The sequence below is a fragment of the Pseudopodoces humilis genome, chromosome 2, assembly GCF_049639895.1.
Source record: "Pseudopodoces humilis isolate 2021_Gansu_Grassland_sample_001 chromosome 2, ASM4963989v1, whole genome shotgun sequence".
NCBI lineage: Eukaryota > Metazoa > Chordata > Aves > Passeriformes > Paridae > Pseudopodoces > Pseudopodoces humilis.
In genome coordinates this window covers 112,856,799-112,928,887 of record NC_142201.1, presented here as the reverse complement: position 1 = coordinate 112,928,887, position 72,089 = coordinate 112,856,799, and positions in this window count along the sequence as shown.

The window sequence follows — 72,089 nt, the reverse complement described above, 5'->3', positions numbered from 1 at the left end:
CCCTTGACATTTATAATTTTCGTCTTTTATGTGGCAGCATTTGACTTTGTGACAATTGAATCTGTTACTGTGAAATGGATTCAGATGTGGTAAAAATGCACCAGATTTTCCAGAGTGTAAAATTAATTGTCTCTAGCACAGAAAGCTGTTATTTTTGTTGCACAAAATAAATCAAAATCAATGTTAGGCTAATAATAAATAAAGCTACAGTCATAAACAATCTGTTCCCTTTGTTAGGTTTTATGTCATGTTTTGCATGAGAGGTTCAAACAACAACAAAAAGTTCTGAAAGTTCCTCTCACTTAAATGACTTTACTCAACAGTGGAAAAATCCATTGGAATAAATCCTCAATGATCTCCTGCACTGAAGCCTAATTCCTCAATAAAGGGCAAAATACTCAAATAAGACACCCAAATATATTTGAGGCTTGTAAAAATCTTGTACATAACACAAAATCCTTTAATTTTTCCACTGAGGGACTGACATTCTGTCCCATAAGCAAAGAAATTCCATAAAACCAGGGTTGGTTCAGAGAAGTCAGTTCAGAGGTCGAGAAAGTTCATAAAAGTTAATAAACTGAAGAGCAAATAGGTTAATGATGCAAGAAATGAGACTGTAAGAAAGGAGAATTTATGTTTGGTTCAGAGCTGCTTGATGGGGTGCAAAGCTCTGATTAAAGGGAGACTCTTTGATTACTAAGTGTTAAAAATTAAGAATCCCAGGATTCCATCACCAGACAACACCAGGAGTGTCATCTCTTCAGGCTCCTGCTGCCAGCCTCGTGTCACCTGCTGGGGTCCCTTCCTTTGGTGGGACCTTCCAGCAGGAGCCAGGTTTGACATCAGAATCAAACCCAGGCTTTTCCAGTGAGCAACTTCTTCACATTCCTCCTCTTTCAGTGATGCAGGTTTAGGTGTTCCCCTTCCCAGAGGAGGAACCTCTGCCTCTTGTGAGTTCTCCAAGCACCAGACTGACAGGTCCCATCAGTTTCATGATGATTTCATGAATATCCTGCTCAGTTTGATTTCTAAGATCCTCACTATACATCAGTCTCTAATTTGAATGGCAAGCTTATGTGATTGTTTCAGATTTTTGCTTACCCTGAACCAGTCATATCCATGGAGCTGTAATTTCATCTGTGACAAAACTAAACTAATAAAGAATTTATTTATTATTTTTATCATGTTTATTATTTATTTGATTTATTATAATAAAAATTTCTTTTTAGATTGAGAGGCTCACGAGCTTTGAGATGGTGTCACCTACACAAATATGTGGCTTTGTTTTGCCTACAAAACCCTGCGTGTGCTGAACTTGCAGAGCTGTTTCTCTCAGGATCTTACTCAAACTGAATTCCTTTAACTTTTACATCATCAGAGGTGACTTTCCAATTCCCACTTCCAAGTTTCCAGCAGTGGCACCAGAAGCACTTAGGCTAATCCCTGTGTTTGCAGGCCAGTTCAGCCTCTTGACACAAGCACTCCTGTCAGTCTGCTGAGAGTCCTTTTAAATCCTTCTGGATGTGACATTGGGAACATGATTTAGGGGTGAGGCGATTGTGGTGGTGCTGAGGTGGGGGCTGGATCAGAAAGTCTCGAAGGTCTCTTTCAGCTGCACCTCTGTGTACAGTTTGCTATCCCTTATTGCAGCTATTGCAGGATAAATAGTCTTGACACATTGGTGGGTCTGGGAGGAATCAGTAGACAAAAATTATTACAAAAATTCAATAGGCTACACTGGCCTAAATCCCACCTTCCTGCTTCCATGCTTTTCCCCCACTTTTTTCTCATACAAACTCATTAGAGGAGGATTAATTTCATATAGATTTGGTGGTGGCTGAAGGTGCAGTGGAGGTTACTGTCTATAAGGAAAAAAGAAAAAAAAAAAGCTGAAGGGGAAAACTGATTACATTTCAAGCAGAGCACCTTTGCTTCCAGCAAGATCTCTGCTGTTTCTCAAGGTTTTGGAAAGGCTTTCTGATGACAGCATGGATTGTTTTTCCTGTTGCACTTTCCTTCAGTCTGTCTACAAGCAGTTGTTGAAGTGGACTTAAATGTGAAAATGGTATTTTGAATAGAGTCTGGAAATTGTAACACATCAGAAACGACAAAGAAAAAACTCTTTAAACTGGGAAGGAATGTAAGACAGGACAAGCAACAATGCCAGCCATGAGAAAAACTGAAAAGCTCCTTCTGGTGTTTCCTGTAGCAAAAATTTCATTCTCTCTAGAACTTCAGGAGATATTTATGCTCAGTAAGAAGCTGAATATCCAATAGGAATTGGAAACATGAATGTTTATTCATTGACAATGGCACACATGCAGACACTTTGTGTCTAGGTTCCGCTGTAATTACTGGAGATCAAGATTATTTCTCTTTCCTTATTTGGATGAATATTAAAGCTGCCATCTCCAAGGTACAGACCTAAGACCTAATAGCTTTGTGGAAGACAAATCAAATTTTTGTGCCTTTCCACAGAAAAAGCAAACAAGTTATCCTCATCCAAGTTCATTAAGACTTCTAAGGAGACACTATAATGCAGGCTTTGTGGTACATTTTTAAAAACTATTAAACTATCACAAGCTTTAGACAATTAGGCTGAGAATTAATTTCTCAGAGACAGCAGGGAACTCTGAGACTGGCACCTCTGTTTTTAGTGAGAAGAGAAAAAGCTGAGAGTATCATCAAAGCAGCCTTCATGGGGCTCTGAGGTTTCTGTGACTGACGCCCAGCTAAGTACTGACATTGCCCAATTTCCTAATGGAGGTATTTAACATCCTGTACTGAAAATCAGAGCCTGTGAACAACAAAGGTTTGGAGAGACAACACTCAGTGTGCAAGGTCTGCCTGGAGAAACAAAATTCCAGCCAGAGCCTCACTCCCTGGATCCTCACAAAGACAATCCAGAGGGGAGAAAGTGAGGAGCTATGTGATGAAAATGAAAACCATCAGCATATTCAGAAGGAAACAAAGGCGTAACCAGTTCCCTCAGTAGCCCTGTCCTCACTGCAGATATGGTGTTAGCAAATTCCCCCCAGCCACAGACAGCAATTTTATTGCTTCAATGTAATTGTACTTCCTTGCTGCTGTACCTTGCTGATAAAGCAACCATTGTGTAAGAATTAACCAATGTTGATAACATTTACCAGAAACAACTACACCAAGGACTCAGCTTGGACAGAGAATCTGTGAAGTGTTGTCCACTGATAGTTCTGACTCCTCAAGAAGCTGCCCTGAAAATGCACACAGAGCCCAACACGCTGTTTTTGACAACTGCTATAGTCAGGGTGTTCTTCATGTCCTTTCACACCTTTGTCTACACAGCAAATGTATCCCCACCCCTCAAACCCAGGAAAAATAGCTGGACACCATTTTTTATCTGTTCTGTATTTCTCTAGAAGCCTGAAAATTCTTCTGCTCTGTCCTAAGTTCCTGAATACTTGTCCTTTTATGAGCTTCAGCTATATCCAGTGTTGTTAATTTGAGAAAGATGTAAGGAAAGAAGTGTCCCTATAAAAGGCAAAGATCCAAATTAAAGTGGCCTTCTCACTCCTAAATATCTTAAAATGCTTGGCCCATGTTCTTATGAAACAGCTGAATAGGAGCAACCAAAACAAGTTTCCAGAAGGCTGGTTTGAGTCAATGATACCACAAGTTACAGATCCATTCCAAGGGTTCCCTCTCCCATTTGCAATTCATCAAGAGTGTTGGAAGCTTGGCAAAGAGCTTGGGCTGGAATTGCAGGTACCAAGCATATCCTTCAACAAACCTCCCTTGCTTTTAAAGGAGAGAATGCATGAAAAGCAATTTGCTCCCACTGTTGAGTAGGAAAGAGAATAACCCATTCCACCAAGACCCCAGAAAACCCCAAACCAAACCACAGGATTAATCAGATACATATCCCTGCTATTCTAAAAGGACATCACCCAGAAGTCCATGGAAGAACACCCATGACATGTTTATGATGGCTGTGATGTGCTGCTTGTGTGTGTGTGTATAAATAAATAAATATGTTTTGGGAAGAAATTCCTCCCTGTGAGGGTGCTGAGGGCCTGGCAGAGCTTGCCCAGAGAAGCTGTGGCTGCTCCTGGATCCCCAGGAGTGTCCAAGGCCAGGCTGGTTATAAGAGATTTAAAGCACAGAAGTAAAATGCAGTCAGGTAGAAGCAGAACGTGCCAGGTCTGAGGCTGCACATATCATGTTGTTGATATGGCCAAGGTGAGCACAAACAGTTTTCAAAAATCACCAGAGAAAAACCCAAATTCAATCATTAAGTAGTAGAAAATGAAAGAACTTGACTATGTTTCTTAAAATAACTTCCAAATTATTCCATCTTAAAAAAAACCCCAAACCTATATTTGAAGATGTTAACAGTTTGATTTTCCAAACAGTTATTAATAAAACTGATTTTCTTCCAATGTACATCAAATGACATACCCTAGGGTTCTTTTCCTTAGCATTCCATGTATTAATTCTGTTCTGCTCTTTAGAGTTTCAAGTCGTTTCCATAGGCACTAATTTGACATTAAAGATGTGTAAACCATGGGTACAAAAAACCACAGAAATGAACAAACCCTCCCAAATCTGACAACTATTTGGATATTATACCGAAGATGAACACTAATTGACAAGCAGGCAGATGGATGAGGTGCTAATCAATAAACCAGACATCAACAAGGTTCCTGTTAGCATTGCCAAAAATACAGAGCTGTAAAATTTCCAAGGATCAGCTTTTTCAAGACACTTTCCATAAAAGAATGGAAATGCTCTTGATAGGTGATTTGTATGGCTTACAAATCAAAAAATTCCTAAGAAAATCCCATGAAGAAGGCTTTGTTTCCAAAGGTCTCTGAAAGCTCCACGTATCTTGAAACAATAAAGAATGTGCACCAGCACTTAATTTATTGCTTTGTTAAATGAATTGCTTCCATGCAACTTTCCTTCCATTAAGACACAAATGCAGGAAATAGAAGGTGGAAGCTGAAAATATCACAGGAGAATTCATCCCTGGAGGAGGAATCCGAGCTGTGTCCTTACCACCTATATTAGCAGCAAGTTGTGAATAGATCTGATAAAATTAGTGCGTTTTGGTAGGATAACGCAGCTGTTGCAATGTAACTTTTGGCTTACACCAGGCTTATTCATAATCTATTTTTATGGTTTTCAAAATCCAGCAAAATAAAAAAGGACCACTGGCTAATTGTTACCATACTGTTTATTCAAAGAGCTATTTGCAGTGCACTCCAGAAGCAATTCCCTCTCCTGTCCTCCCCCTCTCCAGCCCTCGAGTGCTTCTAGTTATAGCATTTGATTTCTAAAATTAAACTTGGATCCACCTTAAAGCTCATAGTTTAGAGAATCTGGATAAATGAGATGCCATTTAAAACATACCCATGCCATCCCTTTCCTGTGCTATTCCTTTCCTGCACTCTACCAGACTGTAACTTCTTCACTGCCTAAATGTTTAAGGCAGCATTTACTTTTATGTTTTTCTCTTTTTTAAAATTTCAAATATTTACCTTTTTGTTCTTGAGGTACTCCATATACAAGGAGACACACAAGCTAATTTCACATATGACTATGGGTATTCAGCAGTGATTTGATTTCTAAGCTCCCTTCCAACTCAAACCATCCTATAATCCTGTAAAACAAATAATAATGCTAAAGGTGAAAAATGGACCCAGAACTTTTATAATTACCCCATTGTGACATCATTAAAATAGACAAATGGAATCCTTGTTTACACTACAATAACTGAAGAGTCACAGGAGGTTCCAAGTGGATGGAATTTCTAAGCTTTGTTACATTGCCTCAAAGTAATTGAAGAATTCCTGTTTTTGCCTTCAAACATAAAGAATGTGTGTGTTTAATTCCACAAACAATTCAACTATTTTCTGATCCCTGTTTGACTGACCTACTAACTCATAGCTGGATAATATTACCGGCAAGAATGTTTTTAACTATTTCTGAATGTTTATAACTATTCTTTAACTATTTATTCTATTTAACTATTTAGTCTATTTAACTATTTATTCTGCCTAAAAGGGCTCAACAGGCACCTTACAAGAAAAGCATAATCCAGGTATTCTGAAGGAATTCTTCAGCTGGCACCTGGGAGAGAGCTGAGATCTTTCTTGCAGTCTTAAAAGTCAGGTGAGAGAAACCTTCCAGAACCATGAAATTTCTGTTCTGTTCTTATCTGTGGGAAATCAGCTGAGTCTGATCTCTCCTGACCTGAGGAACAGGTACATGCAGAGTTCCAGAACAGAAAGAAAGACAAATCCTGCTTCATTCCAAGGCAGCCCTGCAGGGAATTTTGCAAGCAAACACTGTAGTAGTTTCACTCTTTCCAAATGCTTATTCTAGTCTATTTTTGTCTTACTAAAATACTTAATTTCCTCTCCAGAGTCATCTGTAAAATTCATTTTTGATCTCCTTGGTCCCCTTTTTGGGTAATTTGTGTATTCCACTGTCTGTGTCCTATTTAGTGACTTGTATAGTGCATTGTTTTGCAGTTGCATTAACACTCACAGTCTAAAAATACAAAGTCTGTTCACCAGCTTTCTTGAGCTTTTGCCCAAAACTCTTTTTTCATACAACAGTAGGCAAACTTACTGCAGGAAAAGAAGAAGAAAAGATTTCTTTGTCCCATTTTTTGTCTCAGCAAAGGTAAACCAAAAATTGGATGGGTGGCCCTTCTTGGAAATAGTAATTTATACCTTAACAAGCACTAGATAATTAAATGTGGTTGTGAAAATTAATTAGATTGAAATATACAGTGTGAATGTTCTCATAGCTTTGACCTTTTAGAAAGTATCAGAAAAATCTTTGTGGGATATCTCCTGATTTTCTTTTCTAGATGTTTCTGGTAATAAATTGATTTTTGTATGTATTTCTTTCCAACAGACCAGGGTAAATGACCCCTTTTCCAATGAAACTTAGAACTTCACATAAACTAAACTTTTGAACTCATTTCCAATCAAAAATTCCTAGACCTGCTGCCTAATTCAAAAGTTTAAAATATATTCTACAGATATAATTTGTAAAGAAATGTTTTCAATTGCATGGTGCATTTAATTATTGCAGACTTTGCAATGATCTTGTCTTACTGTCATGAAAGAGTGTGGAAAAATAGTTCCATCTTGGTGATTTATTTACTAATAAAACCACCTTCTATATTTACTCAAAAAAGTGTTTTTGTCAAGAACACTGTTGAACTTCTCCAAAGAATATGAATAAAATAAACATTCTCTCTACTCATGGCTGAAAAGGGGACTCAGGTTCAATCCAGAACATCTCAAAACCCCAAACAAAATAACATGGGATTAATCTGAGAAATTCATTTGAGGGAATCACAACCTCCCCATGGGTAGTGAGTGAAGAAAAGTAGATTCTGTGTGTCCAAAATACATTATTCAATCCACAGGACTGATCATGCAGGCATATTGTGCCTCACTCTGCATTGCTGAACTTCATTAAGTTCTTCTTCCTGAAGATGGGAATGATACTGGCCTTCCTCCAGCCATCAGGCACCTCTCCCCCTCTCCGTGATTTGTCAAAGACGATGGGGAGCGGCAGAGAAACAACATCCCTGAGGGTGCATCCCACCAGGATTCATGGATTCGTGGGTGCCAAGCTGATCTGTAACCCAGGGGGAAGGGTTCCTTTCTCTGGAAGGGTTCCTTTCTCCAAAGGGTTCCTTTCTCCAATGGGTTCCTTTCCCTGGAAGGGCTTCTTTCTTTGGCCTGCTCTTACCTCTGAGTTTTGGGGCTCCCAAGGGCCATTCTCAGAAGTGAAGAGTGAGACCAGGAAGGAATTCAGTAATTCCCCCTTCTCTGTGTTTTCCATTACCAGGACACCCATCTGATTCAGCAGCAGCCCCACATTTTCCCTCAGTTTGGTGGGATATTGGGAAGGAATTCCTCCCTGGGACGGTGGGCAGGCCCTGGCACAGGGTGCCCAGAGCAGCTGTGGCTGCCCCTGGATCCCTGGAAGTGCCCAAGGCCAGGTTGGATGGGGCTTGGAGCAGCCTGGGACAGTGGAAGGTGTCCCTGCCCATGGCAGAGGGTGGCACTGGATGAGCTTTAAGGTCTCTCCCAACCCAAACCATTCTGTGATTTCATTACTCTCTTCTGGAAAAGCTGGAAAATTATCCAGCCAAAGCCACTCCTGCTCTCTGCTTTCTGATGGTTCACCTGCAGATTATTTCTCCTAATGAGGAAGTGTTTATTTGGAAATAAGCACCTTTTACAAGCATTGCACTCTCCTCTCCTGCAGCACTTGCTACATATGCTCATAATAAAAAGCAAGTCATGCATGCCAATTTTCTCATCCATTAGAAACACTTTGTGATTCACCATACCTTTGCAGAAGGGAGCAGTGAATTTAAAACTCCACTTCCTTGGTATTTTGGTTATATGATGAGTGACTTTGCCTATTGAAATTCGTATTATCTTAGTTTCAATGAAACTTTCAGTTAAAATGAATAAAAAAATCAAAAATAGTCCCACCTTCTGGGCTGGGATATTTTTTGTCTTCTGATTTAGAAAGAATAAAAGCTATCAATGGGGATTAAAAGCACCACCAGAGGAGATCTGATGAGTCAGTGATAAATCTACTTAACGTTTGCCACTGAGCAATTTCTGTTCTGACAAATTTAACAGCTGACAATAAAGTGATTTTTAACTGAATAAATTGGGTAAAACTCAATCCCCAAAAGCTTCAGGCAAGCCCTGGTAGGCATCTCACATCTTCATGAGATATGTAGCTCTTGATTTAACTCAAAGCAAACGTGACTGGAGCTTTTTAAAGTATATAAAGATATCTGTCTCTACCCCTAACAGGCTACTTTATTCTAGTTGATTATCAAGAAAACAGAAGTTCAAATTACAATTTGTTTCACAGCTTCCTGTCACTATTCTAAGTGTAACAGCCAAGTTTTATGGGCACATAAAAAACAGTAGCAAAGAATTTTTTTCCAAAGTTTGGGAAGAAGCCTCAACCATTGTGGTCACCCCAATGGGATTTTTAGGTTCCTTGTCAGATCTCTGTAGTGATCCAGGCATTATTGACCTAGACCACAACCACTTAGAACATCCCACAAATGGGATTAGACTGTCTTGAAATAACTGAATGTATAAATTTTTTTTAAAAAAAATATTAAAAGAAAAATAAAGATGAAGATGTGCATCTGTATGAGTAGAAACATCCCAAAAGAGGAGAATATAAATTAGGGAAAATAATATAAATACAAATATGTCAGTTTTAGTACTATTGGATTGTTAATGACATCCTGGTTATAGACACTTTATTTTGAGTAAAACTGTTGGTATCTCAGATGTGAGAACACAAATCTGTCCTATCTCTAGCTCTTCTTTTATCTTTTTACATTCAGGCTCAGAAATATTCCAAAGGATGTTGAGAAAAAGTTTCACATCATTAAATTATTTTAACCTGAGTTTGCTGCAGAAAGGGGAAACTCGTCCCTACCTCTCCCCACGGTGAGTTCCAGACAGGAGTACTGAGGATAGCAGGAATTAATTAAGACTATGGAGCATAACATAACATTTTAATTGGCTTCCTTTACAAAGATGATGGTGGCATGACGCTCATATCATCTGAGGATGTGCTGTTTAAGGTTTCCATCCTTACAGCTGGGGTTAGGAGGAAAAAGACACTCTTTCCTTTTAACTGAGCAATCCTGGGAAGTATTCTAAGATGCCATCCCCTGGATAACCTCCAGGGAGCAGGTTTAAGGACATATGAAGCTCACATAACACACAAATGCTGAAGAACTGGTCTTAAAAGACAAAAAAATATTGATGCAATTTTTTTTCCAGAAAAAAAATGTGGCCTGAATTTAATGTAACTTCCCTCTTTATAATGAAGAGATGCCAGCATATGCCTCTTGGGAATTTGCAAGAAAGCAAAATAGAGTTTGAGTTATATGTAGGAAAACTATTCTATTTCATCTATAAAATCAATTTAATTAATTAAAATTTAAATCAATTTAATTATTCTATTTAATCTATTTAATCAATAAATTACTGGGATTATCAATAATAAATTATTAATTATTTAATCAATAAATCAAAAATTACTGAGCAGAACAATTTAACAACAGGCTTCCTCCTTTTTAACCATTTCAACATAAATTTCAATCATAGAGAGGCACAGAACAAAATGCTTCATTAAGAGCGTGGTCTTTAGTTTAATATTTAATTAAATTACGTGTCAGCTATCACTTCTGAGATATTAAATTTTCGGTACTGGTGATATGAGAGGAAGTTCATAAAAGGTGGGAGAAAATCTATTCAGCTGTACCAGAGATCAGTACAAAGTCCTTGAAGGGAATTTGATGCCACAGCCTATTTCTGTCTGAAGAATGGCTGAAGTCTTGACTCTGTCAAGATTTAATCAGAGAACCAGGGGCCCTGAAGGGAATTTGGAGCTTGTCACAGACTCCTATTTCTTTTACAGGCTTTATCCAAGAGCTCCATGGAAGTGTGCAACACCCCAGCCCTCCTGAAATCTGATTATTTTGTTTGCTGCAGGAGAAAGCTCTTGGGCAAGGCTCATTGTCAGGAGAAATGGCAGGGCTCGAAAGTCTACAAGGTGAGAACTTGAGTGAACTCTGCTGCTCCAAATGTGCCACTGACATGGGGAACTGAGCTCTAGAAAACCAGGCTGCAGCAGGAGATGTTGTTTCTGTCAGCAATTAGGAATATTTGTGTAGAAGTGTCTGTACACCACGCTCACACCGAAGCTGCATTTCAGTGGCATTACAGCCCTGCCTGTGTACCAACATTTCTCATTGGGAATTCATCACTTCTGAGGTTTGTAATCACTGTGGATTAAACATTTTGTTGTGGCCTGGGACACGTGTGGTGTTGCTTTTTCACCAACACTGAAAGTGTGTAATTTCTTGTTATTAGTAACAATTGAATTATCAAAGTGCCTGTGAACCCCAGTCATGGATGCTGGCCCCAATGTACCTGGTGCTGTTAAATATGGAAAGGAGATCCAAAATTCTTTAAAAATTTGGAACAAGGTGATAGGCAGCAGATACAGAATACAAGCCAAGAAGACTGGTCGGCACACCTGACAATGCCTTAATCACCAACAGCCTGTTGGATTTAGCTGTTAACATCAAAAAAATTGAAATTTTTCATTAATTTTAAATATTATTTTTTAACTTCATCAGCCTTAGCCGTTGGCATTACTACTGCATCCAGAATGTAGACCTACATGGAATATATACAATTTCTGACTTGCCGACCATTCTTTCCAAATAAGAAGGTGCTTAAAAAGTCTCAAAACAATCCAGGCAACAAAATAGGTAGGTATGTGGTCTCTGCTACCCAGAAAATCTGAGGACTTACACATTTTACAGTAAAGCAAAGAAATCTTAATATGAAATAGCATCTATTGTCATATATCTATATCTGTATACATATCTATATCAACCTGAACTTCCCTGGCAGAGATTGAGGCTCTTTCCTCTTGTCACATTGACAGTGAGATGAATTTAGAAGACAGTGAGATAAATTTAAAAATTAACCTCAGAAATAAAAACCCCTTGCTGGTTAAAAGCCTCTATTTACTTTAGATATCTTCATAGACTCAAGAGAAGCAAATAGAGAAAAGGTTGTTGGTAATTTTGGTTAATTCAGTCTCTGCCAAGCATTTAGAATGTCAGGTACTGTCCACACCAGGACATTTGTTTCTGTTGCCTTTGTGGCAGTGCATGCCACAGCTGGCTGAGTAATAGTGCTGGCAAGATCAAAATTCAGGTTCCCTCTGGGTTCAAAATCCTCAAAAGATTGTTCCTGATATGACATAACCCTGGATGTGATAATCTGGAGAGTCTGGAAGAAATAGTTTTGCTCACTGAGAAGCAGAGCAGCACTGAACAGTGTGAGAACTCTGTGTGTGTTACAACAAGACTTGGAAAAACACTTGGCTATTAAAGTGAAATGCAATCCTGCTGCCTCCACATCAGCATGAACACATGTTGTACAAGCCTAACAGAAATTGCTAAATAAACTCTGAAGCAGCTTCACTATTTAAAATGAATAGGATCCAGCAAAAGGAGTGTTCAGTACAGCTCCCAAACAAAATCTCCCTTGCCAGAAAGTGCCCCTGAGTTGGTTTGGTTTGCTGTATCCAAACGCCACAAGTGCATTTGTCTGCTTGAGCTAAGAGCTTCTTTTCAAACTCTGTGTGCCTGGGTTGAGGGCATCAAAGATCCAACACCTCACCCCAGGTGGCAGACTGGGCTGGGACACAATTTGGAAATGATCTTACTCTTTTTGAAGATTATCTTTGCAAAGATGCAATTGGAAATGGTGCTGCCAAGGCTCAAAGGAATGACATCAATATTCATTAAAAGATCAGATCTTTAAGAGAATAAATCAGAGATTATAATTCTATAAATCAGAGACTATAAAGAGAAAAAATCCAGACTATATCCCAGTCACTGTGTGCAAATGCAGCAGCAAAATTCCATGTTTACACCTTGGCAAGTATAACCCATAGTGAGGGGTAAACAGGGGAATATAGAAAGATAGAAATGGAGAAAAGGCACTGACTCCCTATACCTTCTGTGTACCTTGGAGAATTTTCATTATAGATGGCACTACCACTGCAGTAGCTGGAGGAAATAACTTTTAAAAACTCTTCAGATTGTATTCTAAGATCAACTGCAATTTTTGTAGCTATTTCCAAGGATGCCTTTGTAGATATTTTCATGATGTCCATGGTCCCATCCAAACTAGATTATCTGACACATATATGCTGTAAGGGGTTTGAGACCCTCACGATTTTGTATAATTTTTTGGGGATCTAGACTGTTGTCAGATTTAGGCTTCTAAAATTATTTTTTTTAATCCGGTTTTGTAACCCAGACAGCATCAGTAATTCTTTGTGTGTATACATGTATAAGATATGTAGACATTTTGACATGCAAAAAATTGAAGATGTGGAGAATTTAATCAACAAAATTACCAACACTTCCACACCTTTCTTCTCTTTGCTTCTGCCTTAAAATTCTAAAGCACACTGGCAAACTAATATTAAAGAATAAATTCCCCTGTTTATATGAAAAACACAGAATGAGGAGTTCTGAGCTAAAAGGCTTCAGCGCAGACCAGGCCAAAAAGTCTTTTGATTTTTCAGTTAAGATCACTTAAATAATGAAATTGCTAAAAGAAGTGCTCACCAATCTCTCATGAAATCAGGATAACCTTTAGAAGAAGATATTCTATATATTTTTGGTTCTACTCTTTATGCTTTTCCTCAGCCTTACCTCCAAGAGAATTTGCAGGGTAAATTGCAAGCGCAAGTGGAGGCGAGGCCAGGGATTGCCTTGCAGGGCTGCCCTGCAGCACAGCTGGCAGCCCTTCTGCTCAGCCCTGTGATGTGGTTACTCCTTCCTCTCCAAAGCACCAGATTCCTGCTCCTGGAATGTGCCAAAATAAACAGCTGGGGTTTAAAAGGAATCCTTCTGTGAGAGTGCTTCATCAGATCTGAGCTGCTGGGGAGGAGGTGAGAGTCACCCAGGGGACACGGGCAGAGAAGACAGGAAACTATGGCAAGAATTATTTCCCCCCCCATATATATTTTTGTAGTGAATTGGTATTTATTATATGTTCATGTTGTGTGTAATGTGAGCTGCTGTGGCAAGAAAGCCAATCAGAAAGGGACAAATCCTGAGAGAGGAACAAGTGGTCCAAAATGTAGAAGAATTGCAAATTGGGAGAAAAACCACAGAAATGTTAAAGGACAGAAATGTAAATCCATTACAGCCAAGCTGAAGTGCCAAAATAGGACAAATGAGGCCAAAAATACCAGAAGAACCCATACTTTTATGTATTTTGGCAATTCTGCCTCTCACCTGGCTCTAACTGGAAAATGTAAATGAATAGGAATTTAATATTGAAAAAGAGAATCAAACATTGCCATAGAATTCCTCTACAAAAGGTTCATTTCATGCTTGGTATATAAAACACAGTTCAGGTATATCAGAAATTATCCAGCTGTCACAAAATTTTGACAATGATGTTGATGGGATAATCCATATTTAAAAAATCCCCTGAATTGCTGCCTAACCACTTAATTGTACTCCAATTGTAAAATTTTTGATACCTGGCACCAGTAAAGAGTAATTAGGGACAAAATATTTCCCGTTTTGATGCTAAATATTTGAAATTATGCAATGGCTTCCTGTCACTCATAACCCTATGTGCTTTATATTGGATTAATTGGTAATTAATAATTGCATTATTGCAATTATCATCGTTTATCAGTATTTTGCAACTGAAAAATTGTTAAGCCACAAGTGATTTCTAAGTTTTTTTTTCTTTTTGCTCCTTTTTAATACCCATGCCTTTTATATATATATATATATATATATATATGTATATATTTAAAATTTTTGTCATGTTTTCAGGCCAGAGATACTTTTATTTCTCTGTGCAGAAGACAGAGAAATCAGCTGAGTTGTGCCAAAAAGCTGGAAGAACTGGCTGGCAGTACAGAAAACAAAAATACAAATCAGGTTTATCACCTGGAATTTTCATTATCATCACTTAGAGTTTGTTAGGCATATTACTGCTGCATAAAAATGATAACTCTGAGGGGTTTTTCTTATGTTTCAAACCAAGAAATTATAAATTTCCTCTTCCTGCACCTTTAATTATTTCTGTCATTCTTCTTCCTTTGATTGGACATCATGCATTATTTTCCCAGACATATTATTGCTACTCTGGTTCTAGCCTATTTTATTTGTTGCCATAGTTTTGTCTATAAATATTTTCCTTATCTATTTTTATTTATTTATATTTTTGCCCCCCCTGTTTCTATTTGTGCCCTCACTCCTTTCTTGTTCTTTCTGTTCTCTCTGCTCTGCTACACCTCTAACATCTGTCTGCTTAACCAATTCCCTCTTTCTGTCCTATGGGCAGAGCCCTTAAACATCTGCACACTTCTCCATTCGGGGCAAGGAAGGCAATTCTCTTTACTACTTAGAACACATCAACTTATTAAAGATTTCCAGGGAAAATCCCCCAAAGAAGCTCTGTGTTTTCATCTGCCTAACTCTAAACTCACTGAGCTGACTTCCCTTTTTTTTAAATTTTTTTTTTGTAAAGCTCTATATTTGAGTGAGCTACAAGCAATATCCTAAACAAAATAATGCTCTTGATGTCTGTTTCCTACCCAGCAGCTATGCAAACAATCATTGCCCATTTGCAATTCAATGTCCGTAGAGTCAGGTATTTAAATGAGTCTTTAGGTATTAAAATGCATTTCAGAGGTCCCTGAAAATCCCAGACATGGAAGGATGTCTCTACAAATGAGACAAGTTACCCCCAAAGAGGAGGGAGGGTTTAAAATAACTCATTTGTGGTAAGGGAGGGTTTCCTGCTGTGGCCAAGATGACCAGATCCACCCAGCCACCCCTCTGGCTGTTCTGTGCCTTTTGGGGCTCCTTGTCACCACCTCTGACCCAGCAGCTGCTGGATTCAGACACGACTTCAGATGCTCCAAAGATCGGAGCTCTTCCACAGGTGCTGCATGTCCATCTCTCCTGATTCCTTTCTGTCCTGCAGGGACACTGTTTTGAGTGAATTGACTCAATTAGAATCAGAATATCCTGGGTTTGGAGGGATATCACCAAACCCAACTCCTGCCCCTGCACAGGACACCCCAACAATCACCTGTGTCCCTCAGAGCACTGTCCAAAACTCAACAAGTTCACTGATGATAATTCCAGTGGTTCTCCTCTAATTGCACTCCTCAAATGGGGTTGCTGTTATTCCCCCCAGCCTTTGGCAATGTTTAAAAAGATAACAACTATTTACATAAACTCGTCTCCATGGCCAATTTCCCCTGCAAGGAAAGGAGCTCATTAATGTATCTTGGAGATGTGGCTGTGTGCTTTGATTTCTTATTTTTTCTAGGTATTCCACAAAGCTCTTCAACTCATCCTTTCACCCAAATTATTTTCTCAGAGATGTTTAGCCCAGCCATCCATTCATTGTTGTAAATGCCCTCTGTTCCACAAACTGACCCCAGTGACCCTTTGCAGCTCTTGCTGCTGGGAGTGTGTTGCCTCCTGCACCTGCACCAGATCCTTGGACTGCAGTCAACTCAGCTGACACAACCCCCATAACTGTGCATCACAAACCTCAGGAAGAGACACTAAACCTGAAGAGTTCCATTGCAGTTGATTTCCAACAACTTCAGTTTTGTCAATCCCTAATCCTAACCCCCTGCTCCCTGAGCATGGGTTTTGCATGGAAATCACAAGACCCCTGCCCTTTCCCTTCAGCAACCACACTGAAACAAGTCCATTGCTTCACAGTCCTTCACTGCTGTGCTTGGCATCCTGTCATGAAAATCTTCCTTCAGATCTCAGACACAGTGCAGAAGATTCAAGGGATAAAGGCAATATAAAACTGGAAGCTGGCCAATGAGGAAAAACCTATTTGTTTCACTGGCTTGATGAACATTCATTTATTTAAGAGCAGGCTGAAATAGGTCCCTGGAGGATGACCTAATAAACCTTTAAAAGTGTCACCTTGCAGTCAGGCTTGCTTTATTGTCAGTAAGTCAACGATGGGACACAGAGCAGATTCTTAACAGCCAGCACAATGATTTAAACATCCATTTCAGAGAGGTTTAACTGGTGCTTGCCACCACTTCTACATGGGCGATATGTGTTATTTCTTGCATTTTTATGAGATTACATAACATCAAGTTCATGTGGTTGGCTTAATGCTGGTACAAAACACAGCTTAGGAGGATGCAGCAGAAAATCCGTTTTGCAGATGTTTGATATTGCTTTTCCTTGCTAGCTTGGGTTTTCATGCATGAGTGGAGGGTGATGGTGGTTTCAGAGATTCCTCTGCTGCCCATCATGTTTAATGCAAATTACAGGGTAATAATTCCACCAGAGCCTTCTATCAAGGACAAATGATGATGAGAGACTCCATAATTAAAACTTTCTTCTGACTAGCTGTAGGTGAAGCTACTGGCTTCTCTTCTTTTTAAGGTCACCTAATACCACCCAATTTTCATGAAAAGAATTTTACCAGACCATCTGGAAAGAGGTTTCCATAGCACGTTTCCAGCTGCCTTGGAATTCAAACTACATTATTCAAATTTTTCTGGGACATTCTTGCCAAGGATATGTATTCTGCTAGCCCCTGATAATACCCACATCATGGCAAAGACTTAGGTTTTTAAAAATTTGTTCATGCTTAGAAATAATTTTTTAGACCCGCTGGTCCATATTGTGTCTGGGCACTGAACTGTCACTGAAGTTCAGACTCATTTCTATTTCTGCTGAAACAGAAATTCACAATATCTAATCATGTGGTATTTGTGCAACACAATTTGAAGTTTCTATAGATAATTGTTTCAATGCCCTGATACAGCAGCAGTCCTGCAAACCTCACCTCTGGTTTGGCCATGGAAATAAAAATCCTGACTTTAGGAAACACCAAACTGCAAAGAGGATGGAAAAGGCTCTGTGGGCGTCATACAAACCAATTCCTAACAGATTAGCTCAAAGTCATTCCATCAGGTTAATATCCCACTGAGGTCAGGGAGACTGGTTATATTTTACTGGTCAGATGTTAAACTTCAGGAAGCCACCTACACATCTGTTCTATTGGCATTAGTCAAAAATTAATCCTTGGACTTTTTAGTGAAATGATGGCTCATATTTTCAAATTTTAGTATAAAACCTGTTGGAACTGGTTCTAAGAATTTGAATGGTAAAATTCTTCTCATCCAATCAAGAAATAGAAGCAACAGCAAAAAATTCATACCCAGTTGTAAACCTTCACATTTCTGAGGTTCACAATTGACCAAAATATATTTTCAGTAAGTATTTGACAAATAATTTTACATAATTAAGAGTGTACAGACTGCAGAAACCTAGTTCTGCACAAACTGGCCTTTGCAGCCAAAAGCAGGGCTGAAATATCTCTTAATATTATGAGGTGTTCTTCTAATTCTTCCAGTTCTCCTGTATCTAAATGCAGTCAGATACTACAGCAATGTGAGCCAAATACATTTTATATTATGTTATGTGTATATATATACTCAGAACATTTTCTTTTAGTTATTAACACCATTTTTAAACAATGTCTTCATTGAATCCCCACAGCTGAATTACTGCCAAGAATAAGTTACAAACACCAGGGAGCTCCTGAATACTGAGCTGCATTTTGGTTGCATATATCCATTTTTTAACATGCTTCTCAAACTACCACCAATTCAAATTGTATTTAATGTGAATATTCTTACCACACTAACCAAAAATAATGGAAAACTGATGGCCAAATTTCTCTCCTCAGACAAACAGAACAGAACGAAGCCCAGTGTGTTCCTTCCTTAGTTTGATCTCTAAATGTAAGCTCTGTGTGCACTCAGATCAGGCCAAAACAGGTTACTCCTGGTTTCTGCTCTTGCTGCAACTACACCCCTACCTCCACACACACTCACTGGATGCAGGGAGAGATGGTAAAACATTAATAATTGTAGTTACATTTAGATTTTTCTTCTCCTGTGAAAACTGTCAGTGTTTAGCAATAGCAGCACTCAGTACTCCAGCATTTAAAAATATCTCTCTTTGTCCACAGCAATTATCAAGAATGAAGATAAAGCTGCAGAAGACACTTGCTTTATTCCCACAGAAGCAGCACCTTGTCAATCTGAGGTCAAACACCAAGTTAGAAGTGTTGTATTAAAATTTAACCTCTGTTTCTAGACCGTCTCACGTGAGCGCAGGCGAGTCACGCACATCACCGTGGGAGTGATTTGGAGACACTTAAATCATTGACCTGTAACCTGGGAATGACTTTGCTGGTAAAACATTGGCTTTCTTGGTTAAAAAACCCCAGAGGACAGCGTTTGAGGGCAGGAAGGAGGGGAATGGTAATGTCATTTTCATATCTGTCAGACGAGGGGCTGCAACTCTCTCAGCTTTGGGCATAAAGCACAAAATGTGCAGAAATAACAGAGGACGGTGAGAGGTGCTGCAGCCAACAACCCCAGTGCAAACATCACTTCTCTGCCAGGATTCCAGAGATCAAGTGTGTTGTGGCTATAAATGAAACTGCCTTTCTGCTCCTGTAGTTCTAACACTTGGGCATTGAGGACCAGTGTTTTGTAGTTTTGCTGGGATACCCAGACCACAGATCTGGGCTGCAGATGCCATCCTGATATTCCATACTTCTTTTTCAAGGCCAGATAATTTGGTAGTTTATGGGAAAACATGGTGTTTATCAGACAGCAAGGGAATACTTGGCACCTGTACATCTTTTTTTTTCCTGTCTCAGGTTGATTCATGACTCTGTTAATTCAATTTTTTATATATTCATAATTCAACTTCTATTTCTTTTCAGTGAAAACTGAGAGTTCAGGTTCATGTTTAATATTCCTGATTTTGACTCAAACTAGTTAATTAAATGGCTACATTTAAATTTTTTGCGCACATTTGTTTCCTGGTGCCACCAGAATTCCTGCAGACATTTCCTGAGGCAGCCATTCCCAAGAAACAAACAGCTCTGGCTGTTATCACACATTAAACCATGAGTCTCATACAATGTTTTATGATAGTATTTTAAACTAAAATATTTTTAAGAACGAGACACAAATTATTTTTGGGGAAAAAAAAATCCACTTTTTTGCTTCAGCAGTGCAATTTTCATGATTTCTGCCAGGCAGCCAAGTGCAGAAGCAGTCAATTAAGTTTTTGGTACTTTTCTAAATATTTGCTCCATCCTTTGCATCATTGACTTCTAAATATAAAGCAATTGTCTTATCTGCTGTAAGTATTAGTACAGCAGCTATAATTGCCCACATTTCTTTCTCTGTATTAAAATTTGTACACTTTTCAAGTGAGTTTTGATATGGTTTATTTTCATATTTACCCACAGACCTATCTGGTTCTCTCTATAACTGATAGGAAATATCAGCTAAAAGAAAATATGACATCATGTCAACTCTGTTGTGAGCAGAAAATCAAGCATGTGGGCTAATACAGTCATTTCTCAGGGGGAGGAAAGGAAGAAAGTGGACAACATTCTATAAACTCTCAGAAATGTGGTTTTATGAAGCAGAGGACAGTCTGAAGAGAGCTGAGGGATTGCTGCAGCCCACAAATAACTCCTGTGATCAGTCATGCTGCCATTGAACACAGAAAATTGGTTTGGTAGAAATTAGGCTGAGAAAATACTAAAGTTTCCACCACCCCTTGGTTCTGTAAAAGCTCTTCCTGTTAAATATCAGTGCACTGGAAGAAGGGAAGGATGGCAGAGAGAAAGATGACAAAGTGTGCTTGTGTGTGTGGGAGCTCTTTGTTCATCTGCTTGGCTTTCTTTAGAAATGAATCTCCAGAAAGACTTCCCCGCAATCTCTTTAAAAACATGGGATAGTGGTTCTCTTTCACTCCATCCATGTTCCTGGGGGAATCCAGTTGTTCCAGCAGCAGATCCTGTCCCACAAAAGCATCATCAGCCTTTCAGATTGTGAGCGATGACACAAGCTCCACCAGCGATCTGATAAGGCCCTCACTCCGGGGTTCTCTGGGGAAAATGAGTGCTTTGCTACTTTATTTCACTAATTAAACCCGAAATGTTTGTGTCCTGGCTGCTGGGTGGGCTGCCAAGATTCAGTGCTCTTCTTTTGTGAGTCCCTGACCTGCCATTGATGTCAGCTGCTTCAATTAGCCTGCCAAAAAAATCATAGGGCAGGGGGGACCCTGCCAGACACACAGCGTCCTTCCACTCTTCTGCTTGCTGCTTGGAACAAGAGAAAAACAATCATTTAACTCTTCTACGTGTCTCCATCCTTTCATAAGATCAGGTCATGTGTCAATAGTCCCCCACTTCTTGTTCCTTTTTGTCCTTCTAGACATGAATTTTTCACAAGGTGGAACACCAGACTGACAGAATTTCCAGCAAGAATGGCAGATTTTATTTTTTTTTCCTACAAAACTATGCTCCAGCACCCACAGCACAATCAACCAAACAAAGCTAATACTCTGGGAAGAAGGATCATGTTTGACATGAGCAGAAGTTCATATCAATGTATTCCCTATAGCCATTTTCCTTTTACAGATAAATCACTCAAATCTCTACAGTCTCAGGAAAGGCTGAATGTTTGGGGAAAATCTCCATCTCTTAAACAGACATGGTTATATAAAAATCTCCTCATTTTCTAATGCAGATTTTGAAAGGATTACCTGAGTTTTCCAATAAAAAAGGACCTAATTCAAAAGGTAATCAAGGTTATATTGTGGAATTTATGTTTGGTACCTTGAATAAACCTATTCAATAATGCTTGGTCTGAAGATATGAAGCTAAAAATGCCTTTTTTTGATGGCACTGACTGTTAAGAATGTATTATTCAAGTAACACTCCTTTTTATGGAGATTCTATCCTAGTAAACACATCTGTAGATTTTGATTAACAAAGAAAAAGAATAATGAAAGAAAAAGTGGAATAAGGAATTTTAATCCTTGCATTGCACAGATATCCTACATTTGGCAAGCAGTTTTAGGCTCCAGCCAAGTTTTGATGACTGAGAAAGATCTCTGTGTGAGTTTCATTAGCGAGAGGACTTAGTCCTATAAATCCCCTGGATACTGACAGAAAATAAAACTATCCATGCTTGCTAAAAGGGATTGGAATGGAAATATCTGAAATATCTGAATTTGAGATAAATATTGGTAACATAATTTGCCATCTCTTTCCTAAAAGCACAAATTATGTGTTCTGTCTTTAGTCTTTTGAGCAAGAAGGGTGCATCCAACATTCCTGAGCAAAATCCTTCCAACACACAGCAAGATTTCTCTGGAATTATTGAGATTGCTTGCTGATGTCAGTAAGAGAATATATTTCCCTCTTGGTGGCCATTGCACCTTCCTCTGACAAAATTTCCCGACTCTTTGGGTGGGTGTCCCAGATCTGGCTGAGATAATGAATCTTCTCCTTGGTAGCTGGTCTGTTTTGAATTCAGAATGAGAATGGTGTTGATAATGATGTTTTAGTCGCTGTCAGGGTTAAACCACAACACTTGTCACTTCTAAAGCTGTCACCACAGAACTTGTCACCTCCAAACTCGCTCCTCTCCCTCCCCCACAGTTCTTCTCAGCAGCCCATGGCAAGATCCCATAGAACACACAGAAATAGGACATTTCTGTGCTCTGGGGTTCTGCCAGAGTCACAGATTTAGGATTTTTAACACACAAGACAAGCCAATGGTGCTTGTACTGGTCAGGGCTGCAGCAAATTTCATGTGTCCAGTCCTATTTGTCCCCAGCCACAGCTCAGTCACTGCCCCTGAGCACAGATTTCAGTGTCTCAGGTGACTTTGTCCCACTGATTTATTCCACTGACCTCTTATTCTGCAGTGAATTCATTCTGAAATACTTAATTTGTGAATCAGAGTGAACATTCATTGGAGCATTTACGGCCTGATGCCATACCAGGAGGTTTTTTTATTGAAACAAGCCCAGCCTAAAGAAAAATCTAACCTCAGAATGCAGTAAGTTTTCCTTATTTTCTCTCCAATTTTTATAGTGTGGAATCTTTTAGAGGAGTAGCCAAAGGGAATAAATGGATTAAAATCTCAGTTTTCCATTGTTCCAGTTGTAACTGAAACAAAATGAAAAGTGATGCAGAAAACATCCAAAGTCTCTCCAGAGCAACTCTTGCTGCACCAACTGAGTTGACGTTTATTTAAATATTGAAGGGCGGATAATAGAATAAAATTACCTAAAGGATTTTGTTGCATGTTGACACAATCTTAATTAACTCAATATCAACAAAACTCAAACACATATGAAGAGACAAGCAGTTTGACACTTTAAATAGAAGGAATAATAAACAGCAGTTATGCAAAGAAGATGAAGCAAAATGTTTTTAGGATTTAAATATCTTTAACACCCTAAACAATGTTGGTTTATTTATAAATACATTTATATATACATTATATATAATACATTATAAATACATAATACATATAAAGGTATGGGGATTGTGTTGATACATTGAGGGAACTTAGAAGGATAAAAAGAGAAGGAATTTACAATTCTAACATTCATGGCATCATAAATCAGAATTATTTTGGTATTGAATTAGGATGATGGAAAGTAACGGGTGAATTAGCATGGGTAGAATGAATTAGGCAAGATGGTAACAAAATAATGGAAAAGCAGGAACATGGAAAATATGATCCCTCCAATAGTTAGGTAATGTATTGAAAAGCAGAGCAGATGAAAATTGTGTATATATGTACATTAAAAAATTCTCACAGTTGCTGCCAGGAATCTTAATTTTGCCCAGAGCCATGGATTATTAATAAAATAGCCCAATCTAAACACAAATAAATCCATTGTGTTCGGAAGATGAAAGAATTATAAATTGTTGTAAAATACCATTTCTCAGAATTGAGCAACATCCAAGTTGATTTTATAAGCAACAGCTGTGAAAGAATTTGCATGGCAAAAAAAAAAAAAGAATTCAGAAACAAAAGCAACCACACAGTTGGGGAAGAGATGTCCTGGGCTGTTGCTCTCTTGGCTGCCAGAGCAAATATTTGGTGTCAACACGGACAAATAAATATTGTATGTCTGAGTCACCATTTCGAGCACAGAACTGCTCAATCAATGGCAATGTGTATTAATAGGATTGCAATTCTTTCCCAGAATTTTCAATATATAAACAAGAGCCTTCAGGAAAAATAAACAATAGAGGCTGTCGATGTGTAGAATGTGAGGGAGAAGTTTTTGGGTTGCCATCAGTGCTGCTAATTTTTCCTGTTTATTTGTGCAGCTATTAAAATGTTTAAAGAGGTGCCTCTGCCTGAATTAAGGTGCAAATGAAGTCAGTAGTGTGGATTTTATTTAATAGCAAATGTGAAAGATTGAGAGAGAGAGAAACAGAAAAAGAGGTGGTGGAGTTGTGAGAGGAAGAGGGTGGCAGAAACAGATTAAGTAGAAAATATCACTACTCCATGGATCCCAAGTAGCTGTTTTTCTCTTTTTATTATTGATGTTGTTGTGGAATTGTAGTGGGAAAATGGCTTAAACACTTGTACAGATTCAACAATGATTTTATTCTTTTTTATTTCTCCCCAAGCCTTCATTACGTCACTTGGTGCTCTCTTGTACCAGGCTGATGAAGGAATAAAAGCCACTGCTAAACTCTGCAGAATGCTGAGAATGCTTTCACTTTCCATTTTATGGCTGGACTGCATTTGTATTTGACAATTTTGGTTCGAGAAACATGTCCACGTTGACTGGGTTAGCAATTATTTCCTGGTAAAATGAGCTCAGGATCAGTATAAATTCATCTTTCTTTGGCTTCCTGAGTCTGCAAATTGACAAATCTCTGCTTTTGGTGGTCTAATGATTTACAGACAGCAAGCATATTCTCTTTTCATCTAAGAAAATCACAAGAAACAGGATTCTCAAGCACATGGCACAGCAAAACAAACAACTTCACCAACTAACCAAGACCAAAACACTCTCACAGGGATAGTCCACCATTTGTAAAACTCTGGGGTTTCATTCTTAAACAGAAAAAAGCAACAGCTTTTCTCAGTGAAAATTATACTATTTTTTATTCTCAGGAGGTATTTCCTTTATCTTCCTAGCAATTGTAACCCAACCTTGTATTCTTGCATAGGTTCATGAAACAAAACATTTTACATAGAAACCTGGACATCTGACAGCAGCACAGTATCAACAAAGTTATGAATATAAAAGAGTTTGACAGTGGAAGCAAAGGGAAATTTCAGTAGCAGACAGCACTTCATTAGTTACATGGGTGTCTACAGCATCTTTCCAAAACAAGGAAGAGAAAGAATGAGGGCAACTCAAAGTTTGAAGAAGCAAAACTTCTCTGTTTTATTTTTGCTGTACAAAACCTTCAGTGGTGCCCAGGACTGAGAAATCCAGGATCAGCTCCCCACAATCCTTAAAGACTGAAACTAAATTAAATGTATTCCAGAAATATAGTGGGGTTTTCCCCCAAGTTTTCCCGCAGTCCTTTGCAGATGATGCTCTCTAGCAGTTCTGCCCTTTCTGAGCACTGAACAGGAATTATCCTGAATCTCCCTTACGTATTTTGAGACCTATTCTGCAAGGAAATGAATCTCTCCATCTATTCCCAGGATTTTCACAACTTTCCCACACAGTTCCCTGCTCAGGACATCTTGAGCAGCTTAGCCCAGCCTCAGATCTCGGGGTAACAGAGCTGCACATTTGTTTGCCATTCATGGAAAGCACAAACAGCTGAGGCTTTAGGAAGTCTATTCACAAGCATGACAGCCTGACAATATTGGGTACATGTGGACATTTCTGAAACATCCACCAGCTAATTCAGAGGTTTCTGGGTCTTAGCTAAGGTCTGTCACAGAAGATTTCACAATTTCACATTTTTACAAAATAATCTGTTCATTTGCATTACCTCACACTCCACTTGCTGCAGGGATTCGAATCTGGGCTCATCTTTATTGGTGCAGGGGAAATTAGGACAATCAGGAGCTGCTTGTCTCACTTTTCCAAGAGGCCTAACCTTGCAATGAGAAGTTCTCCAAGACACTCTTTTGCCAGGTTTCTACAGCCTTTGAGCACAGAGGGATATAGGAATAGGATCTAAGAAATCAGTGTCCCCTAACTCGCCCCACAGGGACAAAACTCTGGGGTTATTTGTTCTGGTTTTATGTAATGGCCTTTGATCTGTATTAGTCACAGTTCCCCTAAACGTTCCTACCTTGCACATGAATTTCCTCTAATCCCAGACTTTTCTGAGGGCTCTCAAAGTGTTATCTCTAATCTGTAGACACAGGAGTGGAAAGCTGGGCAGCTCCTTTGTCACTGCCTCTGTGTTGGGTAGAGAGCCCAGACCCCTCATCCCAGCCCACATAAAGCACTGGAACTCCTTTATTTCTGCCATTTTTCCAAGATTAGGACATGGTGGAGTGCAAGGACATCCTTACACTCCTATCCTTGTGCACAGATGTCAGAAATGATGTGCAGACTTTGAGTAGCCATTCCCTGAAACAACTCCAAGGGAAAAAGCCTCTGTGCCTTACAAAACAATTCTTCATTCCTCTTTCAAAAACAAGGTGAGAATGGCAACGTTTTATTATTGCTTACAGCCACAATAAATGTGACAATGATTTCCCCTTTTTGGAATGTCAGTGAAGAGGAAATAAACCTTTGTGAGAACAACACCACATTTAGGAGCTGTGGTAAGGTCTAAGAGGGACTTAACTAGAAGCATTAATATATCAGATATTCACAGTGAAATCTCTTTTGAGAGGAGCTGGTTGTCCCTAACATGAACAGTTACAGATTCAATAACAATACCTCTTGCACCCTTTGAGGCAAAAAAATTCTCCTGGTGTTTTTGCTCTAAATAAATTTAAATCAAATCCAAATATTCCTTCCTTATTGACCTACTACACTCTTTTTAAAATCTAAAATCCAAGGCTCCAGTCATAAAACTGAGACATTATTTGATTTAAAGAACGCAGGTGTTTGATTTTGCTTAAAAGTTTTTAAAGTGGCTAAAGGTTTTATGTAAACACACCTGTAACCTCAGGTGAAAAAAAGCCTCATCGTATATCAAAGCAACTCAGGAAAAAGATAAAATCACCGGTATTTATGTTGAAACTGCAGATAGGCAAATGTTAGTCTTTTCTGTACAGGCAATTTAACATATAGGAACAAGAAAGCACCTAACACTAAAATTTAAATTTAAACTCAGATTTCCTTTGTGTAAAAATTAAATTTTAGGAAATTAAATCCTGCTGCAGGTGGGAATGAGGTTTGTTGGCCGCCACTGAGGATGTAAAGTAGGTGCTGACATGTGACTCACAGACTTAAAGGGTGGTAACATTAAAACTCATTTTACATTTCTGAATATTCTGAACAGAACGAGATCTTGCATTGAGGCCTTCAAAGTACCTTTATGATGAAAGAATGCACAGCTTCTTTAGAAAAGGGCTTTATGGGATTTACAGCCTGTTATCTCTTTGATAGTCAGTAAGACTGAGCTGCTTCTGAAACATTTCCTCATTTCTTTCTAAGTGAAGGCAACTTGCTGGAGCCATCTCTTCACTTTTCCTAAACAAGCCACTCTAAGAAGATTCTTAAATGAAATTAGAAGATTCTTAAATTAATTTAGAATCCCAGAGGGAGGAGAAAGAAGGGAAGATTAGAGAGAGGGGTGTACTCTGAAGCACTATCTTTTCACACTAAAAAAGCTGGACTGAAACTTTAAGTAACTATTTAACTGTAGTGAACTTTTGCATGAAATGACTTTAGAACTTTTTGTATATGAAGCTGCACCAATTGCCAGAGTGTATTGAAAGAATTTTTTCCATTGTCTTCAGGTTTCACTCCATAGGCTGTGTGTGACCTCACATCTGTTTCCATACACTGAGTTGCCATGGAGCTTCCTGGTGATGGAAAGCTTGAACAGGCTGAGACAGAAAACATGCACGTGGATCAGTGTCCTGGAAAAAGTGACTGGATACCTTCTGACTTCCACTGGATAGAGCAGAATTAAAATTAAATCCAGCAAAAAAGTTACGTGCACGCTTGCCTGGTGCTGAAATTAAAGCAAGGAAAGGGGATATTTGCTGAATAAGAATATGGCACACGAAATTATACTCTTATTTATGTCAGTGGAAGGTCTAGTCCAAAAAGAACACCTATTTGTTAAAGTATTTCAATAATAAGTAGCAGAACTTCACACTAAAGTTTTACAGAACAAAGTCCCTCCTTTTTTCATTGTCTTTAATTGTACAAAAAAATATTAATCATGACAGAAAAAGAGCTCACAGTACATGAGCAATGAAAATGTTAATTCTGAGACGGGCAACGACTTAACCTAAAATCAAAAGCATATCTTTGGAAAATACTGAGGCTTTTTTTTGTTGTAGCAACAAGTCAAAAGGATAGTGAATAAGGAAGGAGAGTAATTTAATGTATTATTTATATCCAGGATTTTATCTGATATCCCTTATTAAATCCACAAACAGATGCAACCCATTTTATCAGTTTCTGTGTAAGACCTTTGCTCTAAACAAAGTTCAGTCAAAGGTGCCTGGGAGAAAGAACATTTACATTTACATTTACAAGTTACATTTACAGTTAGATTTACATTTACATTTGCATTTACATTTACATTTAGCAGGGAGGATCAGACCACCGAGACTTCCCCCTCCATTCCTTCCTCCTGCTGGAGACTGGGAATTAAGGAAGCAGCAAGGCCTAACACCACCTCCTAGGATCCTGCAAATTGCTCTTAACTGGATGCAAATTCTGGCTAAATCTGCCTCAATTCTGGTTTAATTACAGCCCTAAATCCTGGCCTTGCTTCAAACGAGCTCTCCAGAGAGCTGGGCTGAGTTCTGAGTGTCCCACCTTGCAGAACATCCCCACAAAGGATGAAGGATTTATGGGTCTGGATCTCACCCAAAACCAGATTTGGAAGGCACTGCTCAAATTTGCTTTGAACCCTGCATTTCATGCAAACCTGTTGTAATTCCAGGTGAAACAAAACCGGTGCAAAAACCTGTTTCTGTATCCTCTTGTGAACCCACACTAATTCAGCATTTCAAATCCATGCAAAACAAATTCACGTGGTTCTACACAAAGAGCAGGGACCTGGCCCTGTAAAGGCAGAGGCCTAACTTGGTAATTTTTGAAAGAAATTCTGTAGGAAATAAAACTATAATGCAACATCTTGTCTAATACCAAAACTGTGTTTAATCTCTAAGTCTAAGGACAAGATTGTTTCCCTTTTCTCTTTGTCAGGATTTTACTTTGATGAAGAATTTTGAAGAATTGATGAAGAAGTTTGAATGAGAGCCAATTGAAAATGAGAAGTTATGTGGCATGAATGTTGCAATCTTTGATGAATTAAAATGTCAGTGGATGGAAATCATTCTTTACAAGGGATTTGAAACAAAAAATCATCTTGATTAGTCATGGGCCTAAAAATATGTAAGATTTGCACAATTTATTAAAGCATTTTCCAATAAGATGGCTTCTCCTTTATTCCTTTCTCATAAAGTGTTACTGAGAATCACTTTCTTTGTATTTTTAAATTCAAGTTGTGGCCCAATTTTCTTCCTCTTTCTTTTCTGTTTTCTCTGTCAGATGGAAGCTCATCCTGCAAATCTTTATATTGCTTTTATAGAGATTGGAGTGAGCTTTACTAAAGAATAAGCAGATTGCTGAACGCTTTTTGGAGTAAGTTCCATTAGCACTTAATCCAGCTGCCGTGCACTACATCATGATGTCACCCAGAACATAATAAGAAGGACTAAAATGTGAATATTTTCACACTCCATGTTTTTAAGGCTGCAGCCTTGATGGCTTTCGCAGACTTTGACTCATTACATTTATTACCTCTGATATTACTTTAGCTGCCTAGAGCTGATTTAAATTCAATATTTGGAACTGTATTTTCTAATATTAGGAAATGTGCTAAAGCCTCTTTCTTTCCATATCACACTCAGTGATTTATTGCTTTGTTTCCAACCTGTCTGATATTGACAAATACTATACAAATTCTGAATCCAGGGACCTTAACACACTCTGTTATGTTATCCAGACAATAAAAAAATTGGCCTAATGCTGTTATTTTCATTTGCTGTGTAAATGTTCTACTTAAAATATTTTAGCAGCAAATTTCTTTTGTGCCTGCATCTCTTCCAAATGTCACGATAAAGTTGATGTCAGACTTTGGTTTGTGCATGGCGGCATAGTTGGATCAGATCCCAGAGGATTATCAGGAAAGAAGCTGCAGCGGGAGACATTTTAAAAGTTGACTCTCAGAGTAAAAGAAATTTAAGAGTTCACCTGCCCAGTGAGCACAGCAAAACCCTGGGAAATGGCATCCATGTGTGCTGTGTTCCAAAATGCCCCAAAGAGAAAGACACCGATTCCCTGCAGGCATGAAATGAGTGTTGGCACTTCTTGCAGAAGTATTTTTGGACATTCCAGCCCAGCAGATGCCACATAAAAGTTCCTTAAGAAAACAGTTAGATAAGATCTATTATGATGTTAAATCTGAATACAAAAATAGGTTGCCTAAGGCAACAGGAGGCAGATAATAAAAGACAGTGCAGGAGTGGCTGAAAATAGGTTTGTTGACTTAAAAAAATAATTTAGAAATCTATTTATTTTTATAATAATGTTAAAGATGGAGGAAAAAAACAAACAACAACTTATTGGAAGAATTGCTGTGTTCTCTAAAGTGGAGCAGAGAGTCATGGTTTTTATCAGTACAAAATAATCCAAGATTTTGATTAAAAACTAAAACCATTCCCTTAAAGGATAATAATGAAAATGTACCAGCTTGTCTCAAAGTGCAGTGGATTTGTCAAGAAATCTTGATTTTAAATATCTTACCATGCAAATGTTTTTATTTAATTTTGTTGGTGATGTTAGGGAATAATTGTCATTTATGGCAAGGAAAATAAACTTGCTGTGTGAATGGTCTGATATTGAAAATTGAGGTTGCATTCATAATATGAGCAGTACTACTCATTTAGTGAAAGCTAATAGGTGTGTAGAACTCTGAATAAATTACCCAGTATAGACAAAAAGATCAAATCAAATTTTGGGGCTTTAGTGATGATGGAAAAGCCTGTTCTTTTGATTTTTAAGTTTCATTTCTCAATATCTCAAACTTCTTATTGTGTTTATTCCTAATCTAGAAGACAGAAAGTGGAAAATAAAAGTATTACAGAAATGTCCCAGATTCCCAGCAGATGAAACCTTTATCAGTGGCAGTGAGGAGACCACCCCAAGTGGTTTATGATGCAAACTGCTCAAGAAGAGGGGTTTAGGGCAAAATTTTGGCCTTGTTCAAGTAATTAAACTTCTTTACACCTCCCAAAACTGCACATTGTTTATACATTCTATAACTGCTTTGTGCTTGACCTCATGAAGAGACACCCCATAAATCTGAGCCTCTGCATTGCTCTGCTGAAATCAGCAGGTTTGTGGGACCAGGACCTCACTTGGAGGGACCTGTTCCTTCCACAAGGAATGTTATCTCCATGTGGGACATCAGAAGTAGGCATGAGGTTGAAAAGAACATCCTGGGCAAGCCATATTCCCCAAGCTGAGCGCCTTGCTCTCATTTGGGAGATCTCAAAGGGCCATTCAATCAATTAGGTTTTAATGACCTTGCTTGTCAGTCTAGAGGATATGGAATGAAATTCCTTACTGGATCAGAGAAGAATAATTAATAAACATTAATTCCCAGCTGGAGTTAAATCACTACAGCGTGAAATAGCTGCAAGCAAGGTTTATGAAAGATGAGATACTAAACTACAAATTCAAGAAAGATTTACCCACGGTGAGAAGCACAACCAGCAGCAAACTGCTCTGCTCACTTCCCTGGGTCTGCTTCATGAGCTGGCATCAACTCCAAAGGATTTGTTCCTGTTTATGTATTAATTGTGAGGGTTAAATAAGTTTATTACTTGTTTATTGAGGCCTGTTCAAGCACAAAATCATAGCATGGTTTGGGCTGGAAGCTCATCCAGTGCCACCCTGCCATGGCAGGGACACCTTGCACTGTCCCAGGCTGCTCCAGCCCCAATGTCCAGCCTGGCCTTGGGCACTGCCAGGGATCCAGGGGCAGCCACAGCTGCTCTGGGCACCTGTGCCAGGGCCTGCCCACCCTCACAGTGAAGGATTTTTTCCTTTTATCTGATCATAAACAAAGCTGAAGCCCCAGTTTTTACTTAGAGGAGTGTGTTCTTTAGGATGTCTCTAAGGGCTGCTTCTTCAAATCATCCCAGCTTTGTTTCTCAGGGAAAGATCAGACAGCAGCAGCAAGGCCTTTAAGTGTTACTGAGCTTCTGGATTTTCCATTGCCGCACCAAAACCAATGCACACCAATGGTGTGAAATCCAATTTATCTATTTTCCACTGAGTTAAAAAAATGGTGGGGGGATACAAGCCTACCTGGGCATTTAGCAATGTATAAGTACCTCAGAAATGTTAATGTGTTCCAATGGTTACATTGCTGTGCAAACAGAGGCGGCTGAATTGCGGCTTCATCTCTTGAAAGGGGCAAAACACAATTGCACATTGTACTTTGGTGCGAGAAATAACCTCAGCTTCACCTGCTCCCTGCTTTTTGTGTCCCATTTGCCTCTGAAAGCGAGCCCACAGCTGCAATGCTCCTCACCCTTCACACCAACATCCCTGCAGGATGTGATCTGAGCGAGGCTGTGGGAAATCCAGACAGCTCACCACGGTGGAGAGCTGATCTCCCTCTGAGAGAAAACAGCCCCTTTTGCCAGCAAGGATTCCACTAAAATGGAACGCCCACCAAATCCTGGACGTGTGCTTTCCTTGGCTGCAGCACGGGCAGCCTGCCCTGCACTTGGGAAATTGTTACTGGAGCAATTTTAGCTGCTGTGAATTTCCCTGTAAATGTCTTCTACAGTGTGGCTGAAAATGTCTGGCACTTCATGTGATGGGCCCACAGATGGATGACCCACCTTTAAACAGAAGTCAGTCCTTCTCTGCAATTATTCAGTAAAAACCTGAATTTCCACAAGAATCAGGTGACGTGAATGTCAGTTCTGACTTCTGTGTTTTGAATGTCTATTAAGGCCACTAATGACATAAACTACTTTTATGCTAGTATGTATATAAATAGTGTCCCTAATTTCTGTTTTCTCTGAGAAATCTGAACATAAATTACTACTAAATATAAATATCCCTTTAAATAATGTCAAAACTGGTGGACAGAGAACATTTTTCAGCTTCCTACAAAAGAAAGGACAATTAATGTAATGGACAATGGACAATCACAGGTCATCATTTCTCTTTACGCATTTCTCTTTTCTCTTAGTGGGGGAAAAAAAATGTACAAAGTGGAAATTAAAACATTTTTATAAAGCTATTGAAATAATTGTTAAAAACCAAAACACAAACTAAATTAATACAATCCATACTGCAACTTGTCAAGTCACTACATCCACAGAAGAATTTTAAAAAAGTGCCAGAGGTCAGCTGCTGTGTTTGAAGTTTGGTGGGAAAAGAGAACTTTGTACATTTTCAGTGGGTTATGTCTTTCTGAAGACATAATGGATTGGATGATTTATGTTAAAGACTGACTGAAGTTAGGTGGGTTCAAGTTGCTGTGTGAAAACCTGCCAAGCAAAGCACAGAGAATTCCATAACTCCTTAATGAGATGGCTTTTTTTCCTCCTCAAAAACCGTGGAATATAAAATATCAAATCTGCAAACACGGACAAACTAGCCTACACACAAATGAATGCAACAGAAAAGTCTCTTCCCAGAGATCTTCCACTGCTCCAGTATTGCTCCTTGCTATATCAAATCTCACATTGTAAGAAAACACACCTCAAACCCAGTAGAAAATAATGGCATTGATCTTTTCAAAACTGTCTTGCAATAGAGGAATTAATTTCTGTTATAAATTACATGCCCATAGGAAACTCTGCTGGGATGTGATGCCTTGCTTCAGCACATTTCATAAAGGGGAGAAATGACAGCAGCTAGATAATTCCTGAAAGCTGCCCTGCCAAAATGAAGTTCCCCACATCATGTGAGCCACGTGGGCATGAGGTTTTTTCCCACAGTGAGAATTGCACACTCATTTCTGCAGATAAATTCCTGTTTCTCAGTGCTAAATCCACATCAGCATCATTCCTTTGCTCTTTTACACCTGCTGGAGGTTACACTGAGCATCAGCAGAATTCCAGAGATGGACAGAGGATGGACAGAGAAACTGCTGTGCTTGGAAACCTTCAGACTGAACTCAGCAGGACCCTAGGGGGATATGAGGGACAGAGAAATTGCTGTGTTTTAAAACCTTCAAACTGCTCTCAGCCTTCTCCATCCCTTCCTTCTGCCAGCACAGGTGATGGCTCCAGCAAAACCTCAGTGTCTGAATGCTCCTTAGAAGCAGGCAGAGATCTTTTGGGACCCTGACCTGAGTGTCTGGAGCATTTGTGCACCCCTCAAATCTGCTGTTTTGGTTATTCTGACTGGCACAAGCAACCCCAGCTGGCTCACAAGGGGTGTTCCTTCCTCAGCACTTTGCAGAGTTCCCTCAGTGGGAGGCTTGTCAATCAAAATTAAATTCCCGGCCTCATTCTCCCAGTGGCTCAGAACCACTCACCAGAGACTCAAGGAAGGTCAAACAAGATTTGTCCTTTACACCTTAACTAAAAGTGTCTTTTCCTGCCAAATAACTCTCTTATGTTTATATGGCCCAGATCTCCATCCTCGGTTGTTTATTTACAGTATACCAGCAATGCCACAGGCAATTACCTTTAAACATCCTATAGCAATGTTAGATAAAAAGAAAGCAATTCTGTCTGTGGGTGTTTTCCCCCAACATTTTAAGTATTCCTTAAATGCTTTTAAAAGCTTTTTACTCAATCAGGCCCCAAGAAAAAGATGAGATTGCTTCCAATCTGAATAAGGGAGTTCTGCAGTCAATTTAGGAAAGAAGTAAGGACTAACTGACCTTTGGCCAATGTAATCAATATCCTGTTCTGAAAATAACAACTCACTGTCCTGGAATAGAGGTCAAGTTAGGGCCTTTTGATTCTGTGAATGTTACAAACTCAGAATGTGTCGCCCTGAAAACTCAGCTTCTGAGCTTGCTAACATAGTTTTCTAAGGACTTTCCCAGGACAGTAACTGTAAACATAGATATGTATACATTCTTTCTGTTACACATCTTGTGATGGGCATCTCTCATGGCCAGTGCAGTGAGAAAGTGTTATCCTGACCATCCAATCCCTGGCCATGGTAAGAAGCCTATAAATCCTGGGAGGAAAAATAAACTCTGCTCTTTCTTTCACCACACCTCAACCTGTGTTCGCGTGATCTATTGATCTTCAGCGGTAACAAGAATGTATTTATTATTATGATAGATATTTACCCTAACTCATAGTTGTCTGTCACAAACCTTAAAGAAAATATTTAATTCAAGCAATCTTTTTAGTTCTATCTTTTATATACAAAGAGTAAAAGAGGAAAGAACATTTATAAAGAGTTTATCCCTGCTGTCATTCAACCCAAAGAGAGTTTTCTGTTACTGAAACCAGGGAAAACAAACCTGGATGAATAGTGCAGTGATCCAATAAGATTTTGGAGATTAGATGAAGATCTCACTGAGCTACTTGTATATTGAAATTAGGCAACATTGGGTAATGAATTTTAAGGCTTATGTATTGATTTTGTATTGTGTTTAATTTCAAAGGAAGTAATAATAAATCCAAAGTTTAAAATCACACAGGGCCAGATACACACTCAAATCTTCTTGCAGAAATCGGATAAACTATGGCACTGAGGAATTATTTTCTTAACTGAAGGAAAAACTAAAAAAATAAATAAAAATTAATTTTTCTCTGATTGTTGAGAAACTTAGGAAAGCTCCATTAATTCAGTCTGAGGTATTTAGGTATAAAGGGAAATGTAAAGATGTAAAGACACAAAGAACACGAGATGTTCCAAACTTTTCAGCCACTTAACAGATAATTAATGTCCTGTAATTTCAAAAAGTGATCATTGCAGCTCGTCAATATTTGTTGTATTGTAATCCATAGAAAAACCTTGCAGCTTAAAGGAAATTAGAACAGAGGGTGATCATGAGCCCACTAATGAAATTTACTACCGAGAATTTGACCTTGAAGACTCTTTCCACTGTTTGATCTTTAACATTTTTGCTACATTGACCCATATCTTAAAATGTATAGGTCTCTCTTACATATATATATATTAGTATAGAACTTTGTTTGAAGAGGGAACTCTTTCTTTTGAAGGTTATTTGAACCTGGAGGTCACAGAGCATGGAAATACTAGAGCAAATTAGTTAATGATGCTGGCTCCCTGCCAGGAAATACTACTGTAAAATGAACAGGAAAAGGGCTGGATCCTGTCTGTACCTCTAGACTTCCTAGAATGCTCTTCCTGACAAATGATAAAAGTAGCTTTTCAATAAATGTCAGGAATGGCAAGAGTGGCCAGACTTCATACTTTCAATTCTGAATTTCCAGCTTTCACAATGGAAATTTTTTAGATTGTTTCAATTCAGATCCTTATCTAAATATTAGTTCTGACTGTGAATTGTTTTTCCTTTTATATTACTTTTAGCTTTCTGTTCCCGAAGAAAGTACCTGAGTGGAGGACAATTGTGGACCCTTTTCAGGGAACACACTTTGGTATTATTTGCATCTGATTTACTCTTCATAGAAGAAAAAGAAATGCATAAGTGAGTCAGTATCTTTATCTCTTAACTGTAGGACTATGAGTAAAAAAATCCCCAAAGCTTTCTATCCACTGCCATCTCTTCTTGAGCTCTTAGGCTAAATCCATTCTAATTTGAAAAAGAAAGAACAAAATTATAGGTTTGTTTTTGAGAGCAACCTATAAATCCATGTGTCTAAGAATGATGCCATCCTAAGCTGCAATCTTTAAAGAATACTTTAAATTTTAAAAAATTATTCTTTTGGCAAGTTTCTCCATTTGTAGAAGTATTAAATGAAGGTAATAAGTCAGCAGCTTTACCTCAGTATGACCCTACTCTGCTCATTTACACTTGCTTTATTGTGCTCTTACATTCAAGTAACTTTGGTCCTTTAATTCATTTTTTTTTCTCCATTAAATAATCTTTCTCTGACTGCAAAGTCTAAGAACATCCCCCTTCATGGTGTTCTGCTTTTCTTTGGCTTATGAACTCCTGCACCATGTAACACAAAAGACATTTGCTTGAGTAAAAAGAGATTGATGAATTGTAGTGAGAATTTCCTTATGAAGCAAAGTGCATTCCAAACATTTTTCCCATGACAAAAATGCTGGATTTTCATGCATAGACTCTGCATACACAGCATATATACACAGAATAATCCTGAATAGATCTTTGAGGACATAAATTTCTCCCATGACCTGATCTCTCTCTGTGTTCAAAAATTTGATTGCAGCAGGAAACTTCAAAGATATTGAGAGTTCCAGTTAACTACATAATTCCAAATGGAGACATTGCAGGCATCAAGGCATGTTATTTCTGACAAGAAGATATTAGAAATGATAGAATAGGAAACAATCCATCACCAAGACTCACTGAGCTCTTTCCTGTAGTCTTATAATGTACATGATACACTTTTACACATAGCCCTTAAGACAGAAAATATATTATTTTTCCTTTAAAAATTAGTAAAAATCCCTTCCCAAAAGGGATTATGGTCTTTCTATACTTCCCCTCTAGTAATAATAATTAATTTTTGTATTTTGCCCATTTTTAATGTTTAAAGTTGATTTAAAAATTCTCTAATTAAAAAAATATTCTCTCCACTTACTTCCTTGAGTTACTACATGATTTATCTTGCTGCTGCTGCTCTTGTCTCTTTTTCTCAGTGGGACAAAAATCTGAAACTGTGCTGTTCCCTCGTAAAACGTGAGTGGGTATCAGGATCCCAAATCAGGGAGAGGTTGAACCTTTATGGGAGATGGAAATCTTTGCCATCAGTCACTCCCTAACATGGTATTGGCAAAACACTTGGACATCAAGATGGAATGGATGGTAGAAAAACCACAAAAAAACCCTCAAAACAAACAAAAAAACCCACCCTGAAACAAAACACAAACCAAAAACTAGATATGAAGGAAAGCCAACTCTCTTCATCTTTAATTATTAGGTACAAGGCCTGAAAGGCGAATTCCAGATCCCACTGAAGTTCAGAAGGATGTTTGCTATCAACAGCAGACTATTATTTTCCTAGCTCTGGTTAACCAGAAACATTAGAGTATAAAATGATGTTAGATTTACTTAAGGAAAATTGTGTTGAGGCCTTTTTCTTTAGGATTCTACTCTTCCTTTATCTTCCTTTATTCCCTCTTTTTTTTGATGTCCTTGTTGATGGCTTTCTCATGTAGAAACTCATATATTTCCAACCAATTAAACAACTTCAGCAGGAGTTCTTTGAAGGGAATATTTTTATGTACAATATAATAAGATACATAACACAAACCACAAAGATATTGCAGTAAATGCAGACCTTCTCTGGTGGGGTGTCAGTGGTGTCAGTGCTGGGCATGGGACATCACTGCAAGGAATTTCAGGATGAAGAATGGTAGGAAAGAGAAGGGAAAAGCCCAAAAAAGTTCTCTCCCTGCTCCTGCCCTTGAGATTGCCACAGCCCCCTCCTTCCAGCCATAATTCCTTCAGCAACTCAGTTCTCAGGGCCTCAGGACATTGAACCTCTCTGATTTGTGTGTTTGTACATATACTTATACTGTTTATATTATTTTATATTAATATTATTTATATTTATATTTATATTTATATTTATATTTATATTTATATTTATATTTATATTTATGTTTACATTTCTACTCAGTGGGAAAAGTATGTTTTGCAGAGAAGGGGATGAACAATGGAGCAGAGTGACATGTGGAAAAGCAGATGGAGAACATGGATGGATTGTGATTGAAAGTATCCCAGATCCCACTTTGACAGAACTGTCTGGCAACATGGATATTTCAGGGAACTACATACTGTGGTACTTTTGCTGTTTTGTACCTTGAATATAGCAGGTTGTTTGCACATTTCAAGGTTTTGTTTTCACAGTCCTGGCTAGGAACACATGAAGAAGCTGAGAATAGGCAGGCCATAAAATATTTGGCCACAGAAATTCTGTATATGAGTATTACTTATTTTTCTTTTCATACATGTGCAGTCAGCTCCAGTGGCTCAGTTTATATTTTGGCTTCAAATGTCAAGTTTAACTTGGCTCTAACACCAAGGATTTTGGTTTACCAGAGGTTAATAGCAGCTTTTCATTAAAGTTGCCCATATGAAGACGCTTGAATGAAAAGTTTAGGATGTTTGACATAGTTGTCTGATATTTCTTTTGGTTGCAAAATGGAGACCATTAATATTAATGCTCAAATGTTTGAGAAAACAAGAATGTAAAATACCAGACATGGTCCAGGTGTTCACATAACTTTCAGACTGGGTTTCCTCCCCTTGAAACTCTTTTAGGAGGAAGAATTCATAAATCTCTGGATGACACATCTGTAGAAGTCTGCTCACTTGAAGAGTGAAGCTTCCTAAGCAGACAATTTTAGAAGGTGACCTAAAAAGCAATTTTTATAAAGAGTTTATCACTTCAGATCAAGCCTTAAGTATCATTTTGGCTCACCACTGTCTAGATGCTCACACTTTTGTGGGATCTGCATCTGCACTGTCAAATCAGAAACAAAAATGAACAAATGCATGGGACTGATGAGATTCATGAAAAAAAAACCACGTGGCAAATGCTATTACAACCCCTATTTCCCATCATTGAAAAATCACAGCCAGTTGGGGAGGTCTCTGAGGGCTAGAGAAAAATGAAGAAATTCTTGCAGCAATTGGGAAACAATAATTTTTCCATGCTCTTCGCCCACCTGAACAGTTTCACCTTTCTTCTCCAACTTAAGACAGAAGAAAATGGATTATATCAGATATCCAGGATTTAGTCTGATTCTTTCTAGTAGTAATCTTGTGGTGTTATCAAATAACATGCCAAGGTATTTTTGTGGGAGGATATTAAAATTTCTTAAAATACAATTATCAGCTCAAGGAGCTCATGATATTAGAAGTAAAAGTTCAGCCAAAAGATAAGGATCACTGATGCCCATGGGTCACTGATATTAACACAAAGTCTCTAACTGTCTCTGCTTTCCCAAAAAAAAAGTCAGCTCCATATTATTTCCTGCTGCTTTCAAAGTCAATGTTTGGCATCATTTGACAGAGAGCCCCTAAGCATTATAAGAAAATATTAATTAGAAATGTCTTTTTGATATTTATGATGCGAGAAATGAGCAGAGACATAAAGATAATCCTTCCCTTCCCTTCCCTTCCCTTCCCTTCCCTTCCCTTCCCTTCCCTTCCCTTCCCTTCCCTTCCCTTCCCTTCCCTTCCCTTCCCTTCCCTTCCCTTCCCTTCCCTTCCCTTCCCTTCCCTTCCCTTCCCTTCCCTTCCCTTCCCTTCCCACACCTTCCCTTCCCTTCCCACACCTTCCCTTCCCTTCCCACACCTTCCCTTCCCACACCTTCCCTTCCCTTCCCTTCCCTTCCCTTCCCTTCCCTTCCCTTCCCTTCCCTTCCCTTCCCTTCCCTTCCCTTCCCTTCCCTTCCCTTCCCTTCCCTTCCCGCACCTTCCCTTCCCTTCCCGCACCTTCCCTTCCCTTCCCGCACCTTCCCTTCCCTTCCCGCACCTTCCCTTCCCTTCCCTTCCCTTCCCTTCCCGCACCTTCCCTTCCCTTCCCTTCCCTTCCCTTCCCTTCCCTTCCCTTCCCTTCCCTTCCCTTCCCTTCCCTTCCCTTCCCTTCCCTTCCCTTCCCTTCCCTTCCCTTCCCTTCCCTTCCCTTCCCTTCCCTTCCCTTCCCTTCCCTTCCCACACCTTCCCTTCCCACACCTTCCCTTCCCTTCCCTTCCCACACCTTCCCTTCCCTTCCCACACCTTCCCACACCTTCCCTTCCCACACCTTCCCTTCCCCCTTCCTTCTTCCCCCTTCCCCCTTCCCCTCTGAAGGAGAAGTGAAGTAAGAAGGAAGAACTGAAATAATCAAAGTAATTGAAGAAAAGAGGGGGGAAATAATCACAAGGCTTCCTCAACAGTTCAACGTAAATCAACTTTTCCTTGCTTCCTCTTTCCTCCTTCATATTTTCTTGGATAAGTTTCTTTCTGGTTTTGAAAGAAAGCAAAAACTCTTCTTATCCAGAGACAAAGTTCTTCAGGCTGAAATCTTTCTGGAATTATTATTCTATGCAAATAACACTGAGAGACCATTGTCATAGAGTGTTGTTCAATTTTTCTCACTTTAATCCCTAAAAAAACCAATACCATTTTAACCCACGTGTGAAGATCTGTCCTAAATAGCATCCTGGAAAATAATTTGATTTCAGGAATGTTATGCTTCTGTATTGAACAGAAAAGAGATGTTCAGGTGGCTCAGCTACTTTTTCTCTCAGTGTTACTACATTAATTGTCCTATAATGAAAGCAGTGGATAAATTATAATTAAAATTGCAAGAGGGATGTACCGAGCTTGTGCTGTAAGCAAGGAATTATGAGAAATGCAGAAGATACCGGACAACCAAATCAATTTTTGGGTAATAGGAAAGGAGAAAATTTGGGTCCAAAGCACCAAACCTCAGCAGATCTGGAGGAGGGGAATTTGCATGGGAGGACAATCCCATCCCTTGTTCCGAACCAGGGATGGTGACCAGCAGTGACCATCACACGAGGACTGACGTCAGGGAAGGGACACGACTGACCCAACAGCGTCCACGTTGGGCTCAGGAATATGGGACAGAGGGGGAGCTCTGCAAAGGGGGGACTGCCATCATGAATTCAAAGCCTTTCAAAAAAAAACCGAAAAAAAAAAATAGACAAGTGCCTGTGTGCAACATAAAAAGGCTGAACTAAAGTCCATTGAAAGCAACTTTGGTCTTCCAATTAACTCCAGCAGGCATTTCATGGATCCTATTTGAGATCATTAGGAATGAAAAACAGGAGTCTCATGATTCGTCCCTAATTACCCCAAATATTCATTTAATGGAATCCTGACTGAAGGGGAGTGGGTGAAGCTCTGCCACTGACTTGCAAGAAGGCAGGAGCCCTGCCAGGGTTACACCAAATGGAATTAATTGAGGAACATTCTGCTCTTAACTTCAGCACAGGTAGCAAATCTGAATTTAATTATCACAAAAGCTGAGGCAATGACTGAGGAATATTCAAAACTAATCTCTTCAAAATCTAGATATCCGGTTTTTATTAATTTTAGAAAAATTATTAGATTTGGAAGAGTCATAATAAGCAACCTTGGGAAAATCATCTTTATTCAGCTCTTGAGGCCACTAGAATGTTTTGCCAAACTTGTTAGAAGCTCATGAGAACTAAAGACAGTGTAGAGATATTTCTCTGATCACAATCTGAAAGCCATCAGGAAAGATCAATACTTTTGGAAATCAGCTTTTTTTTTGCCAATTACCCCTGAAACAACTACAAATTTGGCTGTTTCTCACATGCTGCTTGCACCATGTAAAAAAATAGAAATAAATAAAGAGACAGAAAAATAAATACAGAAAACTGGGAGTGATTTCTGCCACCTGTGCCACTGACAAATCTCGAGGTACAAGAGCTTGATTTGAGTATTGTGGTCTCGTGTCTGGTCACAAGCTTTGGCCTTCGACAAACAAACCACCTGTACCCCACAACCACAGTGCTGTCTGAGGGTGTTTAAAGACAAAAAACTGTCTGGATTTATTCATGTAGGCATTTAAACCCATTCACTGCAGGGTGGGGAGACAGAAAACTTCACTATCAGAGCAGACTATGAGTCCTTCCCCAGCTGTTTCCTCACTGATATGAGAACAGACCTGAACTGGATGTTTTAGAGTATTTTTAGGTGAACAACCTTAATTCGCTCTCAGATTCCCTGATCAGCTGAAAAAAAAATGCTATATTTGTTCTTCATATTTTTTAAAATTAAAAAATATAAGTTTATAAAGCATTCTTGTGAAGTCTCCTCATAGAAGGTAGATTAGGACCACAAGAAAAATTGAGAGTGGAACTTTGAGGAGTCCAACACTGCTTGGACGTTTGAGGAAAATAATTTTATATGCTTTAGCTCCCTTAAAATGGAAAAAAAAAATTCTTTCACTTCACCCTCCCCTTTTAAATGGGGAGAAATATTTTTGTGCCAGATATTCCACATGAAACTGACTTTTCACGTCAGTGGTGATCTCCTGGTGTTCAGAAAGGTTCAATATAATTTAAAACCATTGCTTTTAATCTCAGGTGAGTGTGGATGGATATGAAACAGCATAGCATTGGTTAATGTGACTGTAAAATCTTCCCAGATATTTTTGCCAGTTTCCTCTTGCTGTTATAAAAATGCTCTCTGCACCAGGCACACATGAGATTTTAGACTACCACAAAATTCATATAATGAAAAATATTAGAGGTAGGTATTTATGAAGTAAACTGAACATTTGCATTGATTTGAGGATTTCCTCAGTAAGCCAATTTTGGCAAATAATTGATTTTTTCCATTTAGATTGTTTAAGCTCATGGACTATTTCTTATTACAATTTACCAATAAATTATTAAAGCATATTCATACTTTCTCAAAAACATGAAGCATCATTATGGCTTTACCCTTGTCTCTGCTTTATACCTCCATTAATTTTCTCATGTTGGCTTCTGCAATTGTCTTATTTCATCTATTACACTTTTTAAAATTTAAACATAGGGAACTAAAATGTTCTACTGTGCCTCTTCCAATTGCACGCTGAGAGGGAAGTCCTTGTGTGTAACAATTATTACTTTATATTTTCTTGCTTGCAAAATCTCCTTGCACTATATTCACCCAAGAAAAGCCAAAGATTATATAATATAAACTTGTTTTACAGGCATAGGTTTTGTTGTTCCACCCTGCTGGGAGTTAACTGTGAAGAAGTTTCCTGGAAGGCAGTGCCCATTTGGGATCCCCTTTCAGGGAATGGACACTCAAGGGACACACAGAGCTCATGACCTCATGCCATACTCAGACAAATTCTGATCATTCTGTCTTCATTTTTAAATAAATAAATGAATATCCTACAGCTACAGCATCTCAACCTGCCCTTTGTCACGCTTCCAGGCTGAGGAATATTTCAGATAATGCAATCAACGCCAAGAAAAAATTCCTTGTGAGGCAAAGCAGTTAATTTAGACCATGGGAAGGTCAGACCATTTTCCTGGCCTAGGAAGATCCCTGCACTGCGAATTTCAGTGTAATCTGTACATTCCATCACATCACTGATGGCAAGTATTTGGGGTATACACATAGCAGAGGCACAGAAGGAGATAACCAGCTCCTCATATCTGCAAATTCCTCAGCCATGGCCTTGTTCCAGGTCTTTGTTATCTTGAAAGAATCCTGTCTTGCCTATTGCTATGGTGGCAAAGGTCATTTTTGTAGATCAAGCTGGTTTCCTCTGTGCTGGGATATCCTGCAGAGTGCTGTTTGTTAATTGATAAATATACTTCCTTTCAAATTTGTCAGGCACTGATATTTAAGCCTTACAGAGACATCAGGGTTAAAAAGAAATTAAACTAAGCGAAAGTTCATTCAGTCAGTTATATTTAGATAAAATCAAAGTGTCTGAAGACTTGAGGAGGCCTTAGGCTCAGCACATTTGTTAAAAGAAGCTTAAGCTGTGTACATTCACAGTAAGATTTAGGATTGTCCATATAATATTAGATGGCCTGTAGGCACTTTTTAATATTTCCTACTGTGTCTCATTTAATTAATGGATTAACTGATGAAAATTGCTACTGGAACTCCCTCTTTGTTTGACAAATATTTACATACATAAAGAGTCTTCTCTCTAGTCCTGATGACTTCAGGACAGACCTGACTTCATAATTTCTCAAATGTTGAGTAGAGGGGATTTACAGAACAGTCACAGAACTTCAGCTCAAGGACAGAATGAAGAGGAGAAATCTCTAGAAATTAATTTTCTCTTGGTCTGGCTGTGGGAAATGGCAGGAATGGCAGCAGGTATTGTACCCACCTATAAATATCTATATCTAGGGAATGGAGCTATCTCTTGGTCTTCTAATGCTTATTGCTGTGGATCATTCTGATTTTCAGAGAAGAAAACAGAAGAGTTGGTTTAGCTTTTAAAATGTTTATTTTTAAAATACATTCCTCATAATTCCTCAAAAAGCCCGAGAACTAAAAGGAGACTGAAGAGAAATGCTTGTTATCCAATTACCACTATCAACAAATATATTCTTAGCACATTCTTACTGATATTCTTGTTAAAAAAACCCTCTACATTATTTGATTCAAATTAAGATTCATCACCTTGTGCTGCTTCTGAGCAAGACACGAGGAAGCTGATGACAATACCAAGTTTTAGATGTCTGAACTCAAAGTTACCTCAAGTGACACTTCAGTATTGGACCACAATCTAGAAAAACACCACACCTTGTAAAGGTTAAACCTCATGGAGGATTGAACAGCTCTCAAATATTCCCTTTTGTTATGGCTCTCTTATACAGCAAAATAAAATTGTGATTATAGGGTGAAGATGGTTTATTTGGAATAGTATATCTTTTCTTTATGATGATGTGGATATTCAGAAAGACAAAAAAAAAGATAAAATGTTCAACCAGGTCATGGAGAAACTACAGAATTCTGGTAAACTGGAAGAGAGCAATGGTTCATTTCTGACAATAAGAGTGGGAAACATCAAGGTGCCACTGACCAGCACCAGGGACTGAGCATCCTGAGCTGTGAACAACAGAGCTCAGCTGCCTCAAAAATATGTGCTCTTTCTGCACAGGTTAACAACTTATTGTTTTATTATTAGAAAAGCTAAAGGATTAAAAGATGTGCATCACACAATGGAGAAGAAAGAATTCCTGAGGCCTTTTGGAAACAATGTTCTTAAATTATGTAAATATCTTATTTTAGGAGTGAAAAAAGGAACCAAAGCCCTGGCACCTATTAATCTATCATTTCTTTTTGCTGAAATTGTGAACGAAAGAAACTGTTTAGAAAATTGTGACATCTGCAAGATCATTCCACTGCCATTTTAAATTCAAGATTTCCTTCCAGTTTTACCTCATACTTCACTGCCAGCAGGTCTAACTCTGCTAAAATTTTTTTCTGTATAAAATTTTCTTTCCCCTTTGTATTTCCCTGCAGGATATTCTCTTCCCTATCAATCTATTCCTGCAGCACTCAGAGCATGATTTCCCCCTGTCTCGTGTGCGTGCTTTACTCTTCCCAGTGTCAAAGCCTTGACAAAGAGCGTTGGGCTGGGAACATTTCGGAGCTGCTGTTTAATTGTAGCAGCCGTGCCAATTCAGGATGCCAACAATAACATACAGTAGATGCTGTGTGTGGCTTTCCCCTAACTCTTGGGATAGAGTTCCTTTGACAGGCTGGATAATGAAGTGGGATGCAGTGGAGGGCAACTTCTGCTAGACATGTGTACGTGTTAGAAGCCATGAGGCTGAACATTCAAACAGCTTTTAAAGGAAGAACAACAAAAATTTTGGTGCTAAAATGCTCCCAGTGTCATTTTAAATTAAAATAGCCTTGACAATGAGTGGTGGCTCATCCTTTTAAAAAAGCACACAGATTTTAGCTTTGAAAAACTTTGCTAAAGTCACTGAGTTTGGGGCCCACTTGTCATGTGCAGATTCAAGGGATTTGTGACTTTAAGATAGACCAAAATTTTGGTTTCCCCTCTTTGAAAACCGTTTTAGTGAAAGTATTTACATTTAAGAAAGACACTTGAAACTTTGCCCCTCATAAATCTAAAGCTGAGCAGAAGTTTACCAGCTTTCAAACCATCTGACTGAGGGGCATTTCACACCACCAGCCTGAGGAACAAACATGAAGAATAAATACCCAGCTACTAATAAAATTTCCCATGTTATCTATTCACCTTCTGTTCAACCTCTGAGTCACTCTGAAAAGGTAATATTCAATATATGTACCTATAGTCCATGAAAGGCATAATAACCTGATTTTAGAAGAATTTCACTGGCAAAAGAAACCACTCACAATGAGGTTTTGTTTTTGTTTTGGCACCACAAATACAGCACTTGATGCAAGCACAGCAGGCCTTTCCTTTCCCTGGTGACTTTATTTAGTTCCCTGCTCTCCTTTCCATGTTTCCAAAGATATATTGGCCTTTAACTCTGCTCATGCACAGTGCTGAGCAAATAAACAGAGGCTGAAAAAGACAATTTCCTTAATCAGGATATCTCCATCCAGCTGCCTGCTGAATTTCAACAGCTCCTGAGGCAGCAGAGAATGCACAAAGTTTCGTGACATTTGACAATGACAAACCTATTGAAGACAAGCTCAGAACTGATGGCCCAGACTAAATGAAATGAGAGAAATGAGTATTGGCAGTATTTATTAATATCATTCCAAACAGTTACAGCTGCAATCATGGTAGGACTTCACCGTGTTTGAGATAAGGATTATCTCATGCTCAAGGACAAGTTAAAACCCTCTTTGAGGGGCATTTTTAATGCAGAGAATAGAATATTATCAAAATAATCCATGCCCAACCTACAAAGAAAATGACTTTCCAAAGGCAAAAATCTGGGTCTGCCCTCATACAAGGCAAAAAATGCATTAAATATACAGAAAATATATGAAAAAATACAGAAAAGTCCAGCTTTCCAAATACCTTGAAATTGGTGAACTAGATAGAGACAAATAAATGATTTTAGTAAAGCAGGCCATGAAATATTTTTCATTAAACTGCTTTTCGCTTTCCTGGCACTTTTAAAATACTTTTGGCATCCAAACACATGGCACTGCTACTTGAAACTGCTAAAATAAGAGGCTCAATAGTGTGCTCTGGAGCAATTTTCACCAATTCCTCCTATCTACTTGCCAAATTTTTAGATAAAAATTCTTATCATTTTGCCCTCTGTTTATTTTGGGTTTTTCCCCCCCTCTTGAATCTGGGAAAAGCAACAGCACATGTCACACTTAATTCTACAAATCTGCTCCCTCTTTTTGCCATTCCCCAGTGCCTCAGAAGAAAATGTTTCAAAATAGACTCTGTCCTTTATAATTAAAATTAATCTGGGTAAATTTTATATAAATATGAATGCTTTTTGTCCTGCCCTGGCATATGTCTTCCATCAAATTTTGCTAGGACTGACACATTATTCTCTGGGTCCATGGGTACACACAAGCTCCGTCTTTCTCAAACCATCAGGAGTGACCCATGGCCATGTTGATTCTGGATTTATCAGTGTTATCAGAGGAAGAGTTCAGCACTGCAGTCTGCTTTTGCTGAGATACTTACAACTATTGCATCAAGCTTCTCTGTTCCAAGCATGTGATATATGTTCTTTCCCCTGCAATAACAGCAACAGCACTAAAAATAATTACATTTTCCTAGTAAGGACATTGAAGGAGTTCAGCACCATTAGTACAAACTTATGAGGCAGATCTTATAAAAAATCTGCTACATAACAGGCAGAAATATTAATCTCCCTCAAAAATCCCTTATGGGGTAGCAGAGATTTAAAAACAGCATTTCTTAATGAAGAAGGAAACCCATCCTTTAGCCATTCTTGACTGTTCATAAATGAAACCTCTATTTTCCTCATATCCTCTCCAGTTCAGAAAGCCTGCTGAGAGTCCTCCTTGTGAGGATGGGTGATAAACTTTCTGACATTCACAGCTCCTGTCTTACACAGAATTTTCCCCAAAAAGGTAGGAGAGTAGCTCAGAGCAGGGCTATTAAATGCTTTCTTTTTCTTGGTGGACCTGAATGCATGAGATGGGAAAAAGGAAGTCACTGTCATTTTTAAGCTCAACTTCATGGGAAAAATAAAGGTAATGAAAGGTAGTGAAACCTGTGCCTAATGCTGTAAAATTTTTGCTTCTGGATGCTGTAACATTATTGACTTCTCTGTGCTTCTGGGTTGTTTTGCATATAAGTTCATTGCAATTTTAAAATATATATAACATATGATTAATGAAGCACTTGCAGAAGTGAGTTAATGAACAGTTAATTCATAATTAATGAACTCATTAATGAACAGTTTTTGACAAGTGTAAAATAAAGCAAAACACTTTCTACCTCAAAAACAGCTGCTAATGTGCTGTGCTTTATTGTCAAATTCCTAGAATTAATCCCTTCATGACGCTAAAGAAGTGGTAATTTCTTAGTCTCCTCAGATAATGATCTTTCTGCAATATTAAAAGTACTTTTCAGACTGACCAGTCCTGTTTGCCACAGTGTCAAACCTCTGACTTTCTTAATACATTTTTTGGAATATACTGCTGAGAAACTGAACAGCTATTCAGGAAGATGATTTGAATCCTGCTGATTTGTCACTTGGTGAATGATTAAAAACAGGAACAAAATCCCAGGTCTGAGAAGGGTGCAAAGGCCAGCAAGAAACCATACACAGAAAGAGGTAAATCAAGGAAAACTCTGGATGCCATGACTGCAAAAATGCAGTAGGATGAACTTTGAAAATTAGGAAATCAGAGCCTAAAACGTTTCAAATGTGGTAACAATTCAGGGAAACAAAACATCAAGGAGTAGACATGTCTAGGGAGAAGCTTTAAGAGGAGAATTTTCTGAGAGAAGAAAATAAGGCTTTATTTCATGGTGGCTGTTGGGTGTTGGAGAAGCACAACCACCACCCCCAGAGCTCTCCTTGCCAAGCTCCCTGTGCCTTCTCCTTCCTTCTTAAACCACAATAAATTAATTGTTGTGCAAGCAGGAACAAGTTCTCAGGTTTATTTCAATTTGGATTCTGCAGATAATATCTTCATTGAGCCATCTTTGTGCACTGGGAAAGGCAGTTTGAATTTCATAAAAATACATTTTTGGTTCAAGAGATTAATTTTTTTAGCCACACATCAGAGCAGTGGAACAAAACTGAATAAGGAGCAGTTTAAAGTTATTTTAATAATAAGAATTCCCTATTGCACTACAATTAACAACCTCAGAGGATGTTAAGATTAAAATCTGGTAGTAAGTTCTTACAAATAAAGACACCATAAGACAATTTCAAGAAGGCCTACTTATGGTGAAATAAATAGCTAATGTCAAATGACTGAAGAGACTAAGAGGAAATTAAGAAAATTATTCATTATAATAGATTATGAAAAGAGAATCTATTTTTACAATATGATATAAAAGTTAACAAACTATGTTTTATTATATGCATTATCCATCCCTGGATTTTCTCAATATTTGGTCAAGCCTATTGTTGGTGAATTTTTCCTCTCCAGTGAGACAGATAAAATCTGGAAACCAAACTACTCCCTGATAAAAGAGTGACTGATTTTCAGTCATGTTCAGGAGACTGCCAAATGTTTTCATAAACTCCACATTTTTACTATACAAAATCTTCCTGGAAAAATCAAGCAGTTCACATGGAATTTTAAGCTTTTAATGTAAAAACAAAAAATGTTCTACTAAAAATTTTCCTCCAGACTTCTAGTACTTATTATTTTTTTTATTTTTATGTTTAGTCATTGTTTTTTGGTTCTTTGTTGCCAGAAAATAAAAGTGTTGGAGGTTGTCAACACTAAGAAGAGCTCCAAGATGCCATTGACTTCATATTGGATTGCAGAAACCCTCAAATTAAATTCTCAAATGTTCATTCAGAAGTTTAAAAACTGTACCCACGTCTTCTCATTGCTGCAAGGAACACAAAGGAAGGATGAATTTAGATGTTTTAGAACATAAGAGTAGAGGGAAAGGGAAATATTCTGTGAAAGAGTAAATTTTAAGGAGAACATGCTTGCAACAAAACCAGAGCTCCCCCATTTAGTCTTACAGGACCTTAACACCCATGTAAAAGTTTAAACCAGATGTTTAAAGCCATAATGGAATTTTATTAAAGATTTTACTCAACAGGATTTGTAAAACTGGGAGTGGTTGTTTGCAATTGTGTTTTAGCTTTAAGACTTCTCTTTGTCACTAAAAGAAAAGACCCGAGTCTCAAAATGTCCTCAACACAACCATTTTTTTATAAAAATGAAAGATAAAAGAGAGGCATGTAGCTCAAATTATTTGAAGAGTTTTGAAATAAAAAGCTATGAAATCCCATTTTCCTCCTTGCTGTGTTCCCAGAGTAAGAAACTATTTGTCACAGCCTAACAAAACTCCAGCATTCCTGAGAAGCAAGACAGCCAAGTGGAATTTGTGGAGACGTGTTTCTAAAGCTCATAAATGGGTTAAACCCTCAAGATTCCAAATTCCTTGAAACCAGGCCAAGGCAAATAAAAACAACAACAACAACAACAACAACAAAAAAACAACAAAATGAGGGGCAGAGTAGGAAGAAGAAAACTTTCCCAACTGTTTGACACTTTCCAACATGCTACTGTGTGTTGGGTGTTTGCATTGCAGTGCCCTGCACACACCAAAGGTACTGCATCATAAAAGTAATGAAAATATAATAAATTGTTAACCATGGGGGTTATGGGCACATAAAAACTAATTACATCTCATTCCATTTTGTGAAATTGCCAGATGTTCAGATTCTGGGATTTGACACTTTGCATGTTAAGGGCCTTTATGTTTTGCTTTATTCTTCTGGATAGACAGGAATAACCCAGAATTAATTCTGCTAATGCATGACACAATGGCTTGTGACTGCTTATGGAAATTGCCTGACACTTCTGTTTGAAAAACCCATTTTCAGATCCTTAAACTTTACTGTCAGATGTAGGCTGGTATTTTTTATGCCACTCCAGAGTTGGTTTGTTGTTTTACATTCCAGCCATTTATGAGAAGAGAAAATGTGCTGTTTTACCCACATAAATAATAATAACAATACTAATAATGATAATAATGATAATAATGATAATAATAGTTGAAAGCAGGAAAAAAAAAGAAAACAAAACAGGTGAAAAGACCTGGTGCTATTGAAAAACAATTTCACAATGACACCACTGAAGGCCAGATGTGCCTGTCCTGATCATTCTCAGTAAGATGCAGCCAGATTTAACCAAGTTTAAAGAATTACAAATACAGCTCAACATGACCAGCATCAGACTCCTGCACAGGAAAAGAGACATTTCCTCTCAGCAAAAGAGCACTTCAGACTCTGTGAACATCCTATTAGTCCTGCCTATGAAAAGCTTGGGATTGCATAAAGCTGAAAGATCTTTGGGTTGTTGTGAACTAGAGCTGGACAAGGATGGGATATCAAAGAGGGAGCCACTGGGAATGCAGAGTGCTCAGGTGGCTGGAAGGGTGACCACATATAAAATATAAATATAAAATATAAATATATAAACATATAAAATATAAATAAAACAAGGGGAAAAAATGGATTATGAGTCAGGAAGAACACGCACTACCTAAGCAAGAAGACTGAGGCAATGAGGAGAAAATTAGGCTTGAATGAGTAAGTTGAGAGACAAAAAAGCTGGGATAAATGAGTCAGGAAAAGAGAAAGGTTTATTGGAGACTGGAATACAGGTCAGGTGTGGGAGCAGGAAGTCCCAAACTTGAATGTCACATTTCCTTCCCAGAACTTGCAAGGCCACCTTAAATTATAGATATATTTATATATTATTGATATTTATATATAAAAATTGCCAGGAAAGCGTGCCCCAGGGGCCGTGGTCCCAGCAGAGCAGACATCTCCCTGCTCAAGGCTCCCTCCTCTGCCTCCAGAGTGAGCAGCTGAGCTCTGAGCTCTGGATTTTGCAGCTCCATGCAGCTCCCAGAGGTTTTCTTTCCTGCCATCAGATGCCCATGGACTAGAACCACTTCCACATCACTTCTGGAGGGTCTCCCTCCCTCGTTTTGTGGCCTTTTTCTCTCCCTCGTGCACACACATGCACACACACACACACAGGGTAAAATTAGATCTGACAAGGCATGCAGATGAAAGCTGGGAAATGGTGCAATTATCGTTTCCCACGTAATCTTAATTCAGGCTTTTGTGCACGGATTTTAGGGTACAGTTCCTAAAACTGCTGTGTCATTTTGAACAAAGAATGGGCCCGCTCTGGGAAAGAACGAGAATCATGACACGACGGCAGTGTTACCTACGGAGATGAAAAGGCAAATGAGGCAAAACCTCAGGAAAACTGGTTACAAATGCCAAGATCAGTAAAGGAAAGTTCAATTCCCTTGAAACCTGATAGTCTTCTTGGTTTTCTGCAGTTCTGATTTTAAATAAATGCACAATATTCTTCATTCGACAAGACAAGACAATGACAACTTCTTTGCCCTTTCTATTCAGGTAGATATCATTCAAAGAGCATGGAATATCTCTTGGGAAGTCCTTTACTACAAAAAGAATTAATAAAAAAAATCAAAATGCTTAAATCCAAACACATCAAACAGTACTTGTTGCTAAATGCTGAAACTCTGTTCTGTTTTTACCCCATGTTCTGAGCAGAGACTTTGGAGAAAATAAAGATAAAATCTTAAGAAGCCTTTTGATTTCAAAAGTTCCTCCAAGTTCTGGTCTTATGACTTGTGCAGCTGAATCCTGCCTTGGGGAAAGGGATGAGACAGTAACATGCTCCAGACTTTCAGTGTGGTGCTGGACAACTCCCTGAAGCTGAACTTTTCCTAGGTCAGCTGCTGATGGGCTGTTCTGCATTTTGTTTGTCTAGACTGGCGTTCCTGGATGTGACCCACAAAACAACTGCACTCTCGTGGTGACAACTGAAGGTGGTAGGGATTTTACTGGGAGTGTTCCACATCTGTCAAAATATTTGAAAAAAAAAATAAAATAAAATAACAACCCAAAAAACAAACAACAAAATCCAGATCCTGCCTGTATTAAATTTGGCACCAAAAATGAGCAGCTAGTCAATCTCTGTGTCTGTCCTGTGGTTTGTGATTTTCACTGTGGGAATGGCTATAATACTGCACTGTGAAAATGAAATGTTTGTGAAGTGGTTCCTCTGTTCCTCTCCACTGACATATCCCTTAATAAATCTCAGGAGAAAATGGATAGCATTGTTTTCAGATGTGGCTTTGACCAGCACGCAGTAAAAGGGCCACACAATGAGCAGAAGGAAGAATTATTGAACAGTTGCTAATTAAACCAAGTGGAGCCATCCCAATCTGTCTGGGCTGTGCACAGAATTGTGCAGAAATCTTGTGAGGGGAAGAGAGGAAAACAGCTCCCACAGAGTCCATGCAGAAGAGGTAGAAACTGGATTCATGTGGGAAACTTCAGCTTCTGGGTTTCCTACTTTTCAGGCTTTGAATTTACATTTTCCCCTTTTCCTATTACTTGCCAACTGCATCATTTTGGGGAAAAGGCTCCCAACTCCTCATATTTAGTGTTGGAATTGCAGCACATCATCCTCTATGGGCAGATGTGACCACTCCAGCACATCAACTTCCTTCCTTTTAACAATGTTGTAGAAGATTTCTGGCCCAAATAACCCCAATTTCTGTCATCTGGGTGTAAAATACACTATGAGGGTCTTTTGAAGCCTGTTTTTTTATGTGGGCACTGTATTGGTTTCGTTTGTGTGTCCTGCATTAGAAGCAGTGCCAATTGTGAAAGAAGGCCTTTGAAACCAGTTAAAAAAAACAAAGAAGAAGCAGTTTCAGCCCATCCAGAAAGTGTCAATCTGAGCAAATATTCTCCTAACACAACTGCCTCAAGTCCACCTTCTTGGTTCAAGACACCTATTCCAATAGATCCACGTTTTCTCCACAGTTCCTGCCTAGTTTCAGCCAAAAACTTAGTAACTTTATCTTCTCAGCTTTGCTAGACTCCATTTTCCTACTTTAACATCTAAGAACAAAGTAATTAACATGAAGAATTCTACCACATCTGTTTTCTGGAGAGAAGAATGTACTACAAATCTATCAATCAGTCAATCAGTTAATTAATCATAATTTAATTTCCCTGTAGGACAGAACTCCTGCTATCAGATAGCAGCACATTTTTCCTCCTAGGCCTGGCAATCCAGCAGCCAGAAGTCCTGCAGATTTTCCCTGGCATTTGTTTGTCTGCAAGTTGGTATGAAAACAGAAACAACTTTCATTAGCTGCAGTGGCTATTGGAAACCTCATGTAATTCAAGGGCCAGACAAAAATGAACAATGCTCAGTGACCTAAATTCCTCACATATTAACACAAAGCATATTTTTGTTATAAGCCAATATTCTTAGAAGTTGTTGGAAAAGGCTGGAAATCCAAAGGAACAGGGAAGGGAATAAAAGCTGTGTTTTACATAAAGACACCTATGACATTCCTTCTCTTCACCAATACACTAGAATTCCTTTAGGGATAATTTCAAGGTACTCATTACTTCAGTTGCATTATAAAACACATGGCGTCACTTACAAGTCTGAATTCTCTTCACAAATATTATTTTCAAAGCTACTCAGTGTGTGGAGATACTGAAGCCCCAGGGATCTCCCAGTCTGTGTCCAAAAAATGTGCAGCAAAACAAGATGTTCCTTAAAAATGTGTTTAACAAATAGCCTGCAAGGAGTTTTGTGAAGAGACAGTTTGTTTAAAAAAAACCCTTGGTTAAATAATATATTTTTCTGAGCTAAGATTTCTCAGGCCCTATGAATTAGTTCTTCTATTCAATAATTGATAGAAATAAAATTAGCTGTTATGTAAGCACAAAATATTTATTTTGTACTTCCATTCATTGCTTTAAAAGTATGGCAAATCCAACTGATGTTGAAAGTGGTGGAGAAAATTTGAGTATATTCAGGTCATTGGATTCAGGCTCTGGTATAAATTGAGAAGAGGGATATGGGAATTAGAAACGAGAAAGGAAATTAAAACTTCAAGGTAATTTAGAAGAGAGTGGATGAATTAGAAAAGGGCAACATTGACATTGAAAAATTAGCTAATGGAAGATCAATATTTTAAAGACAGTATTAAAGTGTCAACTTCAAAATATTTCATATGGCTGTACACAACTTCCTTGTTTCAAACATAGAATGGGAAACCACTTCTCACTTTGAAAAAAAATAAATGCAAAACTTAAGCAACTGCAGTTATGAAATAATTTTCTAAAGGTTTTTTTTAATTATGCAATAACACTAAGTTATCCTGATTCTATTAGATGGATCATTAGTTTAAAAATACTCCAATTACAGTCAATAACACTTACAATACTCAATAATATTTACAAGTTATTGAATAGGATCACATCTTTTAGAAAGATTTTCTCGATTAATTTACATTAGCTTAAAAATATGACCCACAGAAAATAGACTTTGGTTTTGACAAAATTTTTGATTTATGATGAATTGTCTAATTTTGATTTTTTTTGTTCTCAAACTGTTAATAATGCTTCTTTAAAAGAGGTCAGAGTAGACCAGGCAGGATCTCTTGGAAAAAATGCACAAAGTTTGTGCCATGTCTTGGGGAGATGAACACATCCTAAGAAAGGTGCTTTAGACGTGGCAGAGGGAACTAAAAGTTCGAGGAATGTAAGGAAAACTCTCAAATTCTGTCAATTACTAAAAGGAGGTGGGAGCACCAGTGGGCTTTAGAGACTGTGAGGAAGGTGGTGAAAAGAACTCTCCTGGGAAGCAGAAAAGAGTGTGATTATCTTACAGCAAGGTAAAAGATTTGAAAATATCAATTAAACCTTGGTAGCAAAGAACAGTCTCCAAGGAAACTTGGCAGGAAAAGAGCCAGGCATAACCTCTTTGTTTTTATGATTCCTTCCCAGCTGACCCAGGTCATTGGGTCAGAGTTTAGCAGTATTTATTTGTCCTCCAAAGAAATAAAAGGTCAAGGCATAAGACACCTGTTAAAGGATCTGACTGTCTGTGAAGGGGAAAGAAAAGGTTCCTTGTATCTTAAAGGAGATCTGCAGCACTCAGGGTGTTCTTGATGAGGTCCTACCATCCTCCAGGAATCCAGATACTGCTGGTGGTCAGAAATCTCAGGAACAGGTTTGTCAGGAGGGAGCTTTTGTTCAGTTGTTGCTTTTAAGCAAGTCAGTTTATACCTAAATAATCCAATAACTGTGTCCTCAATTCACCAAGAGCATGGCTTTAATACCAGGATCAGAATCAGCTGTACCTAATGACATTCCCTATTCGTGCTGTTTTAGAGACAACATTCATTTACCATCTATTATATAATATATATTAACTATTAATTACTGATTATTAATCATTAAAATTTAATAATTATTTATTGTTGATTGTTTATTATTTATGAAATCATAGTTTTGTGTTGAATTTCTGCTGCAAATTAGCAGAATTAGTTGGTTTTTTTTAACACTTGCTGAAGATAGTACATTTAATTGTCAGCAAATTACCATTCCTTCAAATTTCCTAATTAAGCCGTTTTTTCAGAATGCTTGCACAGCACGTTACAATCAAGGGTTACTGACTGAGCTGAAGCAAAATTTAGTTCCAAAAAGTGTTTATATTCAATGGTTATTTGTTACAGCTACAACAGAAAACATCTGAATTAGTAGGAATTTTAGGTCTTACTTTAAAAGAAAATATTATGAGAAGTAATCTTTTTTTATTCCTTTGTAAATTTTTTCAATTATGTAACATGTAGAAACAGAATATCTAATACAAGAATAGCTTGATATTCTGGAAAATGAATGACTCCTGAAGAGTCATGTTTTCATTGGAAGTATCAGTTTTTGCCAGAAGGAAAAGTATTTTGACAGGTGTTATTTTGGTCAATTAGACAATGAACGAAAAATATATCAGAAAACCATATTGTTCATAAGAATTTGGGCCATTTATCTGCTCAATTTAACAACACCAAAAAAAAAATAAATAAAAAAAGTGGAAACTTCCATAGTTCTAAATTCAGCAGAGTGGAGTCTCATTGGATTCCTGTAGAACAGTTTTGCCCATCCTATCTAATTGGGAGAAAGATGGAGAGAGACAATTTACACCAGCCTGTGAGGGGGAGGAGGGAATGGCTTCAAACTGACAGAGAGGAGATTTAGATTGGATTTAGGGAAGAAATTCTTTAACTGAGTGAAGGTGGGCAGGCCCTGGCACAGGGTGCCCAGAGCAGCTTTGGATGCCCCTGGATCCCTGGAAATGCCTAAGGCCAGGTTGGACAGACCTTGGAGCAGCCTGGGATAGTGGAAGGTGTCCCTGCCATGGCAGGGGTGGGAATGGATGGGCTTTAAGGTCCCTTCCAACCCAAGCCATGATTGTGTAAACCTTCAGCTGATGTCATCCCTCCTGAGCTGTGAGAGTCTGGATGGGTGGGTGCATTTATGTCAGCGAGTATGGCACAGACTTTTCCAAATGCTGCCTCAGTTTTAGGAATTTTAAGTGCAGAGCTGACCTGTGAGCACAGATGTAAAAATGCTGGCTGTGCGACAGATTGGGCAGGTCTCCCTCTCTGGCACACTCAGCTCACCAATGCCCCTGATCTTTTCAATATTTGCTTCCTCTCCCTTTGACACATTAATCAATCTGCTGTTGGAGGAGCCAGACATTCCCTCCCCCTTCTCTGGCTGATGTCTTTAGCTCTGTCAACTAAATGATGAAATTATACAGAGCTGTCAGCTGGATTCATGGAATAAATGCACACCCTGCAAGCTGTGGACAGCATTGTTCCATGGAAATGTCCTTACCTCCAACATGTTATGAATGCATCTCTCTGATCAAACAAATGTTTCATGCAGGCCTGGAAAAAAGTTGGGTTTAGGCTGCCACATGCTGCAAATTGTCTGAATTTCTGATGTTGAGCATTTGGAAAAAAATAAGTTTTATACATGCTTTTAGAGCCCAGAAAGAAATAAGAATATTCTATCAGAGCATTGTTATACACTATATTCTGTAGTATAAAAAAGCCCTCCTGCAGCTGCAGGAAAGGAGATAGGAAAAGTCATGTTCTGTCCAGAAAAGCATCCCAGGTGAAATTACTTTTTGCCATGTCACTCATCAATTCTTAACTGAAGTACCATAAATAAAGGCCCTGCTTTTCTAAAATGCTTTACAGAGAGGGGCAGGAGTCCACATCTTTACCTTAAGAATTCATTTTTCTTACCATGACAAGTCAGCTGTTCCAACATCAGAGGTCCACAGCAAAAAATTCTAGGAATTCAGTAAAAAAGTTGTTCTCCTCCACTGGAAGAAAATAAACCGAAAATAATTGGAATCTGAATAAAAGTGGTCCTATTTTCCAAATGGCTCAGGGGTCTAAATCACACAGACTTGAAATTTCTTAATATCAAAGCTTGAACTTTAGTGATAATTATATTTATAGGCAGACATTTTTGTAGTAGGTGAAACCAGTGTAGGACTTCTGTCTTTCCAATGTTCTTTGTAAAAAGATCCTATGTCAAAGCTAAATTTTACTGTAGAAACATCAATTTTACTTTAAGTGGCAAAACAGTGCTGTAAGGACAGGAAAAACTAGATCAGAACACTCTGAGAAAACAGCTTATCACTGGGTTTATCCTTACAATTAACCTACCATGGAAGTTCTACCTGAAACAATTTCAAGGCCTCGAGTGTCACCTTGCATCTCTCTTTCCTATCTTGGCAGATATGATGAGAACAGTTTGGATTTTTTGCTGAGAGTGAAAATATCTTGGTTTTTTTCCCCCTCCACATTCCCATTGTCATGAAAGGCACAGAGATGATTAGGAAAAAGAGTCTGTGAAAGTGGCCAGCAGCTCATATTTACCAAACATTGGCCTAGGTTAAAGATAAGATCAAGATTAGAGGTTTAGCAGTCTGACAGGGAGCTCTGGAATTTACCATTTGCAGTGTTTTGGTCACATTGATGCATGATTAGATCTGTTCTACAATTCAGCAGTCTCTGGGATTATAAATTATAAATCCCAGTGGTCGTGGTTGCTGGAAGGACTCCCAGGGGATGGCAGAATTTGGCCTCTCAGCCTCTTGTCTGGTCTGTGTGTTTGCAGATAGACAAACCAGACAAACCAGACTCTGCTTTGCTCCACAGTCTAGAGCAGCCCTTTGGAGGAACGTTCCTGAGGGGAAAAACTCCTCTTGCCTCCTGTGGGAGACCCTGTCCTGTGAAAATATCCCAGTCCTCCTCTGAGCTGAGCAGCACTAAACCACCAGACTCCAGGAGAAACCAAACTCTCACTGCATGAACCATGGCTTGTGAACACAACTGAATAGATCCAGGCAAATTTCCTTGGCTTCCATAAGCTCAGGATATTTTTCTGTGTTTTCTTTATTTCTAATCTTTTTCTATATTTTACTCTATTTTGATTTTCTTATGCAAGTTCTATGCACCTCTAGAACATATTGACTCATCACATCAGTAGATTTGTGCTAGGATCCTGCCAGAAGGTTTTTGGTTGTTGAAAGCCCTGAGCTGAGGATAGGGGTGAGCAGAACATTTGCCTGCAGAGGTTTGCATTTGTTTCATGAAAAGGTGCAGCACTGCAAGATAACTGGGGTAAATACAGCTAAACATGCAGAAATTCAAGGATGTTCTCTGTATCATGGTGACATCAATTATCCTCACACCCAGCAGTTTTCTGTGTGCTTACATAAACCTGGGGTACATCCAGATTAAACACATTCTTGCCTGTGTTGCCTTTTTTTTCCAGATTGTTCCACTGGAACTTGCCCAATCCAATTCATCCTGGCTGACTCTGTAGCTTCTCCTCATGGTATTTCTTCTACAAAGACAGACTTACAAAAAAGATCAGGGTTTACCTGTCATTTTTCTCCAATAGCTGCTTCCTTCCCTGCACTTTCAATGGAAAATTAATAAATATATTTGCTGGGAGGGAGGAAAAAATCTAACCATAGTGTTCCCTCACTGAAGCGAGACATTCTTGTAAAAAATTTTTAAAAAATCAAGAAACAATATGAAAATGCACTTGAATGCAGAGGGAATAGTGGGCAAGAGTGTTTTATTGGGCCTTCCAGAATCAGAAAGTGTGTCCCACTGATCTGACAAATATTAGTGGCAAAAATGGAATATTCTTACTTACAAACTCTTCTAAATTATGTTCTCATCAGAAACAGGCTGACAAGCTTGAAACCCTGAGTTTGTTAACAAAACAATCACCAATAAGCTTTATCTCCACATATATTTGGCTTTTTTTGTCTCAATATTGTCTCTGCAGCTTCAAGAGAATATAGAGGAAGGAGGAAATAATGGAGTGGAGTTACGAGTTTCTTGCATAATTAAGGGTAAGAAACCAAAGAAATATAACTGTATCAGCAAATATTTCACAAACATGAAAATTATTCTTATCTGCACCAAACCCTTAAGCTATTGGATCAAATGAAGACTGTGACAGTCCACTGGAAAGTGTCTTAGTGCTAGTCAGTTGTCTAGACCTAGATTAGTCAAAAAAAAGGACATAACCTTGTCAACTGGACTAAGGTTTTATTGTTATCACATTTGTTGAGAGAAATACATTTTATTGTTATTATTTGTTGAGAGTTTCATAGTAACCAAGCTAATGTGAAAATGAAGAGTTCACAATGCACAATGGAGCGCTCATTGCATAAATGACAGCAAACCACAACATGGAGTGTTTTGTTTCTAACTGTAACCACAGGGTGATGTAATAGAAGAGTTTGATATCTTATCTGCCTATGGACCTGTAACCAGCAACAGCAATCATATTTATTAGCTTTTGCTGGAGAACTACAAAACTTTTGACAGGCCTGAGTTTCTGCTTTTTCTATGATCAAAAATTCAATAGAAGAGCAGCACAGCAGGTCTGAAGGTCCTTGCTTAAAAATGCAGCAGCACCTCCAGAAGTAGAGAAACAACAAATCATACACATGAAGGGAGGAAAACTTACAAAATATCTCACATAAAATATTTGTATTACTGCTGCTGGTGTTAAATTAAGGCGAAAGCAGTGAAGCCACCTTTTTTCTTCTTAAAGAAATAAGAGGCTTAAATATTGATTGTAACCAATTAATTAATTAATATTAACAGGATTCATTGACCCTGGTAGGCCTTTGATGCTGATCCCACCACTCCTGCCTTCAGCTTTCCCTTTCCCTATTCTTTTTTCCAAAGAAAGGGAAGCTCATTGGAAGTGATCCAGATGAGACATTAAACAACAGATTTGTAACAATATGGCTCACAGTCTGTTCTCATTTACTTTCTTCCTTGGCCTTAATCCTATTGAAATCCTGAGAATTGCTTTCAGTTACACCCTCAAAATTAAAACCAGAGCGAGACCTGTGCATTTTACAGTCCAAACCACATTTGCAGTTAGCCAGAATTTTCTGTGTATGAGCCCTGAAAGTCATAAACCTCTTACGACAGCAAAGGACTTTCACCAGTTTTGATCATCTTTCAATACCAAATGTCCACCTTCCACTATCCCAGGTATCTCAGAGCTCCATCCAACCTGGCCTTGGGCACTTCCAGGGATGGGGCAGCCACAGCTTCTCTGGGCAACCTGTGCCAGGGCCTGCCCACCCTCACAAGGAGGGATTAACAAAACTACAGGCTAACACAAGTTTAGAAGCCTAAATATCTGGATCACTCTCCTACTCACCTCCAACAGAGCTGTTCTTAAATAATCATTAATGCTCTTAGGTGATAAAGCACCATGAGGATGAAGTGCTAAGGGTTTGTCCCCCGGCAGTGCAAGGTGTTTCAAACATTCCAGGAGATCATCAGGAGCAACCCTAGAAGACGCCTCCTATCTGGTAATGTGTGGAGGCAAATGATGTGTAATTGAGAGTTTTACATTAAAGCTCTGTTTCTGATTCCAGAATGATTCAGCAGATGAGGTGCAAGTTTTACACAGCCCAGGTGATGTCACTGCCCTGCATGTGAAGCTCTGGAAGGAGACCCTGGCAATGCAGGTAATGATGTTACTCTACTCAAAGAAAGCCAAATGCAGTTTAAGCAGTTGTACCACAGATTTCCCAACTGCAAGCCAAATGCACTTGCCAAAAAGTCCTCCTAAGACTTCATAAATAATATATGAACTGTGATATTTGTGTATAAAAGAGCTGAATTGGCCTTTATGGCTCTGGAGAGGATGCAGCAACACAACAAATGCTCAGGTGACTTACACAGCAACACTCCATAAATCAGTCTTGGGGCTGGCAGGACCTAAATAAAGGCTCCATCGTGTTATTTTTATTCATATGGGTATGTGTGGAATGTCTGAGAGGAAGAGTCTTCATCATCCCCATATTGCACAAGGAAAAGCACAGACGTGAATTAGGAGCAGTGAAGAGCAAACTCCACCACCCCAGGGAGAAGAAACTTTCTGGTGAGGATTGCACTTCCAAGGCAGGGAATTTTATGGAGCTTGTCTTAAGTGCAGATATTCAATATTTGATTGGAAAGCTTCCTTGCTGAGTTAGTGTTTCCTACCCAGATAGCTGCTGTCTCCCTGGTTTCAAAAGCTGTGATAGAAGAATGAGCACAACTGATGCTGTGCCAAGTGATAGGACAGAATTATCCTGTGCTTTCATTACTTTCCTTTCTGACGGAGCAAGAAACTGCTGTTCCAGACACCCGTGGCTGTACTGGAGAATATTCTTTTTTAACAACTCAAGAATAAAATCTCTGAACAGTTTTCTTACACCCTTTTATTCCAAAGACCCAAAAAACTTGATTCTCAACAATTTTTCTTTGTATTTTTTTATTTATTTCATGCAAACTAAGCTTATGGTAAGTCCTAAAATGTGACCAGTCCAAAAAGTTCTGTTTCATTTCTTAACTTTTGAATGTCTTAAATATAAAGTGAGTTCTAAAAAATTGAGACAAATTATTCAAAACCAACTCCCTCTGTCAAAAGCAAGAGACAAGATACTCAAGCCAGATCTTATTCAAATCCCTGTTTATCCATATAAGACCAGAGTTTTTCTTTCTAGTCACGTCAGAAATTCTGCAGCAATTGAGAATATGATTATATCTCACTATCTTAAATCTCCAGCACAAATAAGAAAAACAACTGACCAAATTTAAAATATTTTGATAATTACTTATTTTCCAGGTGAACATTAAAAAAATAGGAAATATTGAAGTATTTTTATCTGAATACTTCAAATATGTTAATTTTCTTATTGAAGAAGGAACTTGTTTTTCTTATCTCTGACCATATAAAACAAAACTCTGTGTCTGTCCCAAGGGCTAAAAATTTCAGTGTTTGAAATAACCTTGATTTTTTTTTGTACACCATTCAATCTTTCAAATATGTTATTTTGTTCCATCTGAAAACAGGAAGAGATTTCAAAGTACCGGTATGTCTTACAAAATGAAATGAAAATAGTTCTTGGTAGGTTTGCTAGAATTGGGTTTGTTTGCTTTGAAAGCAAAATTCAATGAATTACATGTGCCATGCTGCTGTCACAGCCAAGGGTGACCTCTGCTTAAACAAACACATGTCTCATTGTTAAATTTGGGGTGATGTATTTGACTTATTCCCTGTCAGGACACTTCCAGAGGTTTCAGCTGGACAAGAATAAGAGTGGGAAGAGATATTGCAGTCACCTCAAATGTAGGAGAAATGAGATTGTACTGAACAGTATAAAAAGTAGCAATTCTCAGAATCACGAAGTTTTAGCCATTTCCAGCACAATTTCCTTAATTTTATCTTAGAAAACAGTGTTTTGTCCACTTCCACCTAACCTTGCCTTATTAATTTTAGACAGTCTCTTAGATGAATTATAAAGTACCTTTGTACTATGTTCAGCACAGTGTTTTTATTCCTGTTTTGATGACAAAGTAACACAAAGGCAGATGTTCCCAACACAGGAAGACTTAACCTGAGGAATATTTAAAATCTGTAATAAAAACACCTTTGTACTTGTAAACTATCAAAAGCACAACAGAAAGATGATGATGCAGAAAAAAATGAGTGAGGCAGGGAGGTGTTACAACAGCTGTTCCTCACAGAACTAATATCAGCTCTTCTTTCCTTATACCTCCTACAGGAAAAAATGAATTATATTTGCCCCTGTCTATGTTTATGGGAGTTTGTGGCCTAAAAGTGCACTGTGTTACATTTCTAATGTGCTCATGGAGAGTTCCTGGGCAGAGGAGCAGTCTAGAAGTTGTATTTTTATTGCTTATGCACAAAAGTGGGACAAATTGACAAAAGCTCCAAATCTGCCTGCTAATAGGAATTCTGAGAGGCTACTTGCTCTTAGCTATGTTATATAACTAAACCCACCATCAGATCTGTGGTTTTGCATGGTTAACTCTGAAATACCTAAATGTCTGCTGCTATAGCCCCAGCCTGGCTAAGCTGACCCAAGGCTGGATGAATTTACAGATCCCAAAATTCCTTAATGTCATGCCAGACTTTGCATAATACGAGACATAAATCATTTCCCCTGGATTCATTAACTATTGCTGTACATGAAAAAACATTCAAAGTTGCCTTTTGTTACGTGCCTAAAATCAGAGTTGTCTTTATCCAAGTGTTAGGTAGAGGGGAGGAGAACTGTGCTTAATATTTCCTAAAGTAATAATTTTATTATTTTATCACTTTGAAATTCAGTAAATACATGCTGCATTATAGGAGTTTTTTCCATCCCTCATTTTCAGAAATGCCCATCTTTCTGAAATACAAATTTGTGGAAGTAAAACCTCCTGGCAGAGGAAATCCTGTCCATGGCTCCTGTGGAAGATGTTCAGCCACAAAGAACTGACACCACAGGCTGTGATTTTCCCTGACTACACCAGGAAGTCAATCAGATGCTCAGAATTCAGTCTGAGAATTCCAGAATTCTGGAAATTCTAGCCATGTGTTTGTGTAGCTGCCTGCACACTTGGTTTGCTTGAAAAGAAAGGTGTTTTAAGGCAATGGGATGGGAAATGAATCCACTTTTCCCACAGGATTTTCCGTTCATTATGCATTCTTGTAAGTTCAAGTATATATAGAGACACCAATTGAAATTTTACAGGAACAGGCAGCTTGTAGGAAGTTGATTTTATATTGTCAAAGCAGCATTAACATTTTAAGGAAATGCTTTCAAAGCTTAGTGGATTGAAATAAATCCCAAATCAGACAAATGTCTGAGAAAGTAGTGCTTGATATTTTTTGTAGCCTAAACCCTGAACGAAGATAATATTTTGGCTTGCACTGGATATACAATTTGAACATGGTATCACACATTTCTTACTGCCTTCCCCCACCCACTATCATCAGCAAGCTGCTTAGCTTTCTTGTCAGAAATTTTGATAGTTGTGCTTGCCCTTACATTTTAAAGTTCACTTTTGGAGTGTTCCCTGGAGGGTGTCTTAACTGAACCAAGATTGGAATTCTATGGAAAAAAAGAAATCCAAATAGAAAGAACTATTGTTTTCTTATTACTGAGCTGAGATGCCTGCTCATGTCACACAAATCTTGGTCAGCTTTCATGTGCATTGTTGTAAACCTGAAGCATTCCATTAAATCAAAAGAACTCTTCCCTTTCTTGTGTTATTTTTTTGGGATTTTTTTTTTTTATGGGGGGGCAGGACACCATGTTGTTTGGGCATTTTTACCCCACTGAAAAGGCAAAAGGAATCTGCTTTAAGACATGATAAATGTTCTATAAAGAAGTATGCCAGAATGTCTCTATGCCAGCTATGGCTGAGGGACAAGAGAGTGGAATCTTAAGCAGAGTTTGGATTACATCTGGCCACTGGAGCCAGACTGTAAACTCCAGAATTGCTGAGGCAGTGGCTGAGTATCACTGAGCCAGTGGTCTGGGCTGATGTTCAAAAGGAATATAATCTGAGTTAAGGATTAGAGAATCAGCAAATTCATATGGTTTATACCACTACAGCATATGTATTTATTCATATTAATCATGATGCAACACCCCCCTCCCCCCAGCTCTCCATGCAAATCCACACATTTTCCAGTTTAAGCACTTTATCCTGGTGCTTGGGAAGAGTTTTGTCCCCTGAGGTTTTGCTGCAGTTTACCACCAGACAAATACATCACTAGAAGGGCAATGTCAAAAATGACACAGAAACTCAGGCAAAGACTTCTTCCATTTCACTTTTCCCAAACAAATGGTCACAAATACCACATAATCAGAGGATTGTCTCCAACCCAGAGCCTCATTTCACTATCACTCTGTACGATTATGTATTTATATGTTTGTCACCAGTTACCACTCGTGTCTCTTCAGAATTCCCTCTCCCATCTCCCCTCAGTCTGTGCTGTCCACAACCAGTGACTCACAAACAACATGAACAACTCTTCCAGCTTTTTATCGAGTTAGCCTGACAGAACTCAAACAGATTTATCATTTTACATCCCTCCAACAGAAACCATGCTGCTTTCTTTTGTTTGTAGCTGTTTCTTTTGTTTGTAAGCCCTACTTACACAGTGCTTTTGTGAGCTGCAATCTGCTAGGAAGCATCACTTCATAAAACTACCTGAAACAACAGGTAAGGAGTCCCTGAAAAAATGTTGATGGATTCAAGCAACATCTACTAAAATGGTATTTAATTTAATTACTGCTAACTTATGACAGAAAAAAAAATTACTGCCTTAGCAACACAAACAATGTAAGTTTTCACAGGTCCATATACTCAATGTGGATGTGCAGCACTTCTGTACTACTCAAAACTCATTAAAATCTTCACTTTTTAGTCTAAAGAGACATCTGCAAGCTCCACACTTGAATACTCATATGAGTTGGGTTTTTTTAAGGGATATTTGGCACTTCTTGCCAGAATTTGATCAAGTTCAGTCAGATAGTGTTTCACATACATTCCTCAATCAGCTCATGATCAAATCTAGACACAGGATACCTCAAATGACATCAAAATCAGCCACCACCTTCCTGGGTGATGAACCTGAACCTGGCCTGGCCACTTGACTGTGGTTTCAGGGAAGATCTCCTGATAGTCATGGGTACAAACAGGAGTTTAATACAATACCAAATATCAATGAAACTCTTCCCTGTGTTCTCAACTTAGAACAAGCATTTCTCTGCCTGGAAACCAGGGAACAGAACAGAGATGGGCAAGCACAAGCCTAAATTTGATATGTTCTTAACCCCAGAAAGCCTTTGCATTATCTGGCATGTGTCTGCAGCAAAATACATATTTATGTGTTTCACAGAATCCTGGATGAAATGAATTATTTACTAGCATGCCAAATTATTTCAATATTTTGACCAGACATCCACATTGCTGGATAGTGTAAACTTGTTTGTTTATTCAGGCAAGAAATAACTGCACTTGAAAAGGCAACAATATTTGGATAAACGAACTTCTTTCACTGAGATTTCTACAGAGATAAAAAAAGAAAACAGGGAAATCAAAAGAATGTCGCTACAGAATTAAAGATGCTGAATTGGTTGGATTTTATTATAATATAATAATCCAAACAATTTTGTTTGCAGCTGCAGAAAGAAATTAATGATGAAAAAGATCAGTATGAGAAAATGCTGAGGCTGTTGTGCATGGCAGAGGGAGGGGAACAAATTTGTTTGGATATTTTATGATTCATTCTAAGTTTCTGTTTTCATTTTTTTTACAGTTAAACTAAAACCAAAATATTTTCATAGCATTCCAAAGATGTTTTAAATGGCAGGAATAAATACATGTGGCAAGGGAAACTGGAGACATTTTTGCTTGCCATGTACTTAAAATATGTTTCACAATGAGAGTGGCGATCAAGTGTCACTACATTGTTATGCATGATGTTATCTCAGATGGGAAATGAAATCACACAAAATGTTCTTCATTTTGAAGAAAACCAGTAAGTGACCAAATTTAATAAACACCACTTAAAGACACTGGAAAACATCTGCAGGGAATTTTCTCCTTTGGAGATATGCTTGCAAAAATTGACAAATAATCATGTTGTCCAAGAACATTAAAATAACACTAAAGCTGTTTGTCCATGTTTAGGTTTTGAAATGGAGAGGAACATTACTTCTGTGTTTTGTTGGTGTAACCCCTTTCTTTGAGCAAAGACCGTTTCAAAAGTCTATTAATTTGATTTATGCCACTTTTTGGCCAGTACAGCAGGAAAAAGGCAATTAAATATAAAATGCGCATTTCTAATCTATGAAAAGACTGCAAAATTCTGAGTCAGTAGCATCAAAAGGAGCCATGGGAAAAAAAATAAATTAAAATCATTCAGTCACCTCATGAAACTAAGAAAATATTTCTTGTAATGATTTGACAATCCATGACAATTCCTTTATGAGCTGAAGAGTTCACTTATCTGTAGAAAAATAGCTCAAAAATTATAAAGCAGCTCAGGTTTGGAAACTGATTCTTGCCAAGAGGAATTCAGTGTTCAATCATCCATCAACAAATAACCCTTCTGTAACAGCAAACAAATTACATCTTCTCAATCAAACAAGGGTGTGGACAGAATGTCCAGCTGGAGCTTTTTTTGTACTTCAGGATATTTTCTTGAAATGTGAAGCAGGAGCTGAGACTGCTGCAAACTTTCAGGATTCATTCAGCTGCCAGGAACAGTGATAATCAAGAAAGACTGCTAGGTTCTTCCAGCACAATTCAACAAACTGGAAAAAACCACCACCCCAATTTAAAAATCATGTGAACCGATGATATTTAAAATTTGTATTAATTTTGAAATAAGGATAATAATTCCAAATTAATTTCCATCGGTTTGGCTCCAATTCACCTGTCAAATGCATTGTGTGAGCTATGGGCCAGTAGCTTTTATTTTAGAAAATCTGCCTTTGACAGCTGGAGTACCTCTTCCAAAGGCTAGATTACTGTTAATGTAGTCCAATTCTTTTTTTCCTTGTTCTAGAAGTAGAAAATGAATTTCACGAGCTGGCAGAGAGCTCTGAAATTATGTTACTTACGGCATTCATTGGTAAAGCTTCAAACTGGGGAGCTGCAGATGCCAGGTCTGATTAGGCTGACAAACCACAGTTTGCTTCTGATCATATTTTAAAAAAACCCCGACAACAGCTAAAAAATCCCAAATAACATTGTTGCTCCTCTTCCTTTACAGAAAAAGCCTCTAACTGAGAGGTTAAGACAGAAATAAGCTTTGCAGAATTCTATTGGGGCGTCCTAGAAGTGAGAAAATTCAGAAATGTGCTTGTCTGCCGAGGAAGGCCAACCCCACACACTGAGCTGAAATAAAAGGCTATAAAAATAATTTCAAAGGAAGACTTTTCTCATCAAAACTTCTTTTGCATTTTCTTGAATGGCAAAGGGGGGGGGAAAAAGCCACTTAATGAATATCTTAATTGTAACGTGGCATTCTGGTTTTATGATTTTATGAGGCAAGTAATAGTTTATTTTTTTTTTTTTTAGCTGCAGAACTGATATCAACTGCAAAATCACCAATAAAGAAAGCTTCCCTAGAGATGGACTTTAATTCCTTAAAAAATCAGTATTTTTTTACCTTTTTTTCATTTTTAGACTCTATTTGCTGAAAACTAATTTGTACATCACTCCTCAATTCACACCAAGTTACTTAACAAGAATAAAAACCCCCTGTACAATTAAGAATCCTATTTGAAAAAACTTTACCCAGCCTGCATTACAGCTGCATTTCTGTTAATTAACCAAAAAAAAAGTTGATTTTTTTTTCTTTTTTTTTGGGAGGGGAGGGTGTTCTTTGTTAATTGTTTGTTTGTTTTGGGGTGGAGGCTGTTTTAGGTTTTACTTTAACCTGGTCACTTCAATATACAAGTGCTCAGAATTAAAAATGAGTTTTAGTAGACATAAGATTTGCTGCTTTCATGTTGCTCAAAACCACATAATTTTTCAGGGGAAATATTCTCTGGATGATCAGACACTTGTAGGTACCTCTTCCTTTAAAATAATTCCATTGGAAGAGAGCTTTTAATACTTGATCTGAATGGAATTTTGTACAACCCACCTTGTAATGCTCACCCTGGAAACCCTGTGAGGTGAATTACAGGTAAATAAATGGGATTACAGTTTGTGGATCCCCATAGGTTTTACAGGAGTCAAGAATGATTATTGGAGTAAGTGCCCCATGTTTCTTTACTGGCTAAACTTCTGGTTAGTTTATTTTGACCACAGTTGGAATAAGATCTTTAAATGTTGATATCTGAAGCGCTTTATTTTGGCTTGTAAAAGAAGTACAAATCAAACATGGCATTTCTTTCAAATCACATTTCAGTCAGATTCATGTTTTTCACCCTTCTGAACCGATTCTTGAGAACAGAAGGTTAAAAATGTTTTATGTTTTTGCTGTGCCAACTGAAACAAACCCAAATCTGAGCCATTAGCAAGTGGTGAGAGACCCTCCAGAGAGATTTCACAAGGCTCCTGTCTATGGGAAAATATTTTCTTTTCTCTCTCTTCCATGTGTGATCACCAGGCAGTGGCAGACACCCCAAACACATGTCCACAATTAACAATCCCACAACTCCTGGTTGGAGGCTCTTGGTGCATTTATACCAATGTGCACTTATTGCCTCAGGAGTGAATTTTAGGTCAATTCCACCGCTTTTTGTTGAAAAGTTGCTTGGGTAATCTAACTGATGTTCCTGGGGAAAACCTATGCTTTTTCCAGAATATCCTCCTTGTTCCCAAGTCTAAAAGCTTTCTTTTACACTGTTTTCCACTGTATTGGATCCATATCTGGCAGACAAAACAGCCTGGTGAGTCTCTTAGGCAGAACTTGACTTCATCTGTCAAGATAATTTGGGCTTTGTGACCAGCCTAGCTTTGTTTTGCCTCAGTGAAGGGAAACAATAAAATATTGGGAATGCCAAGAACTTTGAGTCAGTCAGGTGTTGTTTTTGTGTAGGGAATCTGAATCATCAGCCACTTGAAAAGCAGCTGAGCTAATTAGTTCAAAATTAGTTTCAGCAGCTTGGGAACAAATACTATTAGGCTAAGCCACCAAAATATCAGTGGTGTTGCTCAGAGCCCTGAAGTAAAAATTTGGTATTGTGGGTCTGGTGGCATCTCATTGGTGTAATTTCTGGCTGAGCTTTGAGGAGTTGGAATTTCCCTGGTTTGGGGTAAGATATGAGACCAGAAACACCTCATAAAATACAGAAATTACTGAAATTTGCAGAAATATACTCCTGCCAAGTTCCCCCATCCCCTTTAATTTACACCTTTTTTCTGCTTCCTCATTTTTCAGTCATTACATAAAAATATACCTAAACCAGACATTTTACACACAAGACATATTAAGGGAAATCTAATTTTGAATTCTTGCTCATTTAACTCTGTGCCCTGACAAAGTACCACCAGTCAATACACATTTAAGAAGTCCCCAATGATTTAGGAACACACCTTTAGAAACATTACTTCATGTGTTTTATCCCACTTTATCTTATCCCCACGCTATCCTGGGTTCAGTTTCCTCTGCCCTCTTTTGCTCCCCTCTGTGGTGAATGGTCGCTGGGAAATGCTGGGTGTGGAGAGACTTCCTCGCTCACTAGGGAAGAGAGGAGTTTTCCCATCCCAAGGAGTGCTGCTTGTTATTGTTCCTCACGCCCTTCTGAATCACAGAAAGCAAACCCCTGCTTCTCAATATCAGGCTTTTCAACACAGGACAAGTGAAAAAAAAGGACTCAAAATCATGCCCTCTACCAAAAGCACCATTTTCCAGGCACATGGATCAACTCCACCCT